This window comes from Bombyx mori, chromosome 19, assembly GCF_030269925.1.
Source record: "Bombyx mori chromosome 19, ASM3026992v2".
Taxonomy (NCBI): Eukaryota; Metazoa; Arthropoda; class Insecta; order Lepidoptera; family Bombycidae; genus Bombyx; species Bombyx mori.
In genome coordinates, this window is record NC_085125.1 from 42678 (window position 1) to 103625 (window position 60948).

A 60948-nucleotide genomic window follows, 5' to 3' on the forward strand; every position below is an offset into this window, starting at 1 on the left:
GGATTTTAGGACCCACCCACTAAACGACTCCCCTGCACTCTTACACCCGACGTCCGATCCTCTCCGAGGTCAGAACCCGGATGAGGTACCGGGGGGTTACCGCAGTCAACACTACAACCAGACGGCGCGGCTCACTCCAAGGACGCCCAGCCGACGGAGCCTTCGAGGCGAATCGAAGGCTCTGAAACGTCGGCCGTCTCGGTACGGCAGCCCGTCAGGCCGCCCAGACAGTGCCGCTGGTGTCCCGGAATACCCCGCTGGACCAGAACCAGCCTGCCGGGTCGGGACGCGATACACCGCCAACCGGTCACTCTTTCGTAACTCCTTGGCAGCGCGCTAGAGTGCTGGTAGCGCGCCGCGCGGCCTCTACCCCTCAGGTCGCCCCTTGACCTTCACCAGGGGGAAGCCGCCATCTACAGGGGCCGGAGTCGGGCAAAGGCCCTTCTCCGGCCCCCGGCTCGGCGGCGACGGATAGGTGCGGAGAGGGATGAGCTCTCCCTCTCTCGTTCCGCCGCCTCCTTCTGCGAGATGGTGTACTCGCAGAAGTCGAGCATCGCCTTCCAGGACTCATCGCTGCCGAGCATCGTGGCCACGACGGTCGGCAGCGATAAGTCCGGTCCTATTTGCGAGACAAGGACACGGCGTTGCTCCAGCCATGCGGGGCAATATGCGAGCGTATGCTCGACCGTGTCTTCGTCGCAGTCACAGTGGTGACACTCCATCGTCGGTTCCCTCCGGGCGATGCGATGCAGGTACCGGCCAAAACACCCATGGCCGGTAAGGGCGCACCGCCTCGACGGTCCGGAGATCGGCCGACGGGTTCGCCAAGCGGCGAGACCACGCCTCCAGCACAGACCGCCGAGATTGGAGCTCTAATCGCTCCTTCTCCGGGACGTGGTTCCCCCCTGTCGCGAAGGTCACATCGCCACGCATAATCGGTGGCGAGCGCCTCCGCCTCCAGGTCCCAGGGAGGCGTCCCGGCGAGAACGCACGCCGCCTCGAAGGAGACGGTGCGGTATCCACGGATCGCCCTGACCGCGATTGCACGCTGCGGGCGTCGTAGGGCCGCGATGTTCCTGCGAGTCAGGGCGCGGCACCACACGGGGACCCCATATAGTGCCATGGACCGCACCACCCCCACGTAGAGACGACGTACTACTGCGTCGGGCCCCCCGACGTTTGGCAAGAGCCGACTCAACGAGCCAGCCGTCGCCATCAGCCGAGGGCCTAACTTCTCGAAGTGAGCGCGGAAGTTCCAACGACCGTTCAATTCGAGGCCGAGGTACCGCAACCCGGTTACCCCAACCTCGACGCGGACGCCTCCAATCACCAGGTGGGCCCCGGGCGGCGGCTCTCTTCCAGCCCTGTGAAACAGCAGGGCCTGGGATTTTTCGAGCGCCACCTCGAGGCCCAACCTCCGAATATTACCGACGACGAATGCCACCCCTGCGCAGGCAAGACGGGCAGACTCATGGTAGTCTTTCCCCCGAGCCATGACTAACGTGTCATCCGCGTAACACACAACGCGTAGGCCCGGGAGAGGGCTGTGAAGGGCACCCCGCAGGACCCAGTCGTAGCCGATATTCCACAGAAGAGGGCCAAGGACTGACCCCTGTGGAACACCGCGCTCGACCGGAAAGCGGAGCACCGCACCCCCGTGTCCGGTGCATACGACCGACCTGTCCTCAAGATAGGATCCGATCAGCCGGCGGAGGTACGCAGGGACGCAGTGATATTCAAGCGCCCCCGCGATCACTGACCAGGGTAAGGTGTTGAAAGCATTGGCAATGTCCAGGGACACTGCCAGAGCCACCCCACCCCGGGCGACAGCTTCATCAGAGAGGGCACGCACGCGCATAATCGCGTCGATGGTAGAGCGGCCCTCTCTGAAGCCGTACTGCTCCGCCGATAGATCGGGACCCGTCCCAGTCAGGTGCCGGACGATGCGGGCGGCGACAACTCGCTCCAACAATTTTCCCGCCTCGTCCAGCAACACAATGGGGCGGTACCCCGCGGGTGAGTCCGCCGGGCGCCCCTCCTTCCTCAAAAGGACGAGTCTGCCCGTCTTCCACTGGGTCGGAAACCGTCCCGACTCAAGGCAAGCTTCGAAAAGTCGCACAAGCCGGTCCCCCAAAGCACCGAAGACCAAATCCCAGACCCGGCCGTGAATACCATCAGGGCCGGGGGCTGCGTCCTTCCTCCTCATCTTTGACACGGCCGCACGGATCTCTGCCCCCGAAATCTTCGGAGGGGGCACGTCGGCAGGGGCATCACCACCATCGTGACGTGGTGGCGTGCCCATGAAAGGGGGCCGAAAAGTCCCCTCTCCCTGCGGGAACAGCGCAGAGACTATTTCCCGCAGCTGCCGAGGCTGGAGTCGCTCGGTCATCGGGGGAGCCCACGGCCGCAATTTCTTGCGGACAGTTTTGTATGGGCGCCCCCAGGGATCCTGATCGAGCGTCTCCAGGAGCGTCTGCATGCCCTGAGATTTGGCCTCACCGATGGCCAGCCGCAACGCCTCTTGCTTTTGACGGCAGTCGGCGTGCAGCCGGTCCGCCGCCTCCACCAGGAGCTCCTTATTCAGGCGCTTCAGTGCCCACCTGGGGAATGATCGAGGCGTACTACGCGGGAGCTCCTCCTCACCACGGGCGACCATAGCTGACGCAGAGCGAGAGGAGGCAGAGAGCTCAAATCGGACGTATCGATGGTCCGAAAGCGTCTCCGCCCCCTCAAGAACACGCCAGCCACGGGTGCGGCGTGCGATGGAAGGAGATGCGATAGTCACATCCACGTGAGATTCGCCGTTCCATCGCACGCAAGTCGCGACCGAACCCCTGTTCAAGAGGCAGAGACCGGCCGCGATCGCCCACTCCGAGAGCATCCTGCCGCGCGAGTTCGGGCGGGGGGAACCCCAAGCTACCCATTTGGCATTGAGGTCTCCCGCTAGAATCACCGGGCGAGACCCGAGGCGATTAACCAACGCCTCGAGCCCGCCCAAGAACCGCTCGAACTCAGCGAGATGTCTGTTCGGAGAGAAGTACACCCCGATCACGACGGTTTCATCGACCCTGGCCGCGACGTAACCGGATCCCCTAGCCACCATCACCAGGGGGGGTAACGCCGCAGCCTGTCTGATTATGATTGCCACGGAGCCGTCGATGTCCCCGATCCAGGAATCCTGATCAGCAGGGACGAAGTACGGCTCCGCGGCGACAGCGACATCAATTGACCACTCCGCCATTGTGTGGACGAGGAGATCCTGCGCCCTGGCGGAGTGGTTCAGATTGGCCTGGAGGAAGCGATGGACGTGCCCCATTATTGAGGGGTTACGTCCATCGCTCCTTCATCCGTCCCGCCCTCCGGCTCGACAGCCGCGGCGGGAACTAGCTCGCCTGCTACTCCATTTGCAGCTAGCACCTCCTCTGCACCTTTTTTTCTTTTATTTTTTTCACCTCTCCTCCTCTTCGTTGAGGAGGGGGCTGAACGACATGCTGGCCCCCCTGCCCGGTGGTCGGCCTGCCGCTTCGCCGCATCACAGAGTACACAGTGTGGAACGGCGGTGCAGGTGGCAGCCTCGTGTCCGGACTGACCGCAACGGAAACATAATCCGCTGCGGTCGACAGTCGACGGGCATTTAGCGAGGCCATGCCCAGTACCGAAGCACCGGAGGCATCGCCAAGGTCTTGCCTCCTGTAGTTGCACCTGAGCCATGATCCAGCCTACGCGCAGCCTTCCAGGCGTGTTGGCAGGCTTCCCACTTGGAGGTGTGGCTAGGAGAATGGCCGCCTGCACGGGGCACCGCGCCCATGCGGTGCGGGCTCCGGAGTAAGTGCTCCGGAGTTCCCCCACCTTAACGTGGGCCAGGGCACAGTTCCCCTGTGATGCAATGGCGGCGGCCACTTCGTCCTGGGTCACGCATTCATCGAGGCCCGTCAATTTGACTTCCGCCATTTTGACGGGGCGTTCGATGCGCACTATCTCTGGGTCCGGCAAAATCTCCCGGAGCCGCGCCACCAGTCTGTCCGCGGCTGCGCCAGATTGGGCGCCTGGACATTCCAGTAGCCGGGCCCCGTTAGCGGTGTGCCGAACCTTGAGCCCGCCCTCCACGCCTATGGCGTCGACATCAACGGCACCACGCGCTCGGCTCATTACCTCCATATAGGTAATGCCCCCTCCTTTGCAGCCGACAGTAGCTCCAAGACCACTGCCGCTGACCGCGGAGCGCGCGGTTTGCCGTTTCGACGCCTCTTGTTTTTTCCTTGAGCTGCCGCTCGACCCTCTTGATGGGGAGCAGCAGCCGCTGGGGCGGGCTGGGGGCGTGCCGCAGCCGGCACCCTTTTTTTATTCTTATTGCCCCGCTTCACCACCTCAGTCCAGGCCACATCCATACTGGATGGAGCTGGAGGCAGCGGGTGGGGCTGGGGTACCGGCTTAACAGCATTCACGTTCCCCTTTTTTTTCGTGCGGCTCCTACCGGGCCTCACCTTAACGGCCTGGCGCGTGTTAGCGGCTGTAGGCTGTAGTCTTGCGGGCTGGACAGGCGTTTGCCGTCCAGCGGGTCCATATACAGTGGCCCTTGATAATTGGGCCCTTTCAAGCTTAGCGAGCCCAGCGGAATGGGGCTTTGCTTGGGCGGCGGCTTTTCGCTCATGGGCGAGCGGCGGTCTTACACGCTCCACCGGTGAGCTGCGTGCCTCCAAGATGGCGAACCGCCGCTTCAACTCCGCCACCTCCGCGCCATCGGGTGGAGTCAGGTTACGGAGCTCCGCAATAAGCTCATCCACCCGCATGTGCAGCGCGGCGACTTCGGCCCGCAGCTCCAAATTTTCGGCAAGCAGCCCTGCGTTCTGTGCCTGCAGCTGCTCAACCGTGTTTTTTGCCCTGCGGCAAGCGGCTCTGGTCTGCACCGATCCGGTCGCGACCAGTCCGTTTCGGGTTGACTTGCTATTGGCCAGCGACGCCGTAGCATTTGCCGGCCCTTCCTCGATCGCCAAGAACTTCGCGGCCATGGGCTCTCCTTCGGAGGAGTCGAGCGGGGCGGGACTCGTCGGCCGCTTGACCGTCTTCCGCTTCTGTTGAATCCTCCCGGCTTCTTTCTCCCCTTTTTCGGCGCTGCCTAAAGTTAACAGCCGCGGCGAATCTCGACCACTCGACACGCAACCCCTCGCGGAGCTTCGTGTCGAGCGCAGTGAGACCGCGCTGTCGCAGCGCTCCAAGAGCACGATCGGGACCCTCTCCCTTACGCGGCTCGTGCTACCGCCTTCCTCGTCGTGGCAGTTGGTGCCCCCCCCCCCAGAATACGAAGGGCAGCGTGCATCCGATTGCTCGGATGCACGGAGGGATTCTCCTCCCGCAACCCTCCTGGGGTAATATCTTTTTACAACTGTCCATTACATTTGATTTTTTCTTTTTTTATTTAACCAGGGGTGAAGTCCCCTGGGATCGGGTGATGCCCTCGGGACTGGACTCCTTCCAGCCATTCATCCCCTCACCGGGCATCAAGGCTTGGGATTGGGGTATTTTTTATAGAGGTTTGCGTCCTCGCAGCCCCATGCCTTGCGGCAGCGGCCACCGTCCCCCACCCAGTGGGGATTACGGGATGGCCGGCAGCCCACCGAGTGCACAGAGCAACTCGGCAGACCACCGCCCGACGCTCGAAACGAGCAACCACGAAGCCACGCCGGTGAACCGGTACCCCCCATATCTGGGGGGCGTTCCCCTGTAGCCGAAGCCGGGGACATGGCAACCAGCGGCCAGCAGTTGCTGGCTCACTTCCACGACAACGGGGCACAGAGTGCCACCGCTCACGGCAGGCCGGCGAACCGGTGCCACCGAAAGCTGCGCCCTCCAGAAGGAGCACTCTTCACTTAATGAAGAGTGTGGAGGGCGCAGTCCTTCCGCTCCTCCTAGTGCTGGTTTGGTCCGCGTCATCCGATCTCTTTCGTTGCAAAGCCTAACTACATTATCCTAACTTAAGCCTTAACCTAATCCTAAACCTAGGACCTTAACCTACATCTAAACCTAACCCTATACCTAGGACCTAAAACCTAAGAATCCTTGCAACGAAAAAGATCGGACGATACCTCTAGGAATGTCGCCCAGAGGATCCCGTTATCCGCCACCTACGGACGCGCCCGGTAGGAGTCCAGCATCTCCTCCGCAGACGAGACCCACAGCACGCAGATTGGGTGCTGTGGGTCCCGTCTGCGACCGGGGAATGCCTTTTTACCTGCGTCCACCAAAGCTGGCAAAACAAGGGTGCGCATGAAATGGAGCAGAGAAGTAAACCTATTTATCATGCGCACCTACTACTACGTCACTAAATTAGAAACTGATCTGACTATTTACAGAAAAAAGGTGCATGAACATTTTTCACTAAAATACCCTAATGTAAATATTTCACAGCAAAGAATATCTGACCAAAAAAGGGCAATAGAAAGAAATAAACTACTATCTCAAGAAACCCTAGACCGACTAAAAGAGGAAGTGAGAAAACAGCTCGAAGACGAACAAACCAATAATGTTGAAAATGAAAAATTAAAGTCAGAAACATATTCACACGAATATACGACACTTACTCCACAAACTATTTTAACGAAGAAAAAACAGCAACATACAAATATTATCTCTAGCACACAGACCTCTCATTCATCCACTCAAACCGAATCAATAACTCTGCTGTTAGAAAATGAAGTCGATATTTTAAATACTAACCCCACAGATGGGGCAACACAGACACAAGAAGTTAAAGATAAATTTGAAACGAATTTAACAATGTACTCAGGCGTGGACCCTAAAGCAAGGCCGCCATTGCCTAAACTTAAATATAGCTCTAAGCTAAATGAGCTGATACGTCTATTTAATAATGACATACTTGTAGATTACATCTCACCAGACACACAACTATCAGATGTACATGCATTAACATATAGCACCGCCGTAACTACTAAACTATAAAATTATAGCAAAAGAAGGAAACGCGAGACATAAAAAAAACTTCAAACCACCGTGGCAACAAAGATTGGAGACGGATATAGCAAAATTGAGAGCAGACATTGGTAAACTGACCCAATACATAAATAATAATAGATCTAAAAAAGTAGTCCAAAGAGTTGAACAAATATTTAAAAACACTAAAATACACACATCAGACGAAAATGGCAATAAAAAATCTCAAGAATTTTTAGACACACTGAAACAAAAATTAGCTCTAAAAGCCCACAGACTAAAAATATATAACAAATCACAGAAACGAAAGAATGAGAACACTATATTTCTAACAAATGAAAAACTATTCTACAGAAACCTAATGAAGCCGAAAACTGATCGAGACAATAGTAATATAGATATACCAACAGCAGAACAATTGGAAATGTATTGGGCTAGGTTATGGGAAAATAGTGCAAAACATAATGACAAAGCAAATTGGATTACTGAAGAAAGAGAAAGATGGGATACAATGGAAGAAATGCAATTTGATGACGTGATAGAGGAAGAAATAACTACTATAACAGCTAGACTACATAACTGGAAATCCCCAGGTATAGATAAAATCCGTAATTTTTTGTTTAAAAAACTAATTTGCTTACACAAAACAATAGCCAAAAATCTAACAGATATTATCTCTGGAAATCAAAGTATTCCCGAATTCATAGCGACAGGAATCACTATTATGATACCAAAAGGTGACTTCTCTATAGAAGCATCCCAATATCGACCAATTACATGCCTTCCGACTATTTACAAAATTTTAACAACAGTTATTACAAAGAAAATAAATTCACATATAGAACACAACAATATCTTAGCTGAAGAACAGAAAGGGTGTAGACGAGGCCACATGGGCTGCAAGGAACAGGTAATTATAAACTCAACCATCATGAAACACGCCACCACAAAAAATAGAAATTTACACTGTACATATATTTACTACAAAAAAGCTTTTGATAGCATCCCACATTCATGGCTGATCCAAGTCCTAGAAATCTACAAAATTAACCCTATAATAATAAGCTTCCTACGCAATATCATGACGCATTGACAAACCACACTTAAATTAAAAAACCTTCATAATTTTGTAACAACACGACAAATAGCCATAAAAAAGGGTATTTACCAAGGTGATTCTCGCAGCCCTTTGTGGTTTTTTCTCGCCTTGAACCCACTATCCCATCAATTGCATAATGACCGGGCGGGATACCGCATTAAACAACAAGATAACACCGAAACAATAATATCACACCTGATTTATATGGACGACATTAAATTATACGCAAAAAATGACAAAGAAATGAAAAAGTTAATAGATACTACCACGATATTCAGCAACGACATCAGTATACAATTTGGACTTGATAAATGTAAAACCGTACATATAATAAAAGGAAAAGTCCAACCCGGTGATTATACAATAGATGACACAAACACAATAACGGCGATAGAACCAAGTGACCTTTATAAATATCTGGGCTTTCAGCAGCTCAAAGGACTCGATCATATAACAATAAAGCAATCATTAACTTCAGAGTACAAAAATGTATCAATGCCATTTGCAAAACGAAATTAACTGGAAAACATCTCATAAAAGCACTGAACACCTATGCAATACCCATTCTAACCTACTCATTTGGAATAATAAAATGGAGCAAAACTGACATAGAACAAATAGAACGCATAACAAGGACTACATTAACAAAACACAATAATCTTCATCCAAAATCTGCAATAGAAAGATTGACAATTAAAAGACACGACGGGGGTAGAGGCTTGATAGATATCTGGCATCTATGGCGTAAACAAATACACAGCTTAAAAACGTTTTTCTGCATAAAATCAGATTTAAGTGAAATTCACAGAGCCATAGCACAAAATGATAACAACTACACACCGCTAAATCTCAAACAAAAAGAACTAATAGATAATACAGAAAACCTAAGAAATAGAAACCCGCAAAAAGACATGGAAGAAAACTGGAAGAAAAAAGCGCTACATGGACGACACCTCATGACCTAAGCCAATCTCACATAGACAGCAAGGCATCAATCAAACATGTGGCTCAAAACAGGAAGTCTGTTCCCCGAAACGGAAGGATTTTTAATTGCCATACAGGACCAAGTAATAAACACAAAAAATTACAGTAAATATATTATTAAAGATCCCACTATTAGAGACGATAAATGCCGCAAATGCAACACCCAGCCAGAAACCATACAGCACATAACTGGAGCATGTTCAACCCTTACACAGACAGATTACACTCACAGACACAACCAACTTGCTAATATTATCCATCAACAACTGGCTCTCAAACATAAATTGATACAAAATACAAACACACCGTACTACAATTATAAACCACAAACCGTTCTTGAAAATGACTCCTGCAAACTTTATTATGATCGCGCTATTCTTACCGATGCGATAGGACGATTCACTACAATAGACCGGATATCACTTTACAAGATAAAAACAATAAAGTCACCTACGTTATTGACATTGCAGTCCCGAATACCCACAACATTCAAAAAACGTTTACAGAAAAAATGACAAAATACACAGAACTTAAAGAAGAAATAGTTAGAATTTGGAAACAGAAAAAAGCTTACATAGTCCCAATAATAATCTCAACCGCTGGAGTTGTCCCAAACCACATCCACAACAGCTTAAAGTTTCTAGATTTAAAAGATAACATATTTATTTCACTACAAAAGGCAGCTATACTAAATACATGCAGAATAGTGAGAAAATTCATGCAGCTTGAAGAAAACCAAACTTACTACACGCAATAAAAACTAGCATAATCATTAACTCATAACTAATGTATATTTATTGGCCAAAAGCCCGTATATACAGTTCCACCAGCTCGGTCGACAGACTGAACTGAGAAAGGGGAAACATATGAAAATAATAATAATAAAGCCTTTTATTTCCCATCACCTAAGTATTACATGTAGATATTCTTAAATATTATATGATTTTAACATTTTGATCTAATTTTATTGTTGTTTATTTTTTTTCAATAGGAACCCCTATTTGGGTATAAGTCTCCTCCAGCGTAATCCAATGTTCTTTGTTCTTAGCTTGAGCGGTGTCTATGATATCGTCACTCCATCGTTTCATAGGTCGCCCTTGGCTTCATTTAGTTATTCAGTAGTTAGACAAGTCTCTAACTATTGAATAAGTAAGTAAACAATATTTTTTCAAGCGGATTATTGTTTACTCATCTATTCAGTTAGTGCCTGAATTTTATTAATTTTTAATTTTCATATTTAGTATGTTTAAATTTTTTTATTGTTAAAGTGTCCAAAGTGGGCGTGGCTTGTCCAAGCCAGAGTACCCGTTTTCGGCCGTATTTTCATCCCTCTGGGAAAATTATAAATATTGCTCTTACAGTTTCGGGAACCGAGACTTTTTTTTAGGAAATTTCCTCCTCTTTTTTAATCTTTTTTCAAATTTGAAAAATCTTTATTACCTTTTGAGACATTTTTAAAAAACTAAACCTCCTTTTTTTTAGCTAATTGTTAATAGCTTTTACAATTGTTGCAAGCGGAACTTCATTTTTTTCAAAAATCATCTAGATGCCATTCCGAATCGAATGACACCTTATTTATAATTGTCGGAGACTGCTGAAAAAAGTTGATCCAAATGGCACTCGTTGACTAGTCTATAAGTATATTCTCCTGCACTAAAAATATGTCAATTTGATGGTCCCGCAAAAAAAATAATCATAAACTTGATCATAAAGTTAACAAAGATCACAAAGTTAAGTAATCACAAAGTTGATCGACTAAAAAAAGTCGATCGCTAGAGCGAGGTTGTCGGACGCGGTTGGAGGTCAAGTCGCGGGGGAGGCACCGGCGTCAGCACGAAGGCATGCTCGGCCTTCGGCACGGAGGCTGCCACGACTTTCGTGTCAGAGCCGGAAGCACGGAGGCGGTTTTGACGAGCGACGCGGCTATTAAATTTGGGGCTCCGGGCACCCCCGGTAATTCGCGGGGTGACCCTGTGTTCGGCACAGACGCAGCTAGGCGATTCCGTTGCGGTTTTTTGATCGCGAATACATAAGGCCATGGCGCGATCGCCCAAACACTTGACGCATAGAGGGCGCACGTGTCAGTTACGGGAGGAGGGCCCGTACAGCTGGCAGCTATGGCACTGGCTCGGAGTGCAAAAGGCACTGTTGAGGGTTTCTACGGTTATTCCGGAAAGCCTACTGACTATTTTTTTTATTTTTATTAGTTAGGTGATTGGACGAGCTCACAGCCCACCTGGTGTTTAGTAGTTACTGAAGCCCATAGACATCTACAACGTAAATGCGATACCCGTCTTGAGATATAAGTTCTAAGATCTCAGTATAGTTACAACGGGCGTTGAAGATTTGTTTACCCTCGGGGCTAGGCTGGAGGGCGACGAGAACCATATTGTATGCCTCCCCCCTCCCGCGTCCTGTGTGCATGCGGTGCACGGAGTTGACCGGCAGACCTTGTTCCAGTAGGTCGGCCTTGACCAGCTCGGCATTTAATTCCTTCGCGATGCCGCATATGACCGCGCCGATTCACACTCCTCCCGAAGCGTATAAGTGTGAAAGCTTATACGCTCCTTACGAAGTTACGAAGAGAGGTCCCTATGGTCGTCGGCTGATTGCACCTTGATGTGAATGTCAACGCTAGTAGGTCGCCATCCAGGGCGGGGGTGCTGGAAGCCTGGTATAGTAGGGGAAGACAAGACAATAAGTTCAGTAAAGATTAATTTATTGAATCGACTCTAAATATTATATTAATGAATTAACAACAACAAACATGTCAATGACAAGTGCAACACGACGACACATTAACAGAGAGGCAGGTCGCGTCCTATACGGCACACGTCCCTGCCCTTACATCTAGTCCCTGCTGGCTCCTGTCATCCACTATCATTATAATTATTTTACATTACGTTCAAATTTAACTATTTAGCTTAATCTATAATTAACATTTCTCATTAGTTCAATATCAACAATCTTTTATGTCAACTAACTAACTAATTAATACACATTGAATCTAAACATTAACTAAAGCTATAGAGCAGGGCCGCGCCCCCGCCGCGCACAGACCGATGTAGACGCTCGGCGCGGTCTACGTGCCTTACATCTTATACGAGTATGTTATTACAGTCAGTTCAAGTCAACTAATCAATAAATATTACAACATTAGAATGGTCGGACGGACACCCCCGCAGCGGGCGGGCGGGAGGGCGGAGGCGCGGAGACCCTCGGGCCGGTCGTGGTCATACGCTCAGACATCTACTCATACATCTGCACTCCCCAATCACGACAACTTAAGGCCGAACAAACTGCCTCAGATGAGACCCCAGCGGACGTAGTCGTCAACGATGCCGTTGATCCTGGCGGGGAAGCGGCTGCTCGTCTTCTTCACCTTGAAACTGTCGAAGTCGGTTCCGAGTTCTGGTGCATCCTCCTCCTCCACCGTGATGACGGGCAGCGTGTACACCGCAATCTTCAGCCCGAACGGCAGCTTCTCCTTGAGCTCGTATTCGAAGTCTTGCGCGGAGTAGACGGTGAGCGGGTCGAGGCGGAGGCGGCCGAGCGCGGCGTGGAGACGCTGCAGGTAGTGGTCCAGCAGAGGGCGCAGGTGTCGCGCGCGGAACTCCTCGTCGGAGCCGGTGAACACGAAGTACAACACGTCAGCGACGGGGCTGCCGCGCTGCACCGTCTGGTAGTCCACCACTCGCACCTCCAGCGCGCCGCCCTGTGCCACACACACATTATAATAATAATGTAACTATTGTAACGAGTCGCCACACGCGAATTGGATACCTGTGACGCTCACTGTACAGGAGGTACATAACAAAGCTGAAAACTGATTATTGATTTTCAGATTTCAGGTGTTCCTAATAATTCAATCTACGGGTGGGTAGTTTTGATTGTTCGGAAAACGTGGAATCTAAAGTTTTAGATAAGGATGATATTATATGTAGGGTAGATAGATACCTGGTGGCGCCTGTGCATGAGGTTGCAGGTCCTGTAGTCGGCGTGCACGAGCGTGCTGCGGCGGAGCGCGGTGTAGTGGTGCAGGAAGCGCGCGGCGGGTGAGGCGAGGGCCGTCTGCAGCCGCGCGCGGTGCTCGGGCCGCGTCGCCGCCAGCGCCAGCTCCACCGTGCTCGACCACGCGCCCGTGCTCTCCAGGTCGAAGCGCATCTCCACGCGCCGCGCCAGCCGCTCGTACTGCTCCGGTGCCTGCAGCTGCAGCGCGAAGCCGAGCGCGTGCAGCCGCGCCAGCTGCTCCATCGCGGCGCACGCGTACTCCCAGTCCACGGGGCGCAGGCGGTCGCGGGGGCCGAACCCCGACGCGCGCAGGTCCTCCAGCACCAGTGCTTCCTCGAGCCGCCGCGACCGCGCGCCGTACAACGCGGGGAACACGAAACGTTCCGGCTCCGCCACGCCGCGCTCCTCCTCCAGCGCGCGGTACAGCTTCGACAGCTCCTCGTAGACGAGCAGCTCGGTGTCGTACACGCTGTTGATGGCGTGCGCGCGGACGTTCTCGCTCATTTTCGCGACCTTCACGAAGAGTCGCAGGTCGGGGCGGCCCGGGGCCTGCAGGCGGGCCCGGTACAGCAGCGAGGTGTAGTTGGCGCCGCCGGAGGACAGCGGCTGCAGCTCGGCCACGGCGCAGTAGTGGAGCCGCAGCATCACGTCGCGGAGCACAGAGCTGGCGCGGTCCCGCTCCTCGGTGTCCGTCATGTCGGGCTCGCTGTCCAAGCGGACTGACCGCGGGGCGACTGCACTAACGCCACCCGACATTTGCCGTTTACATTTTAGGATTCCGCTTGCATTAACACGTGCCTATGTTTTTGTTAACTGTAAATAAGTCAATAGATACTCCAGTAAGTAAAGAAAGTAGCGGAATGGGTGTTGAAAATTCTGATCTCAAATATACACATCCATACAGATCTAGGATCATGCCGCCAGTCTGGTGTTAATGAATCTAATATCTAAATACAAATAAAATTACATTTATTATTACGAGCTAGGGGTACGTGTACCAACATATGTTTGTGAAGAAGCCACGTCGAAACATCGCCAGAGATTGTACTGGTTCAACTGGGCGACTCGCTCACTGTGGGACTCATCTCTTTCCGTAGCGATATCCTTCATACGATGTGCACCACCTGAGTGCGTTAGAAATCTTACCCACCGTAGACTCTAAGGGGAGTTCTTTCGAGAACATTCCAAGCACAAGGCGAGTGGAGTCTCGGTCTCCAGCTAAGTCACACTCGCGCGAGTCACGATGTGATATGAAGTACGAGGTGACGAACGGACGGAACCCGGCGGCCCGGTCTGCGCGCGGCCACTTCACGACTACCCTCGCGCGCGTGCTGTCTCCCGCGCCACGCACACACACGCACACGCACACACAGCTCACAGCTCTGTTGTACAGTACAGTGCAGCGGCTCGCAGCCGCCGCCGCTCTGTCAACTGATCATAACAAATCCACACGCGGACCAAACAAAGCATGCGACAGCGAAGTCGCTTACATACGCTACCAAGTGTATTCGCATTATCTTTATTTATCCCACCATATCCCTAAATGTTCTGAGTGATGATATATGGCTATAACCACCTAGTACCACTTGGTACTAACCGCATTTTGTTCCAATATAATCTGAAATAATAATATTTGAGTATCACTCTTGGCGCGACGGCGTCCAGACACCGGGCAGGAGACATCCCGTCCAACTATGAACCCACCGAAACAGATACAATATTGAATGAATCACTGTAACGAGAGAGTCATAATAACAATATAATATGATGATGTCGGTGAGCGGCGCGCACTGCGCCCGTGACACGTTTCTCAAACTAAACTCAACTAAACAGGGGACTATCATATTATTATTAATTGATTTATTACAAGCCAGAGATAATTGATCAGGGTCGAGAGTGTGCGTGTGCGCGGCGGCAGTGCGGGGGCCGGGCGAGGCCGCGCCGCCCAGCTCGACGTGGCGCGGGCCAGTCTAGCGGCGCCTCGCAGCGGCGGCACTGCGTCGCCATCCGATACTCGCTGATAATTGTGTTCGATTTGTGTTCGTCGTCGGCTCCGACCTCGGAAGTTCCGCATTGAGAGCGCGAGCGGCGCCCGGCCACACCGAGAGCGATATGTCTCCCGCGGAGGGTGTCCTGCGCGATCTGCTGCGTCGCCTCTTCCCTGACGAGGAACCGGAACTCGACGAGTTGACCAGCGGCGGCGCCAACTACACCTCCGCGCTGTACGGGGTGCGGCTCCCCTCGCGGAGACTCTTCGCGAAGGTCGCCAATATCGGTGAGAAGATGCGCGCCATCATGAACGCGGAGCTCCTGTACAGCACAGAGCAGTACGTGTACGAGCGGCTGGCGAGCGCCTACGGGCAGCTGCAGCGCGACCACGCCGTGCCGTCCGACGAGTGCTTCGTGTTCCCGAAGTACTTCGGTGGGAATCCCGTCGTCGGCGAGGAGACAGTGCTGCTAGAGGACCTGCGCGACCGAGGGTTCACGACCCCGGACCGATTCGCGTCGGTGGACTGGGAGCACGCGAGGAGCGCGGTGACGGCGCTGGCTCGCTTCCACGCCTTGTCGTTCGCGTGCGCACGGGAGCTGCCCCAGCTGCACGCGGAGGCGGTCCGGCGCCTCACCGCCGCGCCGCGGGAGGTGCAAGACGAGGGCGCCAAGCTCGCGATGGAGCGGATGGTGCGCGGCGCCGTCGAGGTCGTGCAGGACGAGCAACACAAGAGGAAGCTGATGAGGGCCATCTGTCTCGACGACTACAACAAGGAGTTCACAAAGTTCCGCAGCCCGCTCAGCGTCGCCGTCATGACGCACGGCGACTACCGGCCCAGCAATCTGCTCGTCAGGCGAGTCGATCAGGTACGTCGGGTTACATTAGCGCCTTCCTACCTATGTCATAGTGTCAGTAGCATGAGGCCCGCGAGAGAGCGTCCTACCGCACGTTGTTCGTCTGCGAGTCGACGGTCATCACCGCAGCCTCCAATGCTGCTGCGACAATCATCTCATCATGATCTATAGAATTGTGATATACCTAATTTTAAGGCCTAATCTAGCGTTTTTTTTCATTAAATTATTTCTGACTGTTCAAGCATTTTACGAGTAGTACAAACCTAATTGTTTTGTTTTCACAAGAAAAAATACCTTGCATAGAATTACGTCTACGTGTCGCAAAAATCGGAGAATATACTAGAATTAGCACGAAACTATGTACCTACGTATGTACTAACTTGATGTCCCAATTGAACCTGTAACACGCCGCGGCGCCGGCCCGCGCGTGCTCCCGTGCTGACTGTGTAACTACCTGCTCTAAGTGTCAGTCAGTATATAACTAATTAACGATTATTATTCAGTTCGGTGAGAATCTTTAATCGGTATTTGCACATGAGCGTCGCGTCGCGTCACGTCGCGTCGCGTCGCATCGTGTCGTATATCGGACGTGGATGGACATGCGTTGGAAGGGTAAACTCGAAGTACCCGCGATGTTGGTACCGCTATAATATATGGAACGTGTATGTGATGATGATGATGGAGAGTTCAGTCGCGCAAAGGATTTTTTTTTATATTGCTTAGATGAATGGACGAGCTCACAGCCCACCTGGTGTGAAGTGGTTACTGGAGCCCATAGACATCTACAACGTAAATGCGCCACCCACCCTGAGATATAATTTCTAAGGTCTCAAGTATAGTTACAACGGCTGCCCCACCTTTCAAACCGAAACGCATTACTGCTTCACGGCAGAAACAAGCAGGGCGGTGGTACCTACCCACGCGGACTCACAAGAGGTCCTACCACCGGTGATTACGCAAATTATAATTTTTGCGGGTTTGATTTTTACTACACGATGTTATTCCTTCACCGTGGAAGCCAATCGTGAACATTTGTTAAGTACATATTACATTAGAAAAATTGGTACCCGCCTGCGAGATTCGAACACTGGTGCATATCGCTCAACACGAATGCACCGGACGTCTTATCCGTTAGGCCACGACGACTTGTTGGATCAGACGATACAATAGTGGGGCGGGGTGCGGGGGGCCGCCAGTGAGCAGTCGTGTAACATACGGCGACCTTCAGCGGCCCGGAGTGATGCTCAACAAATGGTGAGGTACAAAGTACAAAGTAACGAACTGACCAGTTTATGACGGAGCTAATCGGAAATACCTACCGGCCTACCTTTGTACGTACACCGGGAGTGCGCGTAAATTGTCCGAGGTGCATCAGCATCATGCAAGAGACACATCGTATTAACGATGTAGAACATCACAGTGCAGGGCTAGTGCAGGGCGGCGGCGCGCTCTTCATCTGGGAGCACAATCACTGGACTGACCGGGCTGCAGACCAGGCACACGGGCTAGGCACACAGTATCGTTAAACCAACAGCCGGTAGTAACAATGCATCACAACTCTTTTAACGCTTTTTTTTTTCATATATGTATATATTTTTTTCTGGCTAACTTAGTGTTTGATATGGAATCATTGGTATCTTTTTTGATGAAGTCGTCGTGGCCTAAAGGATAAAGACGTCCGGTGCATTCGTGTTGACCGACGCACCGGTGTTCGAATCCCAGGCGGATACCAATTTTTCTAATGAAATACATCCCTACTCAACAAATCTTCACGATTGACTTCCACGGTGAAGGAATAACATCGTGTAATAAAAATCAAATTCGCAAAATTTGCGTAATTACTGGTGGTAGGACCTCTTGTGAGTCCGCCCAGGTAAGTGCCACCACCCAGGCTATTTCCGCCGTGAAGCAGTAATGCGTTTCGGTTTGAAGGGCGGGGCAGCCGTTGTAACTATACTGAGACATTAGAACTGATATCTCAAGGTGGGTGGCGCATTTACGTCGTAGATGTCTATGGGCTCCAGTAACCACTTAACACCAGGTGGGTTGTAAGCTCGTCCATCTACCTAAGCAAAAAAAAAAGTTTTTATGTCAGCTGTGTCGGCGCGGGAGCCGGGCACGCGGGTCGGCGGCCGCAGCGTGCTATTGCGATACTTGGAAAATGAGCAATGAGACACTCGTACACTGAACAGAATGTAACAGAGATGAGCAGTGATCGCTCGGTGGACGCCTCAATTTATCTGTGATTATATTTTCGTGCGGCTTGAGTTTTTGTCGCACCGGCAGCGCGCGTGCAGAGGTCACTCGGAGACCGGCGCCGTCCGCCGCGAGGAGCGACCTCGACCCGCGCCCGCCACTCCCTTGCTCCGTCCGTGCGTCTCTTAGACATACAACCGCGTATCTCTGCTGGCGTCGCCTTGTGGTCGCGCTGTGTTCGCGCTGTGACGTCACGGTCGACAAACATTCACTGAACTCTTCGATTCGTTTCTGGGACAGACAATGGCCCTGATGTCGCAACAACATGCGCTTCAAGTCACGCTTCACCTGTTCGCACTCTTGTAGTTTTACATTACAAAGCGTAGAATTCACGGTCGCTCACCAAAACTTGATTTGACAAAAATGAGCTGAATATTTTAATAAAAACGAGTAGATCGAGCTCCGAATGAATTTTATTGTTCTTTATTCGTTAGCTTGACAAGAGCTAATGAGACGAGTGGACAATGTGTTGTACAGGACAGGAGAAGCGCTGAGCCGACGGGCCCCGCGACTCGACACCATCGGGCGACCTGGAGTCGGGGGCGTGTGAGTGTGCATGTACAGAAGAGCCAGGAGCCGTTACTTTACTTCATCTGTATTCAATGTACTCTCCGAAACGACAATTAAGGTGGAATGAAGGCCACAGCAATCGCAACGCGCCGCTGGGTCCAGAGGCCCTGAGACTTGAACTGCGTTGAAAGGTCGCTCGGGGGGCCGGGGCGGGGGGCTGGGGTCGGCCAGCTCTCGGCGTTCGTGTCACAAGCATTCAAGTTAGTGTGTGTTCCATTGTGATAGACGGGTAAAAGAAATCACGGCCTACTTGATGTAAAGTGGTATAGTGCAGTGGTAGTACACTTTTAGGTATATGTCGATATTTTCATTATGACCTAATAACATCTATGATCCTTGAAACAGTAAAGCATGACTGGTTCATTAGAGCGGGCCCGAGTGGGACGTTCTTACCACATCGTATGAACTCGTAGCCTCGCCCGAGGAGGATGCTCGGCCGGTGCCCAGGGAGCACAGTTGCTGTACTGTTGCTGTGCTGTTGCTACACACATGCATGCATGCTGTACACACCGGGAACCATGTCAGACGCATGTCAGTCCGCGGTCAACCACACAAACTGACACACATACGTCTGTACCTAGTAAAACATATAGTGATAGTATCGGAATAAAGCCGTAAGACATTGTGTTCCAGGAGCTGGAGACGATGGTGGTGGACTACCAGACGGTGCACGCGGGCTGCCCGGCCGCCGACCTGCTGTACTACGTGCTGCTCGGGACCGACGAGCCCTTCCGCCGCGACCACTACCGCCCGCTGCTGCGACACTACCACGACCAGCTGGCGATGGCGCTGCGCCGCCTCGACATCGCTGTCGACGACGTCTACCCCTGGGACACCTTCCAATCGGAACTCAAACAGGTACTTGATGTTAGCAGCGACGCAACGCGACGACTACTGTGCCGCCAACTTGTCCTACCACCATTACTTAAGATAGGAATAGCAGGGAGTTAAGAATTCAGCAGAACGGTAGTAGTATCTTGTAATGTAGCGTCGGTACGAGTATCAGTATAGCAGTGGATGAGTCCAAAATGCAAGTCTCTCACTTTCTGACTGATAGCATTATACATGTAGTAGGTGCTTTCTTTTTAATCACTAAGATCGCTAGCTGATCAGTGACCGACAGTACGGTTTCCGTCACGGTCGCTCATAGCGATCTTCTTGTATACCTTACACACAGGTGGGCTGAAGCCTTGGAGAGCAAGGGCGAGGCTCTTGCTGTGAGCCTTGATATCGCGAAGACCTTCGACAGGGTCTGGCATAGGGCACTTCTGTCGAAGCTACCATCTTACGGAATCCCCGAGGGTCTCTGCAAGTGGATCGCTAGCTTTTTGAATGGGCGGAGCATCACGGTCGTTGTAGACGGTGACTGTTCTGATACCATGACCATTAACGCTGGCGTTCCACAAGGTTCGGTGCTCTCCCCCACGCTTTTCATCCTGTATATCAATGACATGCTGTCTATTGATGGCATGCATTGCTATGCGGATGACAGAACGGGGGATGCGCGATATATCGGCCATAAGAGTCTCTCTCGGAGCGTGGTGCAAGAGAGACGATCAAAACTTGTGCCTGAAGTGGAGAACTCTCTGGGGCGTTAAAGACACAAGTTTGCGCGTTAACTGCGAAGAAGGACCCCTTTGTCATGGCACCGCAATTCCAAGGAGTATCCCTGCAACCTTCCAAGAGTATCGGGATACTTGGGGTCGACATTTCGAGCGATGTCCAATTTCGGAGTCGTTTGGAAAGCAAAGCCAAGTTGGCGTCCAAAATGCTGGGAGTCTTCAACAGAGCGAAGCGGTACTTCACGCCTGGACAAAGACTTTTGCTTTACAAAGCACAAGTCCGGCCTCGCGTGGAGTACTGCTCCCATCTCTGGGCCGGGGCTCCCAAATACCAGCTCCTTCCATTTGACTCCATACAGAAGAGGGCCGTTCGGATTGTCGACAGTCCCATTCTCACGGATCGTTTGGAACCTCTGGGTCTGCGGAGGGACTTCGGTTCCCTCTGTACTTGGTACCGTATGTTCCATGGGGAGTGCTCTGAGGAATTGTTCAACAAAAACAAAAATTTCAACGATGTTTGACGTTGTTTTATTTTTTTAAATAAAAGAATATACTGTGGCATAATTAAATAAAAATAATAACCGAGATTGTAGTTATTATTTTTATTTAATTGTAGTATACATGAAATATTAATGAGTGTAATATGGATGCAAAACCTGATGTAAATGAAAAAAAAAATTAATAATAATAATAATTAGACATATGCAGTCGCGACACTTTTTGTAAATAATAATGTGTTCTACAAAGTCGTAGTACATTATTTTATTCTATCATTAATACTTTTCGCAGGGCACGCGATGTAAAGAATATTTTAGGTATTTTTTTACACCTTGGGTTACATTATTAAAGTTTTAGTAAGGATCCCTAATTTATTCAAAAAAGATTGTCGCCTACGTCACTCGGGAGTAGTGTAGCTTCGAAACAGTGAAAATTTTTTTCAAATCGGTTCAGTAGTTTCGGAGCCTATTCAATACAAACAAACAAACAAATCTTTCCTCTTTATAATATTAGTATACATAAACTAAAGTCCCGCTATGGTGTTTCAGACAAGAGCAAATGTTGGGGCATTCATATAATCTGTATAAAGTCTGTGACAATAAGAAAGTCACTGCCTAGCCCAGTAATGATTATTTATAGTAAGGTGTGTTGGAGCGTGAATGTCCCAGCGTGACGTGGTGACGTGTGTCGTGACAGATGGTCCCGCCCGCGCTGCTGATGGCGGTGGTGGTCCTGCCGCTGGTGACGGTGGAGGCGAGCCTGGCGCCCGCCACGGACGGGGACATCTCGAAGTTCGCGCTGCCCACCAACTCGCTCTTCGCCGACCGCTTCAACGGAGTGCTGAGGGACTGCATCGCGTGGGCCGAGCTCTGACTCGCGCCCTCGCCGCCCCTCCGCACACACACCTCTCATGACTTGCCGATATTTCGACAATTTGCAGGCGCCATCATCACGGAGAGACTGCGCAAGAATAATAGTGTGTGTAATTATAATGTTACTGTCATTACAGTAGATATACGAGTAGTAATATGTAGATATAAGTATAATATTTATGAAAGTTGCTAAGTGGTCGACACGAGCAGTTGATTAGTATTAACCGAATAAAGTAAATCTACCTCTATAAATATTGTATTAAGCGCTATATCAGCGTGGTGATATCGGATGCTGGGAATAACGCTAAGCTGTGCATGTATTTAAAATCAATTTATATTGGAATTTTGTTTGTTTGTAATTATCTTCACAAGCCACACTTCCAAGCCAGGCTTCTCCCAAGTTACATCACAATTTGTTTTTTATTACTTAGATGTGTGGACTAGCTCACGGCCCACCTAATATTAAGTAGTTATCGAAGCCTATAGACATCTACAACTCAAATGTTGCCACCCTCCTTGAGGCTTGAGTTCTATAGTCTCAGTTTTTACAATTTAACGACTGTCCCAGTCTTCACCCCGAAGCACACTACTACTTCACGACAGAATTAGGGAGGGTGGTGGTATCAACACGTTCTGCCACTAATCATTACCTACGCTAATTACAATTTTGCGGGTTTGGTTTTTATTACACGATGCAATTCCTTCATCGTGAATGTGAACTGTGTACAATTGTCAAGTACGTCTTTCATTAGAGAAACGACCGGACAAACGCACAGTCTGGATCCGTGGGGCCGTACTATGAACGTGGACAAAACGACAACTATGTCGAATGCCCGTGTACTTCCCACGCTCGAACCTGTTCACGAGTACGTCTATCTAGCAAAAAAGGTCCAACTAGGTTGGTAAGATATCAATTGTCGAATCTAATTAGAATGGACAACATTCGGGAAGCTGCGCATAATCTTCGCATTCCCAATACCGTAGTGTCTGAAGACAAAAGTCTATGATTAGTGTGCGTTGCCCCTGAGGACATACGACAGTGAGACGTGGTCGCTCACAATGGGCCTTATCAGATGGCTCAAGGTCACTCAATGAGCAACGAGCAGTTGAGCGCGCGTGAGTTGCAAATTTAAAATTACGTACACTTACGCTCCATTTTTGAAAATCCTACGTCTTCAAACTGGATTTATTAGATCCCGAGGAGGCAGCGTCACGAGCGTGTAGGCCCTAAGTGCATAACTATGTTGAAGAAAAGGGAGTGCTCAATTTTAGTTCATAATGATAACGGCTTTAACGCCGCAGCAAGCAGATAATACATATATAACAATACTGCATCGTACCAAACAGAAGGTGAATAAAAAAATTAAAAAATCTTTTAGAATAGTGCGCGCCCAGCATCCAGCCGGGATGTCAGTCCAAATGCTGTTGTTCGGAACTGGTACAACCTATGATCTTGCTTCGTTTTAATTAATGCTGGAAAGCTCTTAATTAAAATTTTCCAAAAAATAATAACAATTTATCGAATTCTGATAATTAGCAAGTTTACGTAAAACGAGCCAGGGATGTTGACATCACCGAGCGCAGTGGGGACAGCAGCAACAGATAAGACACGTCCGCGCCGCGCCGAGGAGACTCAGTGAAGTGAACGTTCAGTATCATCCGAGTACACACATATACACACACAAATACACACATTGTAAGTACCTTGTTGCAACTGGACCGGGCCGCCGGCGCCGGAACCTTTTAGTTGCAAGAAAGAAAGAAAGAAAGAAAATCTTTATTCGCCAGAAATATAGTTTATAAGATATAGGACATAGCTTCATATATTTCGCCTGTTTAGGCATGCGAAAATTTAATTTATTTTTATATTAATTATAACACAAAATTTACTAAATCTATCTATTTTTACATTCTATCACTTCTTATTCTAATATTTTATTATGTACAACACTTATCATTTAAAAATTCTTGCACACTATAATAAGCCTTATCTATCAGCCATAAATATAATTTTCTTTTAAATTGAGTTAGTGGAAGATCTCTTATGCTGTTTGGTATCTTATTAAATATTCTGATAGTCATAGGATAACAGTTTGTATGGTAGTAACGAGTATTTATACTTGGTAACATTAGTTTAGTAGGGTATCTTGTATTAAATTGACAGTACTCGCCACACGATTTATATAATTGTGGGTGCTTTTTAACAAACAAACAACATTCTTGTATATATATGGATGGTACAGTTAAAATATTATGTTTTTGGAAGAATGGTTTACAAGAAGTCAGAGGATGAATATTGCACATGGCACGAACACATTGCTTTTGTGCAATGAACACTCTATTTATGTGACTAGAATTTCCCCAGAGGGGTATACAGTATCTGATATTTGAGGCGACATATCCATGATAGGCCTGTAATGCAGTTTTTAAATTACATATTTTTGTAAGTCGCCAAAGTGCATATGAGAATCGATTAATTTTACTACAAGTAATATCTATGTGAAGATTCCAGCTACATTGATTATCCACATTTAATCCTAAAAATGTTATGCTATTACATTCATTTAGTGTGTTATTATTATAAGTTATATTTAAGTTATTAATAAATTTGTGTCTATTATAGAATTGTATATATCTCGTTTTGTCTAAATTAGCTTTTAAGTTATTCTTATTCATCCAATCTATGACCTTACTAACAGTAGCATTTATCTCATCATTTAAATCTAGTGTGGCATCTTTGGTGATTACAACGGCTATATCATCAGCAAATAAGCTGCATGGGTAATGTATGTGTTCTGGGAGATCATTTATATAAATGATAAAGAGTAGCGGTCCTAAAATGCTCCCTTGTGGGACACCTACTTTATTATACGCTAATGAAGATTTAAAAGCCACTTCTTCATTGTTATTATCAATATCCCTAATTTCAACATATTGTTGTCTGTTGCTTAGATAACTACTAAGCCATTTTTCAGCTATCCCTCTAATGCCATAATTATTACACTTCCGTAGAAGAATGTTATGGTCAACAAAGTCAAAGGCTTTGGTCATGTCAAAGAAAACTCCAACCGTGGGTATTTTTCTGTCTACATTTTCAGTAATTTTACTAATGAGTTTAAAAGCTGCTAGTGTAGTAGATTTGCCTTTTTGAAAACCGTGTTGTTCAGATTTTATAACTTCAGATTTATTAAGAAAAGTTGTGAGTCTAGAATGCATGATTTTTTCGAATATTTTTGCAAGTATAGGTATTAAAGTAATCGGTCGGTAGTTATTGATGCATTCCTTATGTCCTTTTTTGTATATAGGTTTCACTATTGAGATTTTCAATTTATCAGGAAATGTACCTTCAGTTAATGAAAGATTGATAATATGACAGAGTACAGGTGTAATGGCTATTGCACATTGTTTTAGTATAAAGGTGGGCAGTTCATCATAACCTGTTGAGTTAGTATTATTGAGAGAATGAATTGTTTTATAAATTTCCTCACATGTAGCTGGCATTAAAAATATACTTGAGCTAGATATATTTATGTTTTGTGTATTTATTGCTTGTATATTATTATAGTTTTTGTTTTCATCATTTGTTATTTCAATGTAATAATTGTTAAATATGCTAGCTATCTCTGTAGTGTCAGTGATTACTCTGCCATTATGTAAAATTTGTTTAATATTGCTTTTGTTATTTGAATTAATTTTGTTGTCATTTTGCTTTATAATATTCCACGATGTCCGACATATATTACTAGATTTATTTATATGATGTTCGTTTCTAATTTTTTGAGCTGTAATTATGCATGATTTTAATATTTTATTGTATTTTTTATATTTAATTTTTGAACTAGTAGTTTTATTCTTTATATATGAATATCTGAGTTTCCTTTTACTTACGCATGATTTTTTTATACCTGTAGTAATCCATAGCGTTTTTTGGCTTTTATTGTTATCAATTTTAATTTTTCTGAAAGGAAAGCATAAGTTATAGAGTAGAACAATATGATCATGAAATGAATTAAATGCTGCATTTAAATCAGTCATCTCACATTCCTCTGTCCAGGACAAGGAAGCTACGTATTCTATAAATTTATTAATATTATATTCATCAAAGTCCCGTTTTCTAATGTAATATATCTTTTGTGGTTTTTTTACATATTTCACAGGAATACAGACTGTTTGTCCAGTTTCATGGTCTGATAATCCCAGGGAATGTATTTTGCCTTCTGCTTCACTAACATTGCTTATTATTTGATCTAAGCACGCATTTTGTCGGGTAGGTTCGTTAATGTGAATATTAAATCTGTGATTTTGTGTTATTCTTTTATATTCATTTAATACATTGGAGCTTTTTAATAAATTTATATTAAAATCACCACAGACAATAATTTTCTTATTTGTTTTATTACGAATTGTGCTTAATACAATTTCGATTTTATCTAAAAATATTTGTACTCTTGAATTTGGTGTTCTATAGATGCATATAATTATACATTTGTATTCCGGAATCTCTATACCACAGCATTCAAAGGAAAACTCTAATGCTAAGTCTCTTAACCACAAGATAGGTTTAGAGCTTATGTAATCTTTACATAGTATTGCTACTCCACCCCTTCTTTGTTTACTCCTTGAATAAAAGTTAGCTATATTATATCCTCTTAATACCAGTTTAGATTCTTCCCCTACTTTGAGGAATGTTTCGCTGAAGCATAGTATATCTATATCAGTATTCTGACTATAAAGCTCATCTAAAGTAATTTTAAGTAAATCTATTTTTCCTAATATCCCAGCTATGTTTTGATGCAATAGTGTTAGTTTACAATCTATATTACGTTCTTTATTATTTACGAAAAAATAAATTATTATTTGTTGGTAATGCTTGTATACTCGTACAATTAGGGGTTTGTATATTTATTTTTTTAAAGTAGTCCAGTATAGTTCTTTGAGTATATCTTGAATTATTTTTAGTTAAATTACCTAAAGTATCATTTTTTATTTCAATTGTGTGTAACGTACTATTTTTATTGTTTTTCAATGACAAGTATTTCGTATCATAATCTATACTATCTATAATGTAGTTTATTTTTTGGCATATTATATACTTATTTTTATTATAACTAGAACCAAAGTAATCTATAAAATAACAATTTGGAAAGTTATTACATACTAATTTTACATTGTTATTAAGCATGCTCACATTTAAAGATTTATTATAATTTATTCTTAAAACTATCACAGTTACCTCGTAGAGTCTTTTCAAAGTAGCTGATAACTCTATTAACAATTTGAAAGGGTTTGTATCATTCTCTCCAACACCAATGACAAGCTTGTCATCCTTATTTAAGTTCAAATTTTCACAACATTTGAAGACTTCTTCAGACGAAGCAAACGGTTTAGTCACAGCCGTGATGCGGTATTTTTCATAGTTCGTATATAATCTAGTTTTAAGTAGTTTAGCCGCTAGTCCAACGCACTGTTGTGTTCCAAATATGAGTAATCTCCTACTACCACTTGGTTTCAGAGTTGGTTTGTTCCTGTCAATGTGGGAGGATTCTAATAATTCATCATCACATTGACTGAGGCTAAGGTTTACTTTTGTATCTTTAGGTACCAGGGGAGAAGACTTAGGCGTTTGAAATTCTAGGTCCAGATCTAATTTTCTAGCTTCTATGTTTGGTTTCATGGCTCTTATTTCTGTTTTATTATTATTATTTTTCTTCTTTGGACTGGATACCGTAGTTCCATTTATTTGCTTATTAAGTTGCTTATTGATATGTATTTGTTCATCTAATTTTTGTTTCAATACTGTATTTTCACTACGAGTAGTCTGTAATTGTTTCTTCAGATTCTCAATGGATAGTTGCAATGATGTTATTACTTCTTGATGACTAGTCATTGTATGAGTAGACAGGTCGATCATACTCCTTGCATTTATACTGGAAGGTGCGTCTTCTAGCGAGTCAGTTGACTCCATGGACAGTGATCCAGTCATCATGAATCGTCTCCGGTCTCTTATAGTTACATTACTGTTATCCTCCATTGTTGAAAGTACATATGTCATTGACCTCTAGTATTCGTAAATATTTCTAATAAATTATTTTGAGTATTTATTTCAGCGTCCGCGCCCTCTGTTTGTTATAATGGCCAGAAATAACTTATTCGAATTTAAATTATTTAAATAAATAACAAAAAGTGTCACACCCGACTACCGGGATTTGATCTCAGAACTTGTTGGATAGGGCTAACGTGTTAACCCACTGGGCTAATACCACATTACTAATTCTTGCTAAATTGTTGATCATATCCAATTGTTAATGACAGTTGAAAAAGTGGCTTCAGTTTTTAAATTTGAATGTAATCAACAGATGCTGTTTGTTAAGTTTGACACTTAATCTCTTTGTTTATAGTTTATGCACAATGAATTATGTATTTTGTTCACTAATGTAGATGAATCAAGTTTTAAATATATGTTTTTTGTAGATATTAATCACTATTTGTTTATAACTCACTTGTTTTACTATGAGTTGCAACGAAAATAGTTTATCACTGTTTTTATTATTATCACATATATTTTTCTTCCACCAACACTAAATGTTGATTATCAGGCATATACTCATAATATTATCACATTTACTCACTCAAAATGTTACTTTTACTATTTTTAAAAGACGATAAATACGGAGCTAATCTTTACTCGACGGCCGACGACCGCAAAAATAATTTAGTCATTAGTTCATTTGGTTCATTTCTTTACAAAAATAGATTCTATGACATTCTGACTGTCTATATTATTTAATGATGACAGGTCATGCAGTCAAATAATAATTACAGAAACGTCATCCCTTCACATAATATTTCAGGGATGGGTTTGGATCGAGAGGTTCTAACGTGGTTACAGTGGAACGTGGTTAGATGCATGCAACGTTTTACTGGTGGTAGGACCTCTTGTGAGTCCGCACGGGTAGGTACCACCACCCTACCTATTCTGCCGTGAAGTAGTAATGCTTTTCGGTTTGAAGGGTGGGGCAGCCGTTGTAACTATACTGAGACTTTAGAAATTATATCTCAAGGTAGGTGGCGCGTTTACGTTGTAGATATCTATGGACTCCGGTAACCAATTAAGACTAGGTGGGCTGTGAGCTCGTCCACTCATGTAAGCAAAAAAAAAAAAACATTTTGACAATAACTTGTAGGTATACGACAAAGGGTGATATTGCTCGGTAGACCGACGGTCCGAATGTTGTTGTTTAGAACTTGTATATATGCAAGCTCATCTTTAAAATGTCGTAAGCGAGATTCAGGCATCTGTCAATTATCTTGTGTTCTCTGATGGCTACCGCCACAAACTAATTTGCGAAGCAGCTCACCCAACATCATGTCAAGAAGCTTCAAGACATATTTCCGAAGCTAATAAAATCGTATGAGGAAACGTTACCGTCTACCCATTCCACCAGTGCAGAATTGGCGTGCAGTCGTGAAACATTTCATTAAAAATTATCTCCAAATCCTATAAAGCATACTCTTTAAAATCTTACAAGGATCTACTCATCTTTTTTCAAATTCTATCCTGTTGTTTTGGTTGCGCACTGAATAAGCTGAGCTATGCTGAGGATTCCCACGAATCTTCTACTCTACAATTGACATTCCAAGACATTAAGCACCATCTTTCTTCTTCGCTATAATTTTTCTCAAATTCTAAATTACCAGAACACGTTGCGTTTGAGTCAATACATTCCTAAGCGGAGTAAAATATCCCTTCGGAACAAGGTGACACTGTACAACTTGCATTAGGCCGGTCATGACTTACGCGAGTGTGGTGTTCGCTCACGCGGCCCGCACACACATAGACACATAGACTAGCCGTCGGAGCTCCGTGGTTCGTGAGTAACATTGACCTACACGACGACCTGGCCCTCGAATCAATCCATCCAAAACACATAAAGTCAGCCTCTGAACGCTACTTCGATAAGGCTATGCGTCATGATAATAGCTTTGTCGTTGCCGCACTGACTACTCCCCGAATCCTGATCACGCAGGTGCCAGTCTTTATCGACGCCCTAGACACGTCCTTACGGATCCATCAGATCTAGTCACTAGGAGCAGGCTTAGGGACTGTGGTTACCATACTCCGTGCAACCTAACCTAAACATCAGTTCGCTGAGTTTCTCGCCGGATCTTCTCAGCAGGTCGCGATTCATATCCTGTAGTAGATTGTAACGTAACGTTACAACTGAAATCGTCTGAAAAATAAAAAGATAAAAAAAAAACCTTAAAACAAAAGTATTTATGTTCAAAGCAGTTATTTTATCGACTGTACCGCTGAGGTGAGAACAATAGTTCCCACCTCCCCCCGAGACGTAGGTTCGGCTGGCGCAGACACTGCGCAGCCGCCGGCAGTCGTCTAGACTTCCTTATTAGTCTTACGTTTGTATTCGAGTTCAGTTAAAGTTCGTTTTCAAACCTAAACGACTTACCTACAAATATTTTATTTAAAAAATATATTTAGTACAGCAATATCGTGTGCTGTTTAATATTAACACGATTAAAATAAACGGATTCGACCCCGCTTTTAGGGTGAGTTGGAAATGGCATATTATTATTTTTTAACGCATTACTTCTTTTTTATTTTTTTTTGCTAATGATGCACAGGTATATTTCACTTGTTTTTTTTTGCTTTCATTTTTTATTGTGAATTTACTCCGTTCTGGTTGTCCACTACCACGATAATCTCGCCACAAGATGTGGGTACCTTGCTCGAGTTCTCGTTGGTCAACCAGATCGGAAGGTAGATAAACCAGTTCGTGAAATTGGTCTTATCGCTTCCAGGGTTCATGCCTAGCTGTTTTTTCACGCTTCTTGCTTATTGCTTCACCCGATAACTGCGTGTGCTGAAAAGGTCATCTCCGCCCAGTAACCCGTACCCTGGTGATCTAGCCAGCCCAGGAAACCTCCAGGAGTCCAGACGTGGTGCTTCAGCGGGTCAACCCACGTCCGTTGGCTGCCGGAATTCAGGAGGGTAACCTACAGAGGGAGAGTCAGATCGACCGTACAACCACACCCTACAAATTTGTGTGCTCAACTGCCGTTTTTTTTTGTAATATATATTTTTTTAACTGAGACACTAGTTTTTTTTCTTTTTTTTTAAAGGAAAGACTAAGCAGTTGTCGCAAGATTCATTCGCGAAGCAGCTGCTGCTTTTGAGTTGTTAGGTCTCTTTGGAGACGCTCGGGTAGCTGTCAGCAAATCCCACCCCCTTCTGGCTGGGCCCTTGCTCGTCCACTTGTTCTGGTAAAACTGGAAGGGCCTCCGGCCCACCAGTACCTAATCACTTAAATATAAAAAAAAATCAATACATTCCCTCACTATCTTTCTCTTTAAATTTTTACAAAATAGATTTCATAACTCAGTGGTACCGTGGGATCATAGTTCAAAACGAGGCCCTTTTTATCCTTATCTACCTTCTACCTATCTATATATATATATATATATATATAAAAAAGAATTGCTGTTCGTTAGTCTCGCTAAAACTCGAGAACGGCTGGACCGATTTGGCTAATTTTGGTCTTGAATTATTTGTGAAAGTCCAGAGAAGGTTTAAAAGGTAGATAAATATGAAAATGCTCGGAATGAAATAAAAATAACAATTCTGTGTTTCCTTTGATGTGTCCCCCGTCGGATGGATTCCTTTTGTTACAAAAGTTTAGGTCTTTTACCTATCGATTGAGGCACTACGAAGTCTGCCGGTTCAGCTAGTATTAAATAAAAACAACTTTCTCAGTGTGGCAGTCTCGAAGACTTGGTTAAATTCTGAGTTTCTATGATGACCTAGATGATAGATCAGATGGATACATTAGTTAAAAATAGCATCCCTTTTTTAAAAAATAACTCTCTTAATATCAAAGCTGTAGAAATAAATAACTCCTAATGTTATATTTCAATCTACGTTCCAAGAAAGAATATCGCCCTTGCTCGTTCCCTACATTGCCGTTCCGGAGTGTTGAATGCACCAATGGTTGTGACACTGCACTGCGGACCCGGAGCGGATGTTGGCCGCACAGCACCTCGCCCGCCGGCCCTGCTCCACCTGCTCCACCTGCTCCACTCGCACTACGCCACTGAGCCATCAGAGCCGCCGCGCCCTCATCTCATACCAAATATTTAGCTCACTAAACCTGCTCCACATCTTTGTTTTTTCGGACGCGTCAATCACCATCATCTCTCTGAACTTTTCCTGATGGGGGACTTTAATTTTCGTAACCACAGTTATGGGGTGCCCCAAATGATGATAATTTTAGTATTAGTCTCAGTCTTAAGATTTGGAAAAAATATCATAACAAAAAAAAAAACTTCTTCAGCTATTTGAATGGAGTAAACTTGATTGAAGTTCAATTAACAACATCGAACTTTGATGTTGATACCAAATAAAACGCACCTTTAATTACAAATATAAATGTAGCGTGTTAAGCGAAATGTCCCTTAAACCAAACCAGGCATTTCACCCCTCGACATGATCTATCTATATCTATACCCTCGATGAACAAAATATTACTATAATGTGTATAATCTATAGTGTTAATGCCATATCTACTGTACAAAGGAGACATAGCCGTCTCAGTTTGATTGAATTCAAGGACAGTTCAATCATGTACCAAGTGGACGCTAGTTTGCGCGCTGGGTGACTTGGCGCACGCTTGTACTTGTGATATATGATTATCATTGTACAAATGACAAAACAAATTCAGAACATGCTTGATTTTGTACTACGCGACACTGGCATAAATTGCTGACACTAAGCAGGTGTGGCGGATAGCCATCATATAACGCAAGATAATAATTGACAGATGCCTGAATCTCGCTTACGACATTTACAAGATAAAGCGCATATATACAAGTTCCGAACAACAACATTCGCCATTCCCGATCCTGCGGACAGAATGGAAAGCAGTCGACGTCGCCCAAAACACGTCATCTCGGATCCTTCCGATCCACTAACGGTGCTTTTAGGTACCTCAAGCACCGGTCACCGTGCTCGTCGAACCCGTCGCTTGCGACGAAGGGCTCGACGAGTAAATTAACCCTCAGACACAGCCCACTGAGTTTCTCGCCGGATCTTCTCAGTGGATCGCGTCTCCGATCCGGTGGTAGATTCTGCGAAGCACGGCTCTTGCTAGGGTTCGTGTTAGCAACGTCGTCAGGTTTGAGCCCCGTGAGCTCACCTACTAGTAAGGTTACGCTGGAATAGCCTCTCAAGGCTACCAGCTTTAGTAGGAATAAAAAAAACAACATTCGGACCGTCGCGTCGGTCTACCGAGCAAATATCACTCGCTCGGTGGAAGATCTTCCCTTTGTCGTATATATCTCACTAAACTGGTGACCCACGACTACGAGCACCCCGGAGAAACAGATGTCGGAATCCAGCGGATCGGACACGGCGCGTTCGCAGGTAACCACACGACCACGTCGACACGTCAAGATGGCGTCGCCTGTCGAGCCAGCGTGCCCGAATACACAACTACCCTCTATACATATCAGGATACCACTGCTCTGGCCTGAAAAACCAGCTATATGGTTCGCTCAAGTCGAAGGACAATTTGCAGTGATGCGTATTACCCATAGATTATACACTTAATATATTCGAGATATTACCGATAATGCGTCCAAATGTTGTTGTTCGGAACTTGTATATATGCGAGCTTATCTTGAAAATGTCGTAAGCGAGATTCAGGCATCTGTCAATTATCTTGCGTTATATGATGGCTACCCGCCACAGCAGCTGTATTGTCAGGCTGCCAAGAATTATACAAAAAAAAGAATATTTGATGTTGTAATGTCGAACTGGACAACTACACATTCGCGTTTTTGAGCATTTTTAATTTACATAATAAAATATTATCTATTTACATAGTAAATAATTTTAAAAACAAGCCACGAACTCAGCAACTCATTTATTTAAGTTTAATTTTTTTAAAAAAGACGAAACATTCTCTTTGTACGCGGCCGCCGCCCGCGTCGCCCGCGTCGCCTCGCATTAGCGCGTCTATATAGTTGTTGTGTGACTCAAACATAAGGAAGTCATAAAGACATTAAGCTGCGTACGTGAATTAGATCAGGGTACATAATAATAGTGGGTCATCAGCCAGTGGGCACGCGTGACCCCGAGCTGCGACCACTGGACGAGAGATAACTTCTCAAATAACATTCTGGATTATTTCATTACATTATATGTTTACTATACTTCTAATATACCTAATACCTAAATGATCCTAAATTTTAAAAGACACTCAAATATCCGGTCATCGGTCCTACCTATTTGGCTGCTATTTGGCTGAGAGACTCAGTGGTAGTTAGAGGATGTTCCAAAGAATAATAAAAAAATTTGGTATGGTTTATCTCGGCGGCGGCTCTTCCAGCGAGATCTTTGCTTTAAAAACTGTGTCAATATTTTTTAATAAATATGTAGATCGCAAGTACGTCTGTTGCTTGAGATACGTACATTAAGTGAACTGGACGAGTGCTGGGGAACGATCGCATGAGGATCCCGCTACAAGCTACGGCTCTTCGATCGGAGCCCAGGGTTCGTGTCCCGAGCGGGCCAGCGACATCCATTGTCTTTGAGTTCGGCTCTACACCAGGTGTCCCAGGTGAGCGGCAGGCGCGTTAGCCAATCTAGAGCAATAAATATTTAAAGTAAAACCATTTTGTTTTACGTTTTTGAAGGCTTATTGTAATGACCACGTTGTTCTTGGAATAATGACTTGAATAGTACAAGTAAATCGAAAGTGGAGGAGCGAACGAGGGCGTCGCGCGCGCTCTCAGTCGCCCGCTGTCCCCGGACCTGACTGTACCGCCGGGCGCCCCTCGCCGCGCTGGACCCACATCCACGGAGCAGGATGCTCAGGTCCACGGGCCTGTCGAAGGTGTACTGCCGCACCGCAGTGACGCTGATGCTGTGTGCGACTTGTTGCTCAGGAGGAGGCATCTATAGCTTGAACGGTGAGTAGAATATTAAATCATAGTCGGCACGGGTGGGTACCACCACCCTGCCTATTTCTACCGTAAAGCAGTAATGCGTTTCGGTTTGAAGGGTGGGGCAGCCGTCGGAACTATACGGAGACCTTAGAACTCGTATCTCAAGGAGGGTGGCGGCATTTACGTTGTAGATGTCTATGGGCTCAAAAAAAACGCGCCTAGTATACATCCGTGAGCAACGGCCGGGGCCATGGCTTTTGCGAACAACTAAACACAAGGTCCTGTGAACACATGTCCCATGAACATCTGCTGGTCTTCAAGAATTTCCTATACTTAAGGAAAACGAATTTCTATTATTTTTTATGTAATATAAAAACACCTGCTACTATCGCGCAAGCTGTTTATTTACAAATTTTCTTCCCAAAACATTACTGTGGATCTGTATAATGCACTTAGGTTCTAAGTATTTAAAGTAGAATTCTAGTGCAAATTTTAATTTACTATACCTCTCTATACTGTCTAGTCTCTTACATACGAATGCAGTCCCCATACTCTTGAATTAGTTAAATTCTGATGCACATGCAGCCCACCTGCGAGCAAGTGTCCTGTGGCTGGGCTGCAGATGGGGCTGTGGCGGACATCAAAACCGAATCCGGAAGTAATTCGTTTAAAGTGAAGATGCTTGTCACAAAGTGTTTGCTTTTAGACACACTTATATGAGTTCTTTATCTACAAAATTCCGTTGAGTATACATACAACGTAAAAATCTTTTTTTTTATAAATAAATATAATTAGTCAGGTCATAAGTATTGTCACACAGTAAAAACTTTTCTTTTAGAATGCTGGCCACTAAAAAGGTTATTGAATTCGAATTTCGAATTGTTCATGAAAATAAAAATGTATACTTTTAGAACTTTACTCATTTTTAAATATGGAGTGGACGCTTAAAGAAGACCGTGTTGCAGTTATTGCGTTGCATCGTTGCGGTTACGCGCCAATTCAAATTTTTAACATACTGAAAATTTTGAATATAACCAAAAGATTCGTTTATCGTACCATCAAACGATACAATGAAGACTCTAGTGTAGATGACAGGTCAAGAAGTGGTCGCCCTCGGTCTGTTAGGACTCCAGCAGTGATAAAAGCTGTGAAGGCGCGAATTCAAAGAAATCCCAAACGTAAGCAGAAACTGTTGGCCCTTTAGATGGGGTTAAGCAGAACCACGGTGAAAAGGGTGTTAAATGAAGACTTAGGGCTTCAGGCATATCGAAGAAAAACAGGACATCGTTTGAATGCTCGTCTAATGGACCTGAGACTGAAGACATGCCGCGCTTTGTTGAAGCGGTACGCGGGAAAAAAATATCGGGAAATTCTTTTTTCGGATGAAAAAATTTTTACCGTAGAAGAGAGCTACAACAAACAAAATGATAAGGTGTACGCACACAGTAGTGAAGAAGCGAGCAACCGTATTCCGCGTGTCCAACGAGGTCATTTTCCATCCTCGCTCATGGTATGGTTGGGAGTTTCTTATTGGGGCTTAACAGAGGTACATTTTTGTGAGAAAGGTGTAAAAACGAATGCAGTTGTGTATCAAAATACAGTCCTGACGAACCTTGTGGAACCTGTTTCTCATACCATGTTCAATAACCGGCACTGGGTATTCCAACAAGATTCGGCGCCAGCTCATAGAGCGAAGAGCACACAAGACTGGCTGGTGGCGCGTGAAATTGACTTCATCCGGCACGAAGACTGGCCCTCCTCCAGTCCAGATTTGAATCCGTTAGATTACAAGATATGGCAACACTTGGAGGAAAAGGCGTGCTCAAAGCCTCATCCCAATTTGGAGTCACTCAAGACATCCTTGATTAAGGCAGCCGCCGATATTGACATGGACCTCGTTCGTGCTGCGATAGACGACTGGCCGTGCAGATTGAAGGCCTGTATTCAAAATCACGGAGGTCATTTTGAATAAACTTTAGTGTCATAAGAATCTATGTTTTGTTAGGTTCATTTTGGTATATGAATGGTTACATAATGAATAAACTTGTTTCAATTATTTTACATTAAACATGTGACAGAATTTATACACCCACGGTGTGGTATGGTATCGAAGCATCTCTAGCAACGCAGTAGTAATTTCTCAATGCCCTTCTTGATGAAGTCAGGTGTACGGGATACAACAAACTCTTCAAAGGCATTTTGTTTTGCCCCTCAAGTATTAAATTTTTTTCCTGCAAAAAAGTTGTCCAAACTTTGGGAAAAGTACACGTCTGTTCACGCAAGGTCTGGTGCGTGCGGTGACGGATGACGCAAAACTTCCCACCCCTGCTCTTGTAGGTTGGAGACAGTCTGTTGTGTTGTATGAGGTCGCGCGGAGCGGCGGTACAGGAGCAGCGAGGACGAGTGATCACCCAGGGCTGGCCGGAGAGTCGCGAGCCTCTCCATCACAGTACACATCCCCAGTAATGCTGACCTTGCCAATTTGACGCAAATGGACTGATATTGCTAAGTCATACATGTATATTGAGTATCGTCAGCGTGTACCGTCGCTTTTAAAGCATTGTTGTTAATTTTAGTTTTCGGCCGACCATGATATTAATTTTTTAGATTATAGTTTAAATGTCAGGAGCTTTCAAATCAATAACGAGTCGCGCGTTCGTTTGTAATAATCACTCCGTACAAGTCATTCGCACGTGCAGGCCGTTTGCGATTAGCTTGAAACACACGTAACACATGTATTCATATAAACACCGATGACAATCGTATTTATTATTAATATTATCTCAACAAACAACCGCGGGTGTAGTTTGGAATGGGAACGTGAAGAATTTTGTGTCCAGGGCATTGTATGTAGCGTGTTCGCTTTAAGGTTGAATAATGCCTTGACAAATATAAAGTGCTTTTATGAATTGACTCTGGAATGGAGTTCAAGAGCTGCTGTAATGCGTTCGGTGTGATAACCAGGAAAATGTCTCTCAAATACAATTGAGCCTACGACCGTGGGGCACGAGGTCGGCCGACCACAAGCCGACACGTGACGCAGCACTCACACACGCACACATGAAGCAGTACGTGCGTGCACTGGTTAAGTGGCGTGGCTCATAAATGTTTTATTTGTAATCCATTTCCAAGTATTCTCCATTACATTTTAAGACACTTTAATTCGTGCTAATATACTCATATAAGGAGCATGCAGGCCTCATTGAGCACATGAACTCTACTCTATTTATTGCTACAGACGACGAGCCACTACTTGTGATAAAATCCACCAAAGTTGATTTCAATCCATGAATGAGTAAAATTTTTACAAAAAACAAACATTAGTGACCGGTGCGGCGGTGCGGCGGTGCGGCGGCGCGGCGTGCCTTGGTCGTGAGTAGTAGGTAATAGTGGTGTGTTTACGGCCTGTGGGTCACCCGGCCGCGTGGCGATGACGCGCCGGCCTCGGTAACAGAGTCACATAACCCGGTAAACCAAAAGAAATCATCCAACGAGTTGCCGCCCAATTAACCTCCTCATGTCTCTAAGTAAACCTTATGAGCGTTTGCTCCACAAACGCCTCAGAGATTTCTTCACATCCAGGGGCATTGACATTGATGAACAATTCGGATTCCGCGCAAATCACTCATGCGTACAACAGGTGCACCGCCTGTCAGAGCACATTCTCGTAGAGCTTAACCGACCTAAGCCGTTATACACGGGAGCTGTCTAAATCGACTTCGCAAAAGCGTTCGACCAAATCTGGGAATCAAAAACTTTAGAGCAGTGGTTCCGAAAATGGCGCATACACATCAACCCAGCGAAAAGCATTGCGGTGCTATTTCAAAGGGGAAAGTCCACACGGATTGGACGCCTTTAACTTTTTTTTTTTATGATTGAAAGTTTACTGGTGGCCCGAAGGCCTTTCCAGTTTCACCGGGACAAGTGGGCGAGCAAAGGCTCAGCCAAGAGGGGTTTGCTAACAACTGCCCGAGCGCCTCCGAAGGAAACCTAACAACTCAAGAGCAATTTTTTTTTTTTTTTTTTTTTTTTTTTTTTTTTTTTTTTTTTTTTATGATTGAAGGATTACTGGTGGCCCGGAGGCCTTTCCAGTTTCACCAGGACAGGTGGGCGAGCAAAGGCTCAGCCAGGAGGGGTGGGATTTGCTAACAGCTACCCGAGCGCCTCCGAAGGAGACCTAACAGCTCAAGAGCAGCTGCTTCGCGAATGAATCTACTACCGGATCGGAATCGCGACCCGCTGAGAAGATCCGGCGAGAAACTCAGCGAGCTGATTCATGGGTTAGGTTGCACGGCGAACTCTTTGTCGAGTTCGACGAGTACGGTTACCGAGGTCCCTAAGCCTGCTCCTAGAGCTGAAGGCGTCTAGTGCGAAGGTTATTGGATCTGATGGATCCGTAAGGACGTGTCTAGGGCGTCGACGGTGACTGGCTCCTGCATGATCAGGATTCGGGGAGTAGTCAGCGGCGGCTACGATAAGGCGATTATCATGACGCATAGCCTTATCGAAGTACCGTTCCGACGCTGACTTCATGAATTTCTGTATAGATTCGAGGCCCAGGTCGTCGTGTAGGTCAACGTTCCTCACGAACCACGGAGCTCCGACGGCTAACCTGCAAAAGCGGGATTGTAGAGATTGAAGGGTGTCTATGTGCGTGCGGGCCGCGTGAGCGAACACCACACTCGCGTAAGTCATGACGGGCCTTATGCAAGTTTTGTAAAGTGTCACCTTGTTCCGAAGGGACATTTTACTCCGCTTACAAATCATGGGGTAGAGTCTACCGAGAATAAACGCGGCACGGTCACGGACTGATTTTATATGCGGGCGGAATGTCATCGATGCATCCAGGGTAACGCCCAGGTACTTGACCTTCCTGGCCCAGGGTATGGATTGACTAAAGAGAGTAATCGGGGGTGTGAGATTCCTCCTCCTTATACGGGAGGAAATCCGTGTGGAGCTTCCCCTCTGAAAGAGCACCGCAGTACTTTTCGCTGGGTTGATGTCTATGCGCCATTTTCGGAACCACTGTCCTAGGGCTAGGGCTGCGCTCTGAAGCTTCTTCGCGATTAGGGACTTGTTTCTACTGGAATAGTAAACAGTCGTGTCGTCGGCGAATAAAGCTAAATGGGTCGGCGGCGACCGGGGAATATCGTTAACGAATAAGCTAAATAGGAGGGGTGAGAGGACAGAGCCTTGCGGGACTCCAGCTGTGAGAGGTCGTGGGGAGGAGCGGGTTCCCTCGACTCGATATCGAAAAGAGCGGTTCGACAAGAAGTCCCGTATGATGAGCACGAGACTATCCGGCACACCCATGTTGAATAGTTTGAAAATCAAACCGTTGTGCCAGACTTTGTCGAACGCTTTTGCGACGTCGAAGAAGAGAGCTCCCGTGTATAACGGTTTTGGTCGATTAAGCCCCACAAGAATGTGCTCCGTGAGGCGGTGCACCTGTTGAACGCATGAGTGATTTGTACGGAATCCGAATTGTTCATCGATGAGAATGCCCTTGGATGAGACGAAGTCTCTGAGGCGTTTGTAGAGCAGACGCTCATACAGTTTGCCTAGAGACATGAGGAGGCTAATCGGGCGGTAGCTCGTCGGATGATTTTTTGGTTTACCGGGTTTATGTATGCCGATAACGTCCGCTTCTTTCCACACCGCGGGAAAGATACAGTTCGCCATAGCGGCATTGAAAATAGATGCCAACATCACGATGAGTTGGACGGGTAGAAGTTTAATAACGCGGTTGGATATACCGTCGGAACCGGGAGCCTTGCGAGGACGTAGGTCTTTGATCAAGTCTTTAACTTCCATCGGGGTGACGGGTGGTAACACATCAGAGGGTGGCAAGGAGGCTCTGCGTTCTACCTCACTGTCTACTAATTCTACATGCACAGGGTCCACGGATTGAGTGCTGGGCGTGCACTGGGTTTGCAATGTATCGGCCAGCAGCTCTGCTTTTTCGTCATCATCGAACGCCGTGAGTCGGCCTGAGGGGCCTACGAGGGGGGGCATAGTTACTACCGTATCCGATTTGAGAGTACGAGCTAAGCGGTAGTAAGACCTTTGGGAGGGCGCGAGTCCTTCTAAGAAATCAGACCATCTGGCATCTCGGACTTCGGCGATGCGAGACTTTACGTCGCGTTGTAGGGCACGCATTCGAATACGATTTTCCGCGGTAGGATACCTGTCGTAGGCGCGTATCGAGGCGTTCTTAGCTCTAAGGAGTTCCCTAATATCGTCGGACAATTTGAAGCGGTGAAGGAAGTCCTCCGCTACAACTTGTTTCGATGACCTATCTAATGTCGAGGTGATGTGTGACGTTAAGATGTCTATGGCTTCAGCGGTATCCTGAGGAGACGGGGTAGAGTCCGGGCTAAACGGTAGCGATGGTGGGTCAGATTCAGCCAGGCTGATGCCCAGCGTGTGCCAATCCACCACAGTCCTCGTGACGGGAACGGAATCGGGAGCGCGACCGAGCTTCATAACGACGGGACGGTGGTCTGAATCTAACTCTGAAACTACTTCGATCGAGTGTAAGCGCAGAGTTACGTTTTTTAATAACGCTATGTCGAGTATATCCGGGCGATGCGCGATATTTAGCGGGTAGTGAGTCGGGATTAGCGGAGCGACGATATCGAAGGCGAGATTATCGACTAACGCGTCAAGCCGCCTGCCATTCGGGGTTGTGGTGTGTGAGTTCCACCTAATGTGTTTACAATTTAGGTCGCCCGCCAGAATGACAGAGCTCCCCATGCCGAGCAGCGCCTCGATATCACTGCTTAGAACGATCTTATCCGGTGGAAGATAAACGGACGCGATAACGATCGGCGCGTGTCCCGTCAGTGAGATTCGGCACACTGATGCTTCGATATTAGCGAGCGCGGGAGGATCGAGTGGGACGCAATGCAGGGCTCTTCTATAGTAAATGACGGTACCACCACCACGAGCAGAGAGCCTGTCGTTCCTGACCATGTTATAGTTCGCGATTTTAGGGTCACGGCGCGCGGGCTTAAGTAGGGTCTCCTGCACTAAAAAGATATCAATTTGATGGTCACGCAAAAAGTCAGAAACCTGATCACGCTGATTTGCGAGACCGTAAGCGTTAAAAAATCCTATCGTTACGGATAGGGGCTTTATTCTACTTATATACGCCATTGATTACCGGCGGAGTGAGGGGAGGACGTACGTATTTAATGACGCGTATACGTCGGCGTATTCTTGCACAACGGCGATAAAGTGTTGTGCAGTGGAGGCAGAGCGAATGGCGTCGCCCAAAGCGTTAACGCGCTCAAAGTTGATCGACTGAAAGAAGTCGATCGCTAAAGCGAGATTGTCGGACGCGGTCGGAGGGCAAGTCGCGGGAGAGGGACGAGTCGCGGGGGCGGGACGAATCGCGGAGGAGGGAGTTGTAGCCGTGTTCATGTACGGCAGCGGTTTCGCCCAGGCCGAGACACTGGGCACCGGCGCCGGAACGAACGCTGGCTTAGCCTGCGACACAGAGGGTGCCGAGGCTTTGATGTCTGGGCCGGAAGCTCGGAGGCGGTTTTGGCGGGCGACGCGGCGATTTATTTTCGGGGCTCGGGGGCATCCGCGGTAATTTGCGGGGTGACCCTGTGTTCGACACAGGACGCAGCTAGGCGGTTCTGTCGCGGTTTTTTGATCGCGAGTGCATAGGGCCGTGGCGTGATCGCCTAAGCACTTGACGCATCGGGGGCGCGCGTGACAGTTACGGGAAGAATGCCCGTATAATTGGCAGTTATGGCACTGGCTAGGTGTGCCTTTCTTGTGTGGGGTTTCAACTGCGATTCCGGAAAGGCTACAGACCGTTCGGATGTTGAATATTTGCTTACCCTCGGGGGTAGGCTGGAGGGCGACGAGAACCATATTATATGGCTCCCTTCCGCGGCCTGTGTGCATGCGGTGTACGGAGTTAACCGGTAGGCCTTGTTCGAGAAGGTCGGCCTTGACGAGCTCGGCATCCAACTCTTTAGGGATGCCACGTATAACGGCACGGAGTTCGCGCTCCTCCTGGAGCGTATATGTGTGGAAACTTATACGCTCCTTACGGAGGTAAGAAGAGAGGGCCCTATGGTCGTCGGATGTTCGAACCTTAATTTGAATGCCGTTCGCGAGGTTACGGGCATTCGTAAAATTGATATTTTTGGCCTTAAGGGCCAGGGAAACTCGTTCCCAAGCTGCCTTCTCTTGAAGGATTACCGGGGGAGGGGTCTGGGCTTTATTTTGTGCCACCGGACGCGGCGACGGAGTGGCACGGGCTGGAGGCGCAACGGGAGTCTGAGGGCGGGGGCGCGACGCGTTCGCGGCTTTGCTAATTTTAGCGGCCGCGGGAGCTCGAGACTCCGCGGCACGCTTCTTACCCTTTTGCACCAGGGTGAATCCATCTGTCGATGAGGCGGGAGCGAGGTCGACCTCCATCTCCGAGTCAGAGTCGGAGGACGAGGAGGCGGGCGCAGGTGACCTACGAGTAGGTGTTTTGGACGGCGCGACGGAGGCCGCGGATGATCGCGCTGCTGGAACGGTGACCACGGCGGACGACGCAGCAGTTTTACTCGCCAGTATAGGCGACGCGGGAACGGCAGGCACGACGGAGGCTGCGGTGCTCGATGCAGAAGCTTTGCACGCAGGTACAGGCGACGCAGGAGCAGCGAGCTCGGTGGAGTCCACGAGAGGGCTCGCAGTGTGATCGGCCTTGAAGGCCTGAAACTCGGAAGTGAGCTTTGGGTAGCGAAGCCGGAGAAATTCCGCAAATACAGCGTCCATGATGTCTACGTGCCCAGGTGGGGCTACCCTGGGTCTTAGAAAACACTCGCCTTGCGGCGAGGCCCCAACTTCTCGGACCTGAGCGGTTCTATTGAACACAGGTGTTGATGCGGCACGATTACTGCAGGACAAAGAAAAATCACAACAAAACGGAAATAACAAAAAGAAACAAAACAATTAAACACTTCCAGGAAGACAGTTTGTCGGCAGATGTACCACGAACACAGAAATAACAAAAGGAAACAAAACAAATAAAAACTTCCAGGAAGAGCACTTAGTCGGCAGATGTACCACGAACACAGGCCGCGCGAACAATGGCCGGGCTAACAAAAGCCGGGCGAACAAAGGCCGGGCGATCGAGTGGTCGATGAGCACGTCCGCGCGTGACGGGTGCCTCTATCGGAATGACAAGAGCAATTGCTTCGCGAATGAATCTACTACCGGATCGGAATCACGACCCGCTGAGAAGATCCGGCGAGAAACTCAGCGGGCTGATGCATGGGTTACTGGCTCCTGCATGATCAGGATTCGGGGAGTAGTCAGCGGCGGCAACGATAAGGCGATTATCATGACGCATAGCCTTATCGAAGTACCGTTCCGACGCTGACTTCATGTATTTCCGAATTGATTCGAGGCCCAGGTCGTCGTGTAGGTCAACGTTCCTCACGAACCACGGAGCCCCGACAGCTAACCTGCAAAAGCGGGACTGTAGGGATTGGAGGGTGTCTATGTGTGTGCGGGCCGCGTGAGCGAACACTACACTCGCGTAAGTCATGACCGGCCTTATGCAAGTTTTGTAAAGTGTCACTTTGTTCCGAAGAGACATTTTACTCCGCTTACAGATCATGGGATAGAGTCTACCGAGAATAAACGCGGCACGGTCACGGACTGATTTTATATGCGGGCGGAATGTCGTCGATGCATTCAAGGTAACGCCCAGGTACTTGACCTTCCTGGTCCAGGGTATGGGTTGTCTCTGAAGCTTCTTCGCGATTAGGGACTTGTTTCTACTGGAATAGTAAACAGTCGTGTCGTCGGCGAATAAAGCTAACTGGGTCGGCGGCGACAGGGGAATATCGTTGACGAATAAGCTAAATAGGAGGGGTGAGAGGACAGAGCCTTTCGGGACTCCAGCTGTGAGAGGTCGCGGGGAGGAGCGGGTTCCCTCGACTCGATATCGAAAAGAGCGGTTCGACAAGAAGTCCCGTATGATGAGCACGAGACTATCCGGCACGGCATTTGAAAATCAAACCGTTGTGCCAGACTTTGTCGAACGCTTTTGCGACGTCGAAGAAGAGAGCTCCCGTGTATAACGGTTTTGGTCGATTAAGCCCCACAAGAATGTGCTCCGTGAGGCGGTGCACCTGTTGAACGCATGAGTGATTTGTACGGAATCCGAATTGTTCATCGATGAGAATGCCCTTGGATGAGACGAAGTCTCTGAGGCCTTTGTAGAGCAGACGCTCATACAGTTTGCCTAGAGACATGAGGAGGCTAATCGGGCGGTAGCTCATCGTTTGAATGCCGTTCGCGAGGTTACGGGCATTCGTGAAATTGATATTTTTGGCCTTAAGGGCCAGGCAAACTCGATCCCAAGCTGCCTTCTCTTGAAGGATAAACGGGGGAGGAAATCGGAACATTCATTCGCGAAGCAGCTACTCTTGAGTTTGTACTCTCCTCACAGTCCTCTCCTTAGTACTCCTGAGTACTTTCCTTTGAAGACGCTCGGGTAGCTGTTAACAAATCCCACTCCTCCTGGCTGAGCCCTTGCTCGCCCACCTGTCCTTGTGAAATTGGAAAGGCCCCTAGACCACCAGTAATGCCTCAATCATAAAAACAGAGTCACGTTGCGACCTAGAGGCACAGAGTGCCAGGAGACGCGTGCGCCGTATGCCCGTGACGCCAACAAGACAACACCATGAGGATATCGGAGTCCTGTATGACACGTGATGCTTTCGATATTCCAGAGAGTGAATATCGCAGGATGCCGGCGCTGTACGCGCTAGACGAATACGAGCCATGTCTGCAGCAGGGCGGTCCGTACTGCCTCCTCGATGCGGACCTGCTCCCCGGGACTGATTCCAGCCTCATGGACCTAATCCAGGTGAGATACTAGTACTAGTAAGAGTAGGTCACCGGAAGCTCGTGCATCCCAAGTGCCAGTGCCGGCGGTACCGAAGTTGTTAATTAACGTTACGTCGCACATACGGTTTCACTTTCAGAAATATTATACCAATTTTGTAAAGCACGAAGCAGCCATTAGTTCTGGCTTGAAGCTAGGACAGTCGTTATATGTGCCAATTTATTATTGGAACTCATGATGATCTCTTTGAGACAGGATGTCTCACGGAGACAACATGCATTCGTATCGAGCGATGAAACGATTTGCGAATCCCGCAGGCGGGTACCAATTGTTCTGATGTAATACGTACTTAACGAATGTTTACGATTCACTTCCACGGTGTAGGAGTAACATCGTGTAATAAAAATAAAACCCGCAAAATTATAATTTGTGTAATTACTGGTGGTACCCCGCCTATTTCTGCCGTCAAGCAGTAATGCGTTTCTGTTTAAAGGGTGAGGCAGCCGTCATAACTATACTAAGACCTTAGAACTTATATCTCAAGGTGGGTGGCGCATTTACGTTGTAGATGGGCTCCAATATGGGCTCCAGTAACCACTTAACACCAGGTGGGCTGTGAGCTCGTCCACTCATCCAAGCAATAAAAAATAAATATAAACATTAACGATGTGACGTAACGTAGCGCTCTGAGCTTCAGTACATACTTAAAACCAGCTCATTTATTATCCTAAACTATAAAAAAATATCTGTAATAGTTCTGTAATTTTTTGGTGCACACAAACGCGCAGGAGCAATGCTCTTGACGCGGCTGGTGCCGAGTAGACGAGTCACTAGTTGGGTGACCATACGGACCCAGAGAACGGGTTCAATTATCTACGGTATTGCAGATTCGAGGTCTGCACTCCGTTTGTAACTCTTGTCTTCTAATAGTTGATGATGTGTCTGAATCGAAAGAACTTTGTGAAAACGGTAAACTTCTCACAGCCATTCAGCTACTTTAAAAATGGTGGTTCTTGACAGTTGGAACGGAACTCTGATAAGTTCTAATAATCACACCCTGTGATACTCCTGTAATGCTCATCAGCTCGACTAATTGCTCAGCTGGGAACCGAACGAGACGCGCACTACGCTCGGATTGGTTCACTCGACAGAGGCCTGTCCGGTCCGGTCCGGTCAGCCTCCGACCTCCGAGCGTTCTCGTTAATGACCATTCAAACTTTACGATTGGTATTTCAGGGCTACTCTGCGCACCGCGTGAAGCACTTCAACCACACCCAGATCCACCGCGGAGTCTGTCTCAGCACCTCGTGTGCACACGTCAACCGCACTGCACTAGGAATAGAACGAGCCCTCACACAGTGTCTCAACCAAACTGTCTCGAAGGCGTACGGGCTCCAAGTTAAGCTCGCTAAGCTACACTACTGTGTCCGAGAGGGAGAGAGCAGCCCGTTCGACGCGAGCGACCACGTGGTTGCTGTTCTTTATTTACTTGTGATGCTGTTGAACGCTGTGGGGAGCTGCTATGATCTTATCATATGTAAGAATGGCAAGGGTACGTACTTAGTAGACAAATAATGAAACCTTAGAGCACGGACAACGATAATGATGAAGATCAAATTAACTTGACAGGGAACCCGTGTCTGTTGGCGTTCTCAGTGCAACGTAATTGGAAGCGGCTGGTGTCGCCGAGCCACGCGCTGCGGGACCCACGACTCGACAGGCTGAAAGCATTCCACGGAATCAGGTAGGGGCCAGACCCGCCGCGGTCTCTGTAATTAATGTCCAGTATTCAGTGTTGGAGAAGTACTGGAGTGGAGACCTCCTACTTGGCGCTGTGACATGGGCAGACAGCCAACGAGGTGGGCCGATGATCTGGTCAAAGCGGTTGGTAGAGACTGGATGCGAAAGGCAAGAGACCGAAGAGACCTACACTCAGCATCGGGTGGCCACGCGTTGAAGAGGAGATTGAGTGTTGATCGGCTCGTGTTGCAGGACGCTGACGATGCTGTGCGTGTTGTTCTCCCACACGGTGCTGATCATGGCCTACTCGTACGTGAACAATCCGCTCTACATAGAGAAGGTATATTTACAGCCACAGTGCGTTATGTAAATGATTGAATCCTTTACAAACCGTATCTGTTATAAACATTTCAGGCTTACGACGATCCCCTCAAACAAATATTGTTCAACGGCACCCTGGTGACGCACACCTTCTTCGTGATGTCCAGCTTCCTCCTCGCGTACAACTTCCAGATCTACGCGGAGACCCACGACCTCACCTGGACCCACCTGCCTAAGGCTGTACTACTCAGATGGCTCAGGTTCATTGATAATAATTGATTTAAACATAATGACTAAAAATAAAAGGATCCAGCGCTAAGATCTCGAATTATGAATATAAAAATATGTACCTATTTAATTTCTAGGATATTAGTAACTTGGAAAATGCTATAATAAAAATTAGATTTGTTTTAGAGAATTACCTAACATTTTTTTTGCTTAGATGGGTGGACGAGCTCACAGTCCACCTGGTGTTAAGGGGCTACTGGAGCTCATAGACATCTACAACGTAAACGCGCCACCCACCTTGAGATATGAGTTCTAAGGTCTCGGTATAGCCGGCCTTCCATCACCCGGATGCTCTTGCGTAAAACGCGTGCAGAGCAGCTTGCACGTTGTCTTCTTAGGCCCCCCTCGCCGGTCCCCAGACCGACATGTGAGGGGGACCCGAAACACTTAGAGGGCCAGGGCTTGGGCGAGATCCGCCTCCCTGGCCCCCGCTCGACGGCGGCGGGATTGTGCGTCTCTCACGCGCCCCGCCGCCTCCTTCTGCGAGATGGTGCACTCGCAGAAGTCAAGCATCGCCTTCCACGACTCGTCGTCGCCGAGCATCGATGCTCGATGAGGGCTAAAAAGTATTATTTAAGTTGAAAATTGCTGATATTAAATGTGTTTCAAAGAAATGAAACTACGAAAATAATTATACATTAACCCGCACTTCGTCAAGTGAACAAACCCACATACAGTACTGCCAAAGTTGGTTAACAAATGTACGGGCGCTCCTACGTAGAGTTTACTACAAAATAGAGATACAACTAAATGGAGTTATCGACGCTGATGATCACTTGATTTTTAGCCTCCTACAAACACAAAATAGTTTGATTATTGCTTTTTTTGACATTACACTAAGTAGTAGGTAGTAAATTGGCAGACTGGCCACCTTGTGATAAATAGTAGAAATGCTAGGGAGACACGGCAAGGCTACTGCTTACTGCCGATCAAGACTCTCCTTAAACTTCTTTAAAAAAAGAAATGCAATAGAGCTCAAGGAACAGCTTGGAGGGGAGGGGAGGGAGGAGAGTTTGTTCCAGAGCCACAAGGTACTTGGCAAAAAATACCTCAAAATTAACTGTGGATGAACGTAGCGGTTCCACATAGCATGAATGAGCCCTGCTCTAGTGGCGGGCGATGCGATGGTAGAAAGGAAATCAAAAAATCTTTTCGAATAATTCCTCTGAGCCCTCTCCATAGCGCATACAGTGAAAAGTACAGAGAGATCCAAAGTTCCTCCGTAGACCAAGAGGCTTCAAACGAACCTTGAGAACATCTAATAAATTCAAAAATAATTAAATCTAATTTATTGTTTTGTTCAATACTGCTATAACTATTAATAGTAGAGCCATTTTTTGGTATTCCTGCACACAATATGACGCACCTGGAGGTAAGTAGTTACCGGGCACACTGATAAAATTTTATATAAATATGGTTTAAAGTATGAAATGGTCGTTTTAATGTAATAGGTACTTCGAATTAACATAGAACCTTCATGGTGAGATTTTTAAGTGAAACTCTTTTCGAATGGTACCAATGAGGTTCTTCTTTTAAAAAATGTGCAACATTCGATTATCTACTTTCAGATGTTGTTTTTATTCAGCTTAGGCAAGAAAGACTGATACTTCGAAAATTTAAGTGATTTTTGAATACAAGTTCCGACGCGGAACTAACGCTGCAGAAACAGCTCGCAATATCAATGTTGCGTTTGGAGAGGGGACTGCTAATGAACGCACCGGGCGAGTTTGGTTTAAACGCTTTCATGATGGATATTTTGATTTGAAGAAAGAACCACGTGGAAGACCGCCCGCACATGTGAATAACAATGAATTTTAAGAGATAGTAGAAGCCGATCCGAGCCAAACTACCCAGGAATTAGCGGCATGGTTTAACGTAACCTTACCAACAACATTGAGAGACATTAGAGTAAAATCAAACAATTTTTTTTTTTAAAGTGTGTGTGTATGCTATTGTCTATAGCTTATAGCCTATAGCCTATATTAGAAACCATTCGTCACACTCCGTATTCGCCAGACTTTGCTCCAACGGACTACCATTTTTTCGTGGCTTGGACAATTTTCTACGTGATAAGAAGTCTTCTTCCCAGGAGGCAGTACCAAATGCTTTCACACAGTTTGTAGAATCTAGATCACCAGAGTTATATCGCAAAGACATAAATGACCTTCCTATTAAATTGCAGCAATGTATAGATATTAATTGTAGATATTTTGATTAAATAATAATGTTAAATGAAAAAAAAAACGAATTTAAATTTTTCAGTACAAATCGGCAATTTCATACTTTAACCCCCAATAATTGAATGCAGTGACGGCAGCGGCGCTCTATAGAACAGACCCGTTCGACTCGTACCTACTCAGTGCTTTTTATTTATTTTTTATTGCTTAGATGGGTGGACGAGCTCACAGCCCACCTGGTGTTAAGTGGTTACTGGAGCCCATACATAGGCGGCACTGAAAATTTCGGGAATTAACGAAGTGACACAACATTACTATTTAAAAATGTATTTATTGCTTTTCGAAGTATTCTCTACGAAATTTGACACATTTTTCCATACGATGGAACCAATCATTGAAGCAACCATTCCATTCGGAAGTTGGGGTCTCCAAAATGGCCGTTTTGTAGGCGTCCACAGCTTCTTCAGGTGATGAAAATCTCTGTCCACGCAATTTATTCTTTATTTTAGGGAAAGTATAGAAATCATTAGGGCTTAGGTCGGGGCTGTACGGCGGATGGTCTAATAATTCTATGTTTTCTTGCTCTAAAAACTCTTTTGTTCTGTGCGCCGTATGAGAACTCGCATTGTCGTGATGGAGGATGATGCGGCGGTTACAGTTCTCTTTACGGAGTTCAGAAACGACCTGTGGCAAACAAATGCTAGCATACCATTCTGCATTAACCGTTCTTTGTCCCTCAAGAGGAATAGTCGTAACATGGCCGGTTTTGGAGACAAACGTGGCCACCATTTTTTTTTGCAACACTCCGTGAACGAACAATTTTTGTTGGCTTTAACTCATTTTCGAACACCCAAACTCGTGACTGGTTTTTTGTTTCGGGTTCGTACGCGTATATCCAGGATTCGTCACCTGATACAATGTTGTATACAGCATTTGAGGATCCTGCGTGGAATCTTTCGAGAGTTCTGACGCACCAAGTAACGCGAGCCGCTTTTTGCTCTTCACAGAGCGAATGCGGTATCCATCGGGAAAACAACTTTTTTACACCTAATTGTTCATGCAAGATTATTTGTATTTGACTCATGCCAATGTCTAAAGTTGCCTGAATTTCGCGGTATGTCACATGTCGATCTTCCTCAATCAGCTTACGCACAGCATCAACGTTTTCTTGGGTCACTCTAGTTTTTGGACGACCTTGACGGGGATCATCACTGGGCTTGACACGTCCATGTTGAAACTCAGCAAACCAGCGATAAATTGTGGTTTTGGATGGGGCTTCATCACCAAATGCAGAAACCATCCGGTCAACACACTGTTTTTGTGTTAAACCACTTTTAAAGTCATAATAAATCATCGCTCTTGAATTTTCTCGAGTCAATTCCATTTTCTCAACGACTAAACAAGTTTGACAAAACCTCGTGACAAGACCGAGAATCTTTTTTTAAATAAATAAATGGTATTCGATTTTAAAACCAAGGAGTTTTCAATTAAAAAGATTTTAATATGACAGGAACAGTGGAAATATTCCATTCCCGATACTTTTAGAGCAGCCCTCGTAGACATCTACAACGTAAATGCGTCACCCACCTTGAGATATAAAGTTCTAAGGTCTCAGTATAGTTACAACGGCTGCCCCACCCTTCAAATCGAAACGCACTACTGCTTCACGGCAGAAATAGGTAGGGTGGTGGTACCTACCCGTGCGGACTCACAAGAGGTCCTACCACCAGTAATTACGCAAATTATAATTTTGCGGATTTGATTTTTATTACACGATGTTATTCCTTCACCGTGGAAGTCAATCGTGAACAATTGTTAAGTACGTATTTCATTAGCAAAATTGGTATCCGTCTGCGATTCGAACACCGGTGCATCGCTAAGCACGTATGCACCGAACGTCTTATCCTTTAGGCCACGACGACTTCAAAGTGTGAGACGACTGCGGAATCCCGGCAAACAGGGGGACGCTTTCTTTGACAAACCAGCACACTGCGGTTGCTACCGTAATTATGTGCACCATTTAGTATATTCATGTCTCACGGTGTTAGATCTCAATTTATACATTCGACTAGTGACGTCGCCTGACCACGGTCCGCTGTAGACAATTTTATGACAAACATTGATTTCTTGAAACAATTTTTTTTTTTGCTTGTAATACACCTGATATTAGTCTGTATGTATGGAATGTTGGCGTGATGTACATCTGCAGCTCCCTGTGTACATTCCGCCAGACAATGAGGCACGTGTACGGTGATCACGTACACTGCGTCAGCCCCGCCTGTCGACGCGACAATACTGAGTACCTCCCACGACCTTCTCGACTGCGCCCTGTCGATGATTACAGACTGACTCCAACGTACGGCCTGGTGCTGGCGACGATCTCCACGCTGGGCCGGCACGCGGGCGCCGGTCCGCTGTGGGGGCTCGTGGTCGGCAGCGAGGCGGCCGCCTGCCGTCGCTACTGGTGGGCGCATCTACTTTACATCAACAACTACATCTACGAAGACGCATTCTGTGCACCGCAGACTTGGTAACCTTTTTTTTTTCTTTATCTTGCAATCAGTCAGCTAGACTATGAGCAGATGTGTTGAGAGCTGTTAGACGGTCAGAGCAAAATCTCCATCGAGACTGCTCCACTCTGTCAACCGTGTCTATCAAGACTTAGGATTTATCGCCTTTTAAGCCTATTTATTAGGTCCGGTGTGGTTGCGTGGTAAGGATCCTTATTAGGATGCATTTCTAGCCTTTTTCTGTATTTCATACTCCAGGTCTTGATTTCCTGTTTAACAGTCCGGATTTTGAGGTGTTCATGAATCTCCGATGTTTTTATAAACCACGGACAGTTCAATATTTGTTTCAAGATGTAATTTTGAACCCTCTGTATGATACTTATGTTAGAGTCACACGCCGAACCCCATAGTTGAATCCCGTATGTCCAAATTGGTTTCAAGAGCATTTCGTAGATGAGTAGCTTATTATCTACTGACACTGAGCAGCCAGTAGAGTCCTCTGTATTTCAGGTTGATTTCTTCTCTCTTCTTCTGTATGTGTTGTTTCCATACGAGTCTCCTATCAAGGTGTATTCCCAAGTATTTTACGCAGTGTTCTTGCGGGAGTTGTTGATTGCACAGAGTTACTGGCGGACAGTCTCCTCTACGGAGGGTGAAGGTTACATGAACGGATTTTGTCACACTAGTTTTTATTCTCCACTTTGAAAACCAGGTTTCAATGTCTTTCAATCCAGTCTGTAGGAAGTCTGAAGCTTCGTTTGGGCTATTGCTACATGCCAGTACAGCGGTATCGTCTGCGAATGTTGCTAATGTAACATGTTCGCTTTGTGGTAAATCACATGTGTAAATGGTATACAAGACTGGACCCAGGACAGACCCCTGCGGTACACCAGCTTTGATTGAGTGAAATGGCGATGTACACTCTTCTTCTCTTATTTGAAATATTCTTTCTGTTAGATAAGATTTTATGATGGGGAAGAATGTACAGAGTAGAAGAGTTTTTACTTTATACAAGAGACCTTTATGCCATACTCTATCAAACGCTTGCTGCACGTCTAGGAAGGCAGAGGAGCAGTACTCCTTTCTCTCTAGTGCCTTCCTTATTACAGAGCAGATTCTATGGACTTGTTCCACAGTGCCATGCTGCTGGCGAAAGCCAAACTGGTGGTCCGGGATTATGGCTCTTTGATGAATCTCCTCCAATAATCTGTGCAGCAGGACTGACTCAAAAAGTTTTGACGTTACTGTTAGTAGACTAATCGGCCTGTATGAGCTAAGTTCGTTCATTGGCTTCCCTACTTTAGGTATCATAATTACTTGTGAAACTCTCCACAGCGATGGAAATTGTCCAGTTCTTAGTATGCCATTAAATAAGATGGTTAGAAAAACTATGGCTTTTTTGGGAAGTTTCTTCAAGACTTTTTTGTCTATTAAATCAAACCCGGGGGCCTTTTTGTCCTTCAATTTTGAGATTGTCGCCACGAATTCTTTCGGAGTTGTAGGCCTAATCGGCAAATCGAGCTGGAAGTCTTGACTTAGGACCGAATCTATGAAGGAATCATCAGTGTTTGGGTCAGCATCATTAGGCGTGAATATTTTTGCTAAGTGAACAGCAAAGGCGTCAGCTTTTTCTTGTCTTGTCCTTGCCCAAGTGTTATTCTGCAACCGTAACGGCGGTTTGGGATCTATAGGCCTATTATAGTTCCTACAAGCTCGCCATAGAGAGTAGTTAGTAGCACTTGTTGCAGTTAAGGAATCTTGATAACAATCCATAGTTTTGTCCCTTGCATTTTTTATGGCAAGTTTAAGATCCTTGACTGCTTTGCTAAGAGCTCTTTTATCTACTGAGAGCCTGCTAGTGTGCCATACTCTTCGCAGTTTTCTTTTGTTCAGAATCAGTTCTTTTATTTCAAACGATATCTTATTTTGCCGTGGCCTGGGATTCAAGTGCTCCGGAGAGGTTTTCCAGCAGGCAGCTTGAACTGTTGTGGTGAAATGCTTTGTGGCTTCTTCGATATCCTCTTCTGTTTTAAGTGCTATTTTTAGGCTTAGCTCCGTATCAACTATTTCCCGGAAGCTATCACATTTTTTTTATTTGTTTAACTTTAATTTTTTTGGCAAGATTTTAATTTTTATTTTTATTTTGTCATGAATTTTTTTTTTTGTCTTGACCTAAAATAAAAAAATTCATATTACTCTCAATTTTCACTATTATACGATCAACCCCTATTTTTCCATCCCGATTTTTATTTTTTTTTATTCTATGCACAGATCCGCAATAAGTTTGCAAGATGGCAATCAAATATTATAATTATTGTAGTACGATACATTCTTATTCAGAGTTTATAATTACAAAGTTCCTTTAATTATGTTTTTTTTTAAATTCAATTTCATCTCCCTCCCTCACCGGTCGACTACTGATCAACTATCAATCGATCAGTTATCCCCGCCAGGTGTCACCACTCATCCAGCAAACATCACGTAGTAGGGATAAGGACGAAGCCGGTCTCCTGTCTTACTCACTATACATTTTTTAGTCATGTTTTTTTGGTTTTATTTATTTATTTAATCAACAATGTTTCAACAGCATTTAACTAGACACAGGGTACAGAGGATGTTTTCACAAACATGAGCCAATTAAAGAAACACATTATGTTTCCAAAAAATTTTATTTATTTGTGTATCAATCGTAGCTTGCCAGCCATGTTTTTTTTGGTTTTATTTGTGTATCAATAGTATGTTCAGTAGGTCTGAGAATCGGCTACTATCTATTGTTCATACCCCGTAAGTGATAAGGGTTGTCCACCCCAAACATTTCTTTTTTATTTTTATTTTTTGGATAAATTTTTTTTGTTTATAATGAGGTATTGCTGTTGAATTAGGTTTTTTTCCTACACTAGAATTTCCCTAGAAATCTTATTTAAGGCAACACAACGTTTGCCGGGTCAGCTAGTACTAATTTAATAATATAATATTATTAACTACACACAGCTACACGAGTCAATGAAATTTGGAAGTAAAGATGTGAGTGTGCAGGTACCTGGCAGCGGACACGCAGCTGTTCTGTGTGGGCGTGGCGGTGTGCGTGTGTGCTCGCCGGCCGCGTGCCCGCGCGGTGTGCCTGGCGGTGCTGCTCCTCCTCTCGCTGCTGACTCCGGCACTGCACACGTACTTGCAACACCTGGACGCCGTCGTCCTGCAGTCTCCCGAGTACGTTGTACTGGTACACGTAGGTCTGATCCCACACGGCACATGAGGCGGTTGCTAACTAGATGTGTGAACTTGTATTGCAGGACATACAGGAACCTCTACGAGCGCGAGGACACGTTCCGGCTGCTGTACATCCGCGGTCACACCAACCTCTCCACGTACACGCTGGGGCTGGCGGGCGGCTTCTTGGCCTACCGCGCCCAGACTCAGCCTCAACGTTTCACTGGATACAAGGTGGCAACTAGCGCACGCGCGCACACCATGAGACACCTCGAGTAAGCGTATCTCCGTATGTCTGACCCCGGCGCGGTCTCTGCGCAGAAGCACCGCTGGCTGGTGTGGCTGCTGCTCCCGCTGGGCGTGGCGGTGATCCTGTCGGGAGGTATATTCTACAGGGACGGCGTGGAGCCCCCGACAGCGCTCAGAGTGATGTACGCTGCACTCTACAAACCTATTTTCCAGCTGCTCGTCGTCGCTCTGATCTTGTCTTGCGTTTTGAAGCTGGAAAGTTAGTAACTGATTCAATTGCTTATGTACAATGATAGTAGTATTCGTTTAGCATAGTATATATGATGATGATGTTTGCAGACAGCTACCGCGCGGTGGTGGAGTGGCGCGGCTGGGGCTGGAGCGGCCGGGTGTCGTTCAGCGCGTTCCTGCTGCACACGCTGTTCCAGCGCGGGCTCGTCGGCTCGCAGACCGCGCCGCTGCACATCTCCGACTACTACGTCGTAACTATTACATATTACCTTCGACGACTGCGTTGGACATCTTCGTTCCGCAGTTCGCATACCGCGACCTGAGGTGCAAGAGACAACAGCCGGCGCGTGTTGCAGGTGACGGTGCTGTGTGCCACGGCGGTGATGTCGTACGTGTGCGGGTGCGCACTGTATGTGTGCGTGGAGGCGCCGAGCTCCGCACTCACCCGCGCCCTCTTCGGCCCGCACCCCCCGCGCACTCCTCGCACGCGTCCCGCCCCCCTCTCTACAAACAAGACAACATCTGACCTCTGAATACATACCTGTGGCTATACACTTAGCACGCTTTATTTCAACAAACCCTTTTGCATGGGACATTAGCGGCGTGCAGAACTAATGCTTAATTTCTGTCGTCATTACAAACGAACGCACCACTCGTTATTGCTTTGAACAACAATAAACTAAAAGCAATAGTAGAGCCTGAGGATACTTAATCTACCGCTGAGTTAACAGCAGCTTTCAAGTTTAGCATGAAAACAATATTTTGCGTCAAACTAGCAAGGTAAGAAACCTTGACAAGAGGGTGCCGAACGAACTGAACGATCGCAACGAACGCGTCAAGGTATGCGCATGCCTCGTGATACTTAACAAACTCAGAAAGAAAGGGATTTTGAACCGCATTGTCACTCGGTTGGTAGTCGTAAACAGTCATTATGTTGGTTTAAACTCTGGTTCAGCACCTAGGTAATGCCCCAAACGAAAACATAACCCATGCATACACTGTTTGGTAGTCTAGTGCTTGTATCATTCATCACAGCCTTTTACCAAGTGACACCAGCATTACTGCGGATATGTAAGTACTGTGAGCAACCGGGAACAATTATGGAGAAGATCGCGAATCTCCGGCCAGCCTTGGTTAGTCGCGCAGCCCGCTGTTCCTATACGACAACGCTCGCGTTCACATGGTTCACACTATACAACCGGCGGTCTCTCTACTACAACTGCCAGGGTTTGAAGTTCAGCGGCATCCACCGTACTGTTCCTACTCGCTAGAACGTGCAACGACTGTTACGAGCAAAAAAAATTAAAATTACTGACATGTGTGACATCTTGGTTAAAACTCTAAAATTATGTATGGATTTCACTCTTATGTAATTTCACTACATAGATTACCTTTGTGTAAGGCCGAGGACGGTGTTGCTCATTTTTAAAACGCATCAAAATCATTATAATAAGTAAAAGCGGGGTTCACAAGACAATGCTTCCTTTTCACATGAACGCCATCTCGGACGGCCAATATCTTGATTAATTATTTAACATATGAAATAACTTTACACCATAGACCAAGCCAGCCCGGCGCAGGATTAAGCTGCGACAGCTCGTTATGCCATACAGCCGACGGCACTTCTTAATGAAGGATGAAGGAGCATTGTCCCTGGATTAAAGTGGTAAAGACCACGCTTTACCAAGTGGTGAGGTGCAAGTGGACTATGAAGTCTTCACTTTCTTAATGACAAAATATCGAAGAATTTCTTTAAAGCGACAATCAGCTGAAGAACTTGTGCGAAATATTAAGAATAAATAAATAGCTGTGGAGTGGATCACAATGTGTTGTCCTTTATTGTATTCAGATTCACATCCCCAACTCTCATGCAACTCGTCGGTGAGTAATCTTGAACCAAAAAATGAAGGCTACACGACACACTTGTACTTTTTCCAACCGACGACACGACTGTTTACTATTCAAGTAAAAACAAGTCGCGAGGAAACTTCAGATCGCAGCCGTAGCCCTAGGACAGTGGTTTCGAAAATGGCGCATAGACATTACCCAGCGAAAAGTACTGCTGTGCTATTTCAAAGGGGAAACTCCACACGGATTTCCTTCCGGATTAGGAGAAGGAATCTCACACCCCCCTTACCCTCTTTAGCCAAGACATACCCTGGGCCAGAAAGATCAAGTACCTGGGAGTTACCCTGGATGCGTCCATGACATTCCGCCCGCATATAAAATCAGTCCGCGACCGTGCCACGTTTATTCTTGGTAGACTCCATCCCATGATCTGGAAACAGAGTAAAATGTCCCTTCGGAACAAGGTGATACTTTACAAAACTTGCAAAAGGCCGGTTATGACTTACGCGAGTGTGGTGTTCGCTCACGCGGCCCGCACACACATAGACACCCTCCAATCCTTTAAGTCCCGCTTTTGCAGGTTAACCGTCGGAGCTCCGTGATTCGTCAGGAACGTTGACCTACACGACGACCTGGGTCTCGGATCCATCCATCGAGCTATATGGAGTCAGCGTCTGAACGCTACTTCGATAAGGCTATAATCGCCTTCTCGTTGCCGCCGCTGACTATTCCCCGAATCGTGATCACGCAGGAGCCAGTCACTATCGATGCCCTAGACACGTCCTTACGAATCCATCAGATCCAGTAACCCTTGCATTAGACGCCTTTAACTCTAACACTAGGAGCAAGCTTAGGGAACCCGGTAACCGTACTCGTCGAACTCGACAAAGAGTTCGACGTGCAACCTAACCCATGCATCAGCTCGCTGAGTTTCTCGCCGGATCTTTTCAGTGGGTCGCGATTACGATCCGGTAGTAGATTCATTCGCAAAGCAGCTGCTCTTGAGTTTTTAGGTCTCCTTCGGAGGTGCTCGGGCAGCTGTTAGCAAATCCCACCCCTCCTGGCTGAGCCTTTGCTCGCCCACCTGTCCTGGTAAAACTGGTCAGGCCTCCGGGCCGACAGTAATGCTACAATCCTAAAAAAAAAGGCTGCGTGTACTTATGTACGCGCGTAGTAAGTTATACTTTATTTTTATTAAATTTTTTTTTTTTTTGTTAATTTAAATGTAATCAATTTGAAAAAAAATCGATTAAACAACATCCTCAAACACGCACATTGGACATCCCTTTTCTTGACATCGTATAAATTCGGTAATTCTCAGTACAGTTCGGAAAGTTCACCTGCGGCTATATTCAGACTCGCCAAGTTACGTCGGTCGTATTGTAATGAGCGATTTAGTGGGCAACTTCATTCTGTTGCAACTTCAACTGTTTGGAACTTATTACTTCCTATTTATCAGGACGGATACAAACAGTAGATGTGAAAGGTAATAGATCTTCAGGCACCTTGTTGAAAATGGGTGTACCTCAGGGTTCCATTTTGGGTCCTTTTTTATTTCTAATATATATAAACGATTTACCTAGTTTTATTGAGTCCCGACACGAGGTCGTATTATTCGCAGATGATACATCTTTATTATTTAAAATTAAACGACAACTACAAGTCTATGACGAAGTGAATGATGCGATTTCGTGTGTGGTTCATTGGTTCCGTATCAATAACCTATTATTGAATAGTAAGAAAACTAAATGTATTAAATTTACTTTAAAATGTATTAAACCATCTTTAAATGTGAGACAAGTGGATAGTGATGTAATTGTTTCTGAGGAATCATTGGAGCTTGTTGAGTCAACCGTATTTCTTGGTATAACAGTGGACTCCAAACTGCAGTGGGGACCTCATATTCATAAATTGGCGAGTAAGCTCAGCTCTGCAGCATACGCAGTAAAAAAAATTAGAATGTTAACAAACGCGGACACGGCTCGTTTAGTTTACTTTAGTTACTTCCACAGTGTCATGTCCTATGGCATTTTGCTATGGGGCAATGCGGCCGATGTAGAAATGATATTTATTCTGCAGAAAAGAGCTATACGTGCTATTTATAACATGCACTCAAGGGAATCCCTGAGGGAGAAATTTAAAGAAATTAAAGTTCTCACTATGCCATCCCAGTACATTTTTGAAAATTTGATGTATGTTCGTAAACATATTGAGGAGTTTCCTAAACAGTCGGACATACATAATAGAAATACTAGGAACAAACACAAGCTTGTTGTGCCGATGAGTAGGTTACATAAGATACGAAATTCATTCGGGTGTTTGTCTGTGCGCCTGTACAACAAAATCCCACAAGATGTTCAGAACCTACATATACATAGGTTTAAGAAAACTATTAAAGAACATCTGTGCAATAAAGCTTACTATAAAGTCAATGATTATGTAGAAGATTGCACAAAGTGGGAATGAGTTGCTCGCTCCAGGCATTTCAATATTGTAGTAATTGTTACGTTATAATACTCAGTGTAAAAAAATCATATTTAAAAAAATAATAATATTAAAAAATAAATAAATAATAATTTTATATGTAAAAAAAAAGACATGCCCGCTGAGTTTCTTGCCAATTCTTCTCAGGACGGAGGCTAGTTCTTGTGAATTGGCGGTAGTTCTTTTGACGTTCAACAAGTATGTACTTTCATTTATGTTGAATAAAAATTTTTTGATTTGATTTGATTTGATTTGTTAATTTTGTGTCACGGTGCGCGCGCATCGTAAAATTTCACTCTCATCAATTTTTCATAACGCGCCTAAAGAAGTATAACTTCAAAAACTTTTTCCAATTTTTAAACAACTTCTTGGCAGAGAATCAATTCAATACCCGAGTCCGTCAAAATATCTTCGAAGAA

General features: G+C 46.1%; 3 protein-coding genes across 4 annotated transcripts; 2 read left to right on the top strand and 1 right to left on the bottom strand.

Annotated features, from left to right (window-relative positions):
* Positions 1–11733: 11733 nt before the first annotated feature.
* Eck (ecdysteroid 22-kinase) lies at positions 11734–13769 on the bottom strand. Its single transcript, NM_001045491.1, is given in 2 exon segments — positions 11734–12746; positions 12989–13769. Coding segments are annotated over 2 exon segments (1161 nt in total). The 5' UTR covers positions 13739–13769; the 3' UTR covers positions 11734–12335.
* Positions 13770–14985: 1216 nt separating this feature from the next.
* Positions 14986–21987, top strand: LOC101747117 (uncharacterized). Of its 2 annotated transcripts, XM_038017627.2 has the most exons (4): positions 14997–15898; positions 18620–18688; positions 19346–19570; positions 21469–21987. In XM_038017627.2, exons 1-4 carry the CDS (start codon positions 15155–15157, stop codon positions 21643–21645), a joined length of 1215 nt encoding a protein of 404 aa, XP_037873555.1. In that variant the 5' UTR covers positions 14997–15154; the 3' UTR covers positions 21646–21987. The 2 variants fall into 2 exon arrangements, with proteins under 2 accessions (XP_037873556.1, XP_037873555.1); XM_038017628.2 differs by lacking the exon at positions 18620–18688 and having other exon boundaries at positions 14986–15898.
* Positions 21988–31917: 9930 nt separating this feature from the next.
* On the top strand, positions 31918–56751 carry LOC110386928 (nose resistant to fluoxetine protein 6). The gene is made up of 12 exons (XM_038017774.2): positions 31918–34628; positions 45356–45492; positions 46708–47023; positions 47101–47215; positions 47464–47551; positions 47626–47792; positions 52342–52527; positions 55544–55717; positions 55801–55951; positions 56039–56225; positions 56306–56448; positions 56554–56751. Exons 1-12 carry the CDS (start codon positions 34526–34528, stop codon positions 56728–56730), a joined length of 1944 nt encoding a protein of 647 aa, XP_037873702.1. The 5' UTR covers positions 31918–34525; the 3' UTR covers positions 56731–56751.
* Positions 56752–60948: the final 4197 nt, after the last annotated feature.

Excerpts from the sequence above, each read along its gene's own strand:
- LOC101747117 (XM_038017627.2), top strand. The coding sequence starts at position 15,155 with ATGTCTCCCGCGGAGGGTGTCCTGCGCGATCTGCTGCGTCGCCTCTTC. Across the intron at positions 15,899-18,619 it reads TCGTCAGGCGAGTCGATCAG|GACAGGAGAAGCGCTGAGCC; the intron begins GTACGTCGGGTT and ends TGTGTTGTACAG. Across the intron at positions 19,571-21,468 it reads TCCAATCGGAACTCAAACAG|ATGGTCCCGCCCGCGCTGCT; the intron begins GTACTTGATGTT and ends GTGTCGTGACAG.
- LOC110386928 (XM_038017774.2), top strand. The coding sequence starts at position 34,526 with ATGCTCAGGTCCACGGGCCTGTCGAAGGTGTACTGCCGCACCGCAGTG. Across the intron at positions 34,629-45,355 it reads AGGCATCTATAGCTTGAACG|AGAGTGAATATCGCAGGATG; the intron begins GTGAGTAGAATA and ends TCGATATTCCAG. Across the intron at positions 52,528-55,543 it reads TTCTGTGCACCGCAGACTTG|GTACCTGGCAGCGGACACGC; the intron begins GTAACCTTTTTT and ends GTGAGTGTGCAG.